Source organism: Corvus moneduloides, chromosome 6 (assembly GCF_009650955.1).
Source record: "Corvus moneduloides isolate bCorMon1 chromosome 6, bCorMon1.pri, whole genome shotgun sequence".
Classification (NCBI taxonomy): Eukaryota; Metazoa; Chordata; class Aves; order Passeriformes; family Corvidae; genus Corvus; species Corvus moneduloides.
Window position 1 is genome coordinate 29,972,763 of NC_045481.1, and position 61,196 is coordinate 30,033,958.

The following is a 61,196-nucleotide window of genomic DNA, read 5'->3' on the forward strand; positions in this document are numbered from 1 at the left end:
TAAAATAGGCTAAATTTAGATAACCATATGCTCATGCTGACAAGCTAGCTTCTCCCTGATATGTGTTTTCATGAAAGAGTACAAGAGGGCCTCAAAGTTTAATTAGTCTAAAATTAATTCAAAATATTGTATTAATTTACAGTAGAAAGGTCAAGTTGTAGAGCAAACAGCAGGAATGATATTTTTTACTTAATGCACTAAGATTCAGCTGTAAAAATTCCATTAATGTTAATAAGAGTCATGCTGCCAAATTCAAAAATCATACTATAAATATTTTATCTGTCTATGCTCTTACTGCAGTCTAATAAACCTTGTACAATTAAAGCCCCTTCTCTCTTGGCTGCCTGCTAGGCAAAGTTGGAGAGTACACACACATGAACAAAGAAGTACTACTCTGCACTAGGGTGGCCTCACCTTGGGTCCTGTGTGCAGCTTTGGGCACCACAATATACGAAAGACATTAAGTTGTTAAAGAATGTACAAAGGCCACGAGGACAGGGAAGGCTCTGGAGGAGAAGCTGTCTGAGGAGTGTCTGAGGTCACTTGGTCTGTTCAGCCTGAAGAAGAGGAGACTGAAGGGAGACCTCATTGCAGTTACAATTTCCTCGTGAAGGGAAGAGGAGGGGCAGGCACTGATCTCTGTGGTGACCAGTGACAGGACCCGAGGGAATGTCATGAAACTGAGTCAGGAGAGGTTTAAGTTGGATATTAGGGAAACATTCTTCACCCAGAAGGGGTTTGGGCACTGGAACAGGCTCCCCAGGGAAGTGGTCACAGCACCATCCTGACAGAGTTAAAGGAGCATTTGGACACTGCTCTCAGGGACAGGGTGTGACTCTTGGGTTGCCCTGCGCAGGGCCAGGAGTTGGACTGAGTTATCCTTGTGGATCCCTTCCAACTCAGCTTATTCTGTGATTCTATTAAGTATTTTATCAATAGAGATATATTTACAATTTGTGCTTCAACAACTTAAGAAGATGGGCCAGTGTCACAGTTACATTTCAATCTTTGCATCATTTTAAGGGATTTTTAAACTATTTGAGAAATTAAAAATGCAATGATTTTTTAAAAATCCTTCTCATTAGCAACTACCACTGGCTTTTTCTTAGTATGACTCCCAACAATACACAATGATAATCTATTCACTTTTCTGTGATTTGGTCATGAAGGCTGATTTAATTCAGTATGTATTATTTGTAAGATCAACATCACTCTAAAATTAACTTCTTTTTTGATGTCTCATTGAGCATTGTGAGTCTCTTGATTGTTCATGCTCTGTGGTCCTATTGGTTTAAAGTAAGCTGAAATTTGAGCTATAGATCACATAGCTAGAGGAAGATAAAATTTTCAGTCTCCACTAACATAAAAATTCCATTAATAAATGCAGGAGATATAATTTCTAAAAATGGAATAATAATTAAAGTGATCAATGAAAGCCTTCTCTTTTACCAGTTTTTTTAAATGAAATCCCCACAATTAAATGATATATAATTGGATGCCTTGTACGTATTTTTTAAAAATTTCTATATTTGCTGACACTAAGAATTACAATACCTTAACAAATGTGCAGAATCTGAGTTAAACATAATAATTATAAAAGAAAGCCAGAAAAATTACAGTTCCCTGGAGACACAATCCAAGCAATAACCAGAATATTAAATTGAAGAATACATCAAGAAAATTTGCACCACACAGAATTAAAAAAAAAAATTAAAAAACCAAACCTCAAGTTGCAAAATTAATGTAAGCATGTTAAAATTTTTTAGAAATGTGGTTCCACCCTTTTTATAAACAGAGGCACTTCAATAGTTTCATGAGACAAAAATATGAAGAGTTTCACTTCGTGGAAATTAGTACAAATATATATCAGATGCAACAAATTATTTGCTTGGTCCTACAAATTGTGTTTCCACTAGCGTGTGAGAAAATGGTGGTAAAGACCTGAATGTGTTATCTCTATATATAAATAAACTAAATATTGCTCAATTACACTTGGTGGTGGGCATTTAACAATGTCAGATGTGGAATCCTCTCAGAGTTGTACCGATGTACATATTTAGAATTCCACATGTTCTTACACAAAGAACATTGCTAGAACAGGTTTTGTTCTTTTTTCAAAGGAGAAAGAAAAGAAATTCCTACAGCCCTTATCTTTCTTCAGAACCCCTGAATCTTATGCACCTGAATATCACACACAGTGCAAATGTGGAAGCCCCTTTATTTAAGCTGTTTTGGCCTTTTAATAACTCCATTCATAACATGTTTCTCCCAAAGTCATCCTTTAATGTGCAGCTTTAAGTCTGATTGCTCCATTAAAGTCTGCTTGATATCCGTGTCAAGTACCACCTGTTTTCTGATGGGCAGATTTTCTGATGGCAAAGTGGTTTCCACTACAGAGAAGTGGTGCATTTTAAAAAAAAATCCTTAATATGTTAAGTCCACTAAGGTTAGGGTGGAACTAGGGACATCAGTATTCAGGATGACTTTGGACATTGTAATGCACCATTTAGAGCATTCAAAGTAATACTGGAAAAGAGCTGGAAATAATTTCTAGAAACATTTTGCTTACATAAGAGATAATGCAAGGAATTTTGTATATTTGCTCATGAATATGTTCTGAATATGCTTTAATCCCTAAACTGTTAATAAGTAGGGAAAATAAGGCCATAGCACACCTATTTTTTCTGATACCCACAAATCCTTTTTCCCCCCCAATTTTGCTGTTACAGATTTCCTTAAAATTATCTCTTCACAATATGTAGTTCTAATATGTTCAAAAATCTCTGCCCAATGTAATTAAAAAAAAAAAAAGTTCTGACAAATAAAGTTAGTCACTGAAAAGGAAACCACCTCCTGCAAATGTAATGTTGCTTTACTGGTACAAATAATTTTCTACTTTAGCATTCCGCAAAAAGACTCCAAATTTTTATAACATTTAAAATATAGGATTATTTTATATTATTATTTCAAAAAATAGAGAGCCAATTTCAAACAGCGATCTTTTAGCCTTTCTCTGAAAAAAAAATGAAAACATCAATCATGATTTCACTGCAAACTTCACAAAATATTTCAAAAACTAAAGTTACATTTAATTATGTACTATGAAATATATTTATAGATAAATCATATGCAGAAAATGCTGTTTTCAGTGGAAGAAACAAAAGTCAAGATTTGCTTAATCACTTTAGGGTGTTTTAATTATTATCCAGATACTGGTAACTCTTCTCTGTCCTTTTTTGCCACACTACATATGCAAAAAATAGATGAATTCGTAGCAAATTACCTTACTTTCACATTCTGTTGAATACAAGAGTAATTCTCATTTTGAGGGGATATCAGACAGTCATTTTATATGTGGGTCTCCATAACCTAGAAATTGGATTCATCCTGTATTTCAGGCATCATCAAGAAAAAGCTTATATATTTTAATGCAGTGAAGACAAGCCTCTTTAAAGCTATCACTTAGACAGACACCTGCTCAGCTGAACTCTCTAAAACAATTGGTACAGCCCATAGCCCCAGAAGTCTCAGGAAAAGGGTGATTATTGGGGGTTTATGCATGTTAAATATCCAGTCAGGTCACTGCATGTAGTTCAGTTTCTAACTGTCTCTGGGTATGTGACTTCTGTATCCATCTCTGAAATTCAATATGTAACACACTGTTGCAGTTTAGGTAAAAATCTTTTAACATTCTTGCAGATATTTAGCTTCCTATATACATCTATATGCATGGCTTATTTTTAATGCTGTGCTATGGAATACTCCATTTCTGCATTTATCTAATGGGCTGCTGACTCTTGATTGACTCTTGACTCTTAGTACATTTTAATAAACATAATATGAACCACTTCCTAGCCCAATTTTTCTTCACAGAGATACTATTAGAATTTCATTGAGAAGATGGTGATGCTTAGAATCTGATATTAATAGCTGATACTAACCTAGTGTGTTTATTGTGTGCTTATAATAAAATAGAATTTCTGGGAAGAATATTCCAAAATATCCAGGGATGGGCGTGCAATACAGAAATGCTGTCATCTCTCCTGTTAATCTCATGAAGTAGAAGTGTTTCACCCAGCCAGGAATTGACTTGGTCCCACAGAAAGCAGCGTCTTGTCATTAAATTCATGAAGAACCAGACCAGACTCTAAGCACTGAAAACATATGCCTGTGTTTTCCTCATATGACGCAATTTTTAAATTCCCGTTTCTATACATGCACACCAAACAAAAGCTTCTAACCTGTTTTGCTGAAGGAGCAAGGAGAAACAGTTATATTCAAGCAAAACTAAGCCAGAAGGATGCAGGCACAATGTCCACCTGGTTCATCCTCTTGCCCTGGAAAAACTGTATTCTTTTATATATGCAGGAAAATAATTGTTCCTCACATTTAACATTTCATGTACGTCTTTTCCTATGGTTCTCTACATAGCAGCAGCTTTGTCCTACCCTAGTAGGTATAATGCAAGACAAGCATTGCACCCACTTTGAACATTCTGAGTGTTTCTGACTTCTTTAGCATAAAACAGAGTAAAATCCACCTGACCGCTTCTGCGATTCATTCATCTCAGTTGATCTCTTTGTTCTTCGGTTTTCCCTTGTAAAAGCTGAAAACCCTTATATTTCTTCAAAGTCAGAGGTCTATAAAATGAAACTCTTTATGGGAATAGTGAATTCAGCTTCCCCATGTAAAAATGCTACATGTAAAAATGCAGCTAGTTTTAATCATGAAAAAAAGGTCCTATTTTTTAAAATATTTTTTCATAGGCTCGCATTGTATCTTATACATATCTGGTGAAATGGTTCATAACCCCTATGTAAACAGATTTTGAAATTCACACAGGTGTGGAAAGCACAAGATCAAATACATAAAAATGAAATAATGTCTTTTTTCATGTAAGTTTTTTAATTTCATGAAGCTAATAGTGTATTAGATTCTATTGCAATTTTCCATAGGAGCTTAGTGAACACAGCATTTTTTTTGCATGTATCGTGACATATAATGTTGTCCACCAGTGCAAAACAATGTAAACAATGAACAAAACAAACATTAACTCAATTTTCATTTTTAATGTCTGATCCTTACAGAGATGTCAATGGTGAGACTAATTTATTTCACTGAGGCAGGAGCAAGATCTAAGTAGCCAGTAATGTGCCCTTCAGCTTCATGTTCACTCAGTTCTGTTCAGTTAACAGACTTTTCCATTGCTGTGACAATTTTAAAGCATTTATTCTGTAAATGAATAGTCAGCTTTCATGCAAACAGGCCATTAGCATTAATCATATGATTCTCACATACATTGACAAAAAAAGTGTTTGCTATATTTCTCTTGTCCATGACAAATGAGTAGTTGGTAAGAAATGAAAAATAACAATTTAAAAGGAAGATTAGAACAACTGATCTCTTGACACATTTCATCTCTCATCTGAACTATGAGAACCCATATTCCAAGTATGGAGGATGATGTTTCTGTTGATCAAAATATAAGTCTTTGCCTACTTCATCACTGATCCTGTTACGTAAATTAGCATTTACATTTCCTGATATTCTTCTCTTTGGGTTCTGAAGAATCCCAGTTTAGTGGAGTACAAATGTGCAACTACATAAAAATAATTAAATGAACTGAGTGATTTGCATTGACTAATATAAACAGATATTTCCTAAATATTACCTTAGAATTTTAAGGTATTAAAATCTTATAGCTTTCAAGACATGCACCTTCACTAGAGTTTGACTGAAAACTGCTATGCAGCCACTGGAAAAACCTGCATTAGGGCTTCTGCCTAACACAAAATTATGACCTGAACCAAAGCCCAATGAATTCAGTACAAGTTTTGCTCTTTCAACTTTAATTTACACTGGATCAAGCCCTTTGCATAAAATCTCCCATTTCTTCAACATTAAAGGAGTGCTTATGACTGCCAAGGAATATTTTTCCTTTCAATATCTGTTCAAAAAGAGATTTTGAAAACCATCCCAGGACTCTGCAAAATGAAAATCAGACTTGGATTTGTGTGTTAAATAACAATCTTCGGAAGCTTGTTATTTTGCAGATGGAAATTTTAGCTGCCATGTTGTCCTTCTAAAAATAACATGCAGTTTTCCAGTGAGCATGCAGTCAACTAGCAATATCAGTGTGCGTTTTTATCACAAAGAATCATCTGAGAAATCCATCTTTAGAGGTTTCTGTAATCAAATCAGGAAAACTCTAAGACTTACACATAAAGAAAAATATTTTTAAAATCTTTAAAAACATGACACATCTCAAAATCCTTTAATGTTTCACAGTGGAAGAAAAAAGACAACAGATGAATGCGATAATGGATAAACTATCTAAGAATTAATCTACATTTTTTAAAGTGAAAATGCTGGCAAACGACAAGAAAGGAATGTTAAGGTATTTATTGTAAGCCAAGAGGAAAAGATTTATATGCATCATCTCCAAGCCAATATATAATAAAATCCATTTTCAGGCTTGACATAAAATACAATCAAAAGGCCATTTGTCACTCTGAGCCCATGTCTCCTTCTTATGTTATAAAGTACCCCCAAATTTTCCAGCACCATTTTGGCCCTTTTCTTTAAAGGGCAGATACTATTTAGTTAGAAATGCACTTGTATGTTTTTTAGTCCTGATCCAACTCCTACTGTTGCCAGAGAAATATTTTCTGTTGAATTCAGAACGAATTTTAAAAATGATAAAAAAAGTCAAACTTAATATTCTATTATTTATTAAGATAATTGCTGTTAACAGAGATTCATTTGAGACTGCCTCAGTGGCTTACCAGTAAGTTGATGGGACATGAACGATATATTTCTTAAACCAGCTGTAAGGCAGAAAAGCTGAGGTTACTATTTGGATTCCCTGATGAAAAGCTGCAATTGTTTCATTTATAGGTAAATGTATTCTGGCTATTCCTAGAGTGACCTTGGCAGCCAACTGTGTTGCCCTTAGTGTCAGCAGAAAGAAGGCTGTTGGTGTCAGTGGACTTTGGATCAGGCTTTAAAGACAGAGCAAGCTTGCTTAAGGAGGAAAACAGACATAAAAAATAGTCCTGATTTCCCGGGTTTTATCACTTAGAGTTTAGAATACCAATAAGACATTTTAAACCCTGAAGAATAGTTGTTGTAAGTCAATTATTTTGACCCTGTAAGTTTTTTTACAATTGTATACAAGAATAAAGAAGAGCAAATCTCTCTGGCTTACAAAAAAAAAAAAAAAAAAAGGCAAGTACTTTATTTATCAATATATACTTTTGCTGCTTTTTACACCATTGCAATGACTAAACAAATAGCATAAAATAAACAAAGGAGAGTATAAAATCATTTCACTCCAGCTGGTATCCCAAAACAACCTTTTGACTAAGTACAGAGTTAGATGTTTCAAGTATGGCACTTATATGAATAAGAGCAGAGAGAAGATGATATATTCGCAGTTAAATGCAATGAACTCTCTTCCTTTGGTATGTGTGTCATCACAGGTGATTGTAGGTAAATGCATATCTTGGCTGGCATGAACCAACTCCATCTTATTTATGCACCTATTAGGGAATCAATCAAAACCTACCGATATATTCTGCAGATCACAACTAATGCAAGATGATTAAGGTCTCTGGTGTGTGTGTGTGTGTGTGGACAGGCAAACAAAAAATGGCAAAATTATATTCAGCATTTATTTTTAGCATGACTAATTGATGAACAAACCATGAGAGAAAATAGCTAGTAATACACACCAGGACTACAGTCTGTGATTTAGACAAACAAAATAAGACATCTGTGAGATACGTGAACGCAGGTATCCTGATTGAGCTGTGGTTAGATTCCTTACAGTGCACTTTTCCTCCTTCTAAAACATGCTTATGCCTGCACATTGCAACAGTGTCCCCCACCCCACCCCGCCCCATATAGGGTATCCTTGCAGAGTTTTTGATATGAACATTCTACACATTTACAACAATTAGTCAGACAGTTCAAACTGTAAACATCCTAATGACAACCAAAAAGCTGCTTCACTGACAGATAAAACCCAATCATTAGAAAGAAAAGTAGGAATAATAGTAGCTGTGCTGTAAGGCTAGGTCAAGCATGGTTTTATAGCTGTTTTTTCAGTCTTTTATGTAGTGCTGCATTTTGCAGCTAGTTCAGTAAGTGCAGATCCAATACCTTAATGGCTTTCTTGGTGGTTTGATAAAATGCTTGCCTAAGCAATGTACCTTTCTCTAATGGTATCTGGGTCTGTTCCACCTGGCACAGTGTTTCAGTTCTGTCACAGCCTCACACATAAGCTGAGTCACTTGACTGAGTCCTGCCGAAGTTAGGCATGCTCATTCTTGGCAGGTCCTTATTTCTGATTTCGTATATGGATTTCCTTTTTGCCTGTACTCCTCTCACTGCCATTTTGATCTTTCTCCAGCCCAAGTGGTTCAGTTCTGCCAAATTAAGCACCACACAAATCCCACTGACAGCAAACATGAATACCAAGAATACAGTCTTCTCAGTGGGTCTAGAGACATAGCACTCTACTTCTTTAATGCAAGGGTATCTGTCACATTCATACATGGAAGGGACATTGAATCCGTACAGAAAATACTGTCCCACTAAGAATCCAATCTCTAGGGCATTTCGAAAGACCACTTGGATGATATAAAATCGAGAAATGCCTTCTTGCCTCCTCATCTTTGATTTTGTAGTTCTGATAGCAGGATTGGGGATTTCCTTCACTTCTAAGCAGTCTGGTTCTGCCTCTTTGGTGGAGTTCTCAGTGTTTTGCAGCACCCCATTGACAATCGTGTTCTTGATTTTCTTACTGTCCTCACGCTTCATTGAATCCTGGTCCCTTTCCAAGGTAAGGAAGACAGTGGAGTACCTCCGTTCCCTTTGTTTAGCAGACTGGTGAACGGAGTATGTTATGAAGCACAGGCTGGGAGTGCACACCATGATGATCTGGAACACCCAGTACCTTATGTGAGAAATGGGGAAAGCCTGGTCATAACAAGCCTGGTTGCAGCCTGGCTGCAGCGTGTTACAGACAAACATCGTTTGCTCGTCATCGTACACCGTCTCCCCTACAATGGCCACAATGAGAATTCTGAAGATCACCACCACGGTCAGCAGGATCCTGCAACAGAGAAGCCCGTCAGTGCGCGCCGCCGCCGCGCGGCCGGGAGCTGTCCAGTGCTGACCGGGCCCCCGCGCCGCGGCACCGCGGACCGGCGCCGGCCCCGACACAGGCACCGGCCCCGACACAGGCACCGGCCCCGGCAGCTCGAACCGGCCCCGGCCCCAGCAGCTCGAACCGGCCCCGGCACCACGAACCGGCCCCGCTCCCGCGCGGGGGGCGCGCAGGTTGCGCGGCGTCGCCTCGGCGCGGCCGTGTGCCACAGACCGCGGGCGGCGGTCAGCGCTGGCCCCCGCCCGGCCCCTTCGGCGGAAAGGCGACCACACGGGCCCTGGGGCCCCCGAGAGCACGGCCGGGAGCGGCGCGGGGCTGCGCCGGCAGCGGGACCCCGATGGCAGTGGGGTGTCCCCGACGACCGTCCGGTGCCCCGTGGCTCCTCGGGCACAAGGACAGCGGCGTTTGCGGTGTCCCCGCGCCTCGGAGCCCCGTGCCGCATACCGGCGTCCCCAGCACACAAACACACACACACACAACACACACAAGCGAGCTCCAGGCACACCCCGAAAGAGCCCGGCCGAAGGGCACCGCGCAGCCGGGACCCACCGTGCGCCTCCGACCCCCTGGCCGGCCCTCTCGGACAGGAGGGGATCCCCCCGTGCTCCCCGTAGCTCCCCCGCGACCCTTACCTCCCTATCATAGTAGAATGCTGCTGCACGGCAGCTTCCAGTAGCCTCTCTAGAATAGTCCATTCCCCCATCGCTGTTCATCCGGAGACAAAGACTTTGGCAAGCGTGGGGGATCTCTTCACTTCTGCTTTTTTTCACCCCTCCTATTTTTTTTTTTTTTTTTTTTTTTTAATTTTTTTTTTCAGAGGGAGGGAAAACCAACAGAAGAGCAGCCCGTGTCTACCGCCCGCAGTCCGGTGGCGGGAGGGCGGCTGGAGGTGGCAGCCCTGCAGAGGGTTCCCGGCTCGGCTCGGCTCGGCTCGGCTGGGCTCGGGGCCGCTCGGCGGCCGCCACCGGCCGGGCCCGCTCGGCTCGTGGCGCGGCGCGGCGGGCGGACCGGCGGCGTGGAGGGAGGAAGGTTGGCTTTACTGTCTTGCTGTCTCTAATCTGCCTTTAAGTAGTCTCCGCTTGCGTCACTGACAGGTTGGTGGAGAGCAGCCAAAAGCAGCGCTCGGATTTTCTCATTTTTATTATTCCGGGGAATACAAACAAATAAATGGAATAAAAATAAATGAAATAAATAAAAGGATGAGGAGGAGGGAGGGCGGAGGAAGAGCTGGCCCGGCAGGCACGAGGCTCATTGTGCAACCGAGTGCCTCCTTGCCGGAGCGCCCCGGCCGGGCACCCGCTGCCCCGCCGCCCCCGCCAGCCGGCACAGCCCGCGCTCCGGCCGGCAGCGCAGCCCCGCCGGCACCGGGCGCTGCCCTCGGCTGCCCGTCCGAAACGCTGCTCTGCGGCGGCAGTGTCACACCGTGGCCCGCCCAGCCACGGGCGCCTGCCCGGGGGTCTCCAGGGGTTGCTGGGCTTTGCCTCTCTCCAGGAGATCAAAACAGCGGTCTCCAACAGAAGTGACCTTACTTGTTAGAGCTGCTAACCCTTGGAAGATACTTGACTCAAAATTGCATCTTTATTCTCCCCTGATCACAGTTATAAGAATCACTGAAAAGAAATAAAGCTCATATATAGCCATTTCAGAGAATTCTGAGAATAAGGTTGTATTTATGCTAGAAAAGACACCAAATCTTCACACAAAGCATCTCTAAACAGTAAAAGAAAAAAGTATCTTGAATAAACCCCTGCATTATAATCAGTCCACATATTTTATTCTCATAAACAACTGTGTTTAAAACAGTTTTTTTTCATTTTACAGATACCCTTACAGACTGTACCTGAAACATCACCAAACATTTCCACACAAAACATTGGTACCAATTGGAATTGACTTCTCCAGTGTAAAATTTATTCTTGTATTCTGTATATTTACAAAAAAAACAGGTAAACCTTCACACCTGTTCAACTAATCTCATTAAAGAACAACGTCAGAAAAATTCCTGTCAGTTTTATCATAATATTCCTACCATCAAACTCAGTAAAATCAAATTCTTTCTGAAGCAGAGCTGCACAGGCCATAGTAAACAGTGTAGTCTTTTTTTTTTTTTTTTCTTTGCAGCTCTCTCATGAACCAATTCCATTTCATATTAAAGATGTTAAGTGTTTTCTGAATAAATGGAACCATGCTTCATCTGTGCAAGAAGGCATCTGTATGCTTTAGACACCCCAAGGTTTGCTGTTCCTTCATTTGGACTATGCAGATGGACTCTGCTTCACGTGATACTGGGTCACTTGACTGACTGAATTAGGAAAGTGTCAAACAAGAGATGATCAATGAATACCTCTGCACAGAAATTTGAAGATTTTTATTCTCTCTCAGTCAAGGGTCTTTGGCTTTTTGTATATAGTTTCTAAAAATTGCTGCTGCAACAACACCAAAGCTATAAAGAAGTTGGAGTTTGGTTTGTTTTGTTTTAAAAGGACTGTGGTATCTATCCAGCTACCCTGACAACTGAGTGTCTCATATAGATTGAAATCTGTTTGGAGATGGATCTGAAAAAGAGAGAAATCAAAGCAGTAAGGGAAGGAGTAATGCCTATGTAGAAGGAGAGAGGGCAGGGAATATGCTAAGAAGCTAATGATGATAATCCTATTTAGCACACCAAACCAAGGGAAAACCCGTGATTGAAGTTACTGAAGAGAGAAGATTTTGGTTCATAGATAAATGACAGAATGTCTACAAAGGAAAGCTGTTCCCTGGTACTGGGATAGAAAACCCATTTATCTGAGCTTTTAGGACCCTTAAATGCAAAGGAATTACATTCTGATCGTATCAAACACTGGTCTACAAATTAACAGTCAGTGTTTGTGAAATATCATAATGTCAGTGAAATATCATAAATGAATGCTGCAAACATATAAACATTGTTATTACATTGTTTTGGTTTAATTATGGTTTAAAGTTAAATTCTTTCAGAGCTTTTTTTACAGGAGTTGCATCTCATTCTGGAATACCTGACTGCTCCTTTTTTAGCATACACCACCCCGCAACCATATTCAGATGCAGGATACTTGGCCTTCCTCTTAAGAAAGCTTACAAGACTTCAGACCTTGGTGAGTTTGGAAAACAAAAAATTCAGTGAGAGTCTCTTTCACAAGGCCAACATTCATGTAAAGTGGCTACAAAATTCAAAGGAAGTTGTTATATCTTGAATTTACATGTATGATTTCTGAAGCTATGAATTTCTGTCCTTAATCTGAGGCCTGTCTTGCTGTCAAAATAGAGGTAATAAGAATCAACATGATGTTCTCTGAATGTTTAACACAACAGTGGAAGGTGTATGAACAATGCGATTGACTGCATTTCCATTATCCTCTATGTGAGTAACGGCAACCTGGGGATTTATCTGACAAATTGTCTAAATCACAAAGTGCTCAGACTATGTATAGTCATGACTGTAAGTTGCAGAGGTAAGAAGATTTTCAGCTTCTAAAGGTTCATCTCAGTTTTTACACCATTCCCCTGAATGCTTCAGCCTATGGTAAAGCCAGGACTTGCAGAGCAGCAGGCTGCCAAGGATGCTGTGGATGTGTATTGCACGGTGTATATATTCAGATTAGAAAACCATGACTACATTTAATTCACAAACATTCAGGATTATCAAAGCTTCATATCTCCTAGTTTACAAAGAACCATTTCCAGATGAAGCAGCAGTAACAGTTTGCAACAGGGCCAGGCCTGTCTTGTTCAATATTTTTATCAGTTGCATAGAAAGGAAATAAAATCAGCTTGCTATTCCACACACCAGCTTTTGGGTGGTAGGGTGTATTTTTGTCCCTCTTGCTTTGCAGCCAAAGAGAATGAGTATTCATTCAGTTCAAATTCAGTATAAACTCTGTCATACCTAACAGGATCTCAAACAAGCTTTACAAAAAGAAAATTCAGTCTGCATGTGTTCAAAGATCCCAGTGCAGCGATATTAATTTCTGAGCAATAATATAGACTAAGTTGATCTTGGATTAGGTCTGAAGAATGAGACTGTATGTGTCCTCAGTTTGAAGCCAAACTGAGGTTAATCTGTCTGTAAGAAGCCGTAGGCCAGATTCTCTCTAAGAAATCCAGCCCTTTTGCCCTGATCTGGTTTTGTAAAGGGTCCGGAGAGCAATCAAATCTTGCAGGATGCACATTCATCCAGGATGGAGCAGAACAGACTGAGAGCAGAGCTGACACATTTGGCTTGTCTGTCAGACCCCCTGCAACCTGGATGTGGATAACATGACTGGGGCAGGATGTGGTAGCCACATGGCCTGTGCTGTGATACAGTGTGCTAAACAGCGTTATTCCCCTCCTTCGTTGCTTTCTCTGCTGAGGTTTACTAATGTAAAAACACAATACAGCTCTGATAAGAGCCTTCTGCACTTACTGCCTCCTTTTAAATTTATACATTCATCCTAAATTTATTCCAAATATTTTACCTTAAAATAAATCGAATCAATTATTAGTATTATCCCAACAATCTACAATGCAATTTTTTGCAGCTGTTTGCAGTGGATCCATCATTACAGCAAATGAACATATGTTATGTTTATATTCTAAAATTTCATGGCAAATGATTGTATTTCATTGTTATATTGTAAACTACTGTTTCCACCAACTGTAGCAAACTAGAAGCAAAGAAAGAGCTTTAAATTAAAAAAATATAGGCTATTAATAAAGAAAACAATGGGGTTTTCTTTCAGAAGTTTTTGTGAAAAGTCATGTTGCCCTATATCTGTATAATATATAATGTGACTGCACTTTCTAACTAGTGTCATGAAAGAGAGATCTTTCAGCACTGCTTTAATAAAACATTAGAACGTTCTTTGGAAGACTGATATGATAAATACTTCGTTTCTGATAGTATTTGGTGTAGTCCATGAAATCTAAGTCATTAGCTACTAAACTGAAAATGCCTTTTTAAGACCTCTCATAGCCATCTGCTATGCTCTGTTTTCAGTTGGTGCCATGTGTGTATTAATGAAATGATTGCATCAGATTAAATCTTTTATTCATAAAATCATCTAGGTCATCTGCTTCTACCTACACTTTCTCTCTCAATAAAATGTGCATTTGTGTGTACGTTCCCTCCCCATTGTATGAGTACAATTCTAGCTGCAGTTAGCTGCTATATGTAGATCTTGATAAAAAATCCCTCTCTGTGTCTTTTTCTCAAATGAATTTCCCTCAAAAGGCAACTCTAGTATATCACAGCGGAGAAAGTGAATTTTTTCTGCAGTTTTAAAAGTAATGACTTCCCAAAAGGTACAAGATTTGGATGTACTAATGACCTCAGTCTTTCGCAAGAGAAAGCAACATTTCAAGAATACTCATTTTGCTGCCAAGAAATGGGTAGGACACTCTGCCCATCCAGTCAATAGTGTTTGTGTCAAAGCTGTCAATGGCAGGCACTTGTGGGGTCCTTGTTGTGAGCATGGAATAGAGACTGCATTTATATGCTTCATGCTTGACAGTAGCAGTGTCAAGCACACAGAATTCAGGGCTTCCTGTACTGCAGGAACAGACAAAACACTCAGTTAACCTAATAATCGAATTAAGACTCTATTATGCATCAGAGGTTCCTATCTATAAATGAAGATTGCTATAAATGAAAAGTCGTTCAGGAAAACAATGTATGTAATCAGTGAAGAAGGAATAAATCTGTGAATAGTCATGAACTTTGAAGTGAGGGTTCATAAGTCATGTTGAAGTTCCATAACTATTCTTGCAAAGGGTGGGGGGCTACCATAAGAAATATTCACAATGGGGGCAGGTATTAAATAAATATACCACAGTCTTCTGAACTAAGGTAATTTAAAAGATCAAAATGTAACTGCTTTACCTGGAAAACAAATTTTAAGTATTATACTTTTCTAGTTACAGAATATTTTATTTCCTGACAGAAAAAATCACTGAAGTTTTATGGGGCTCTTGTAAGGTGTCCGCAGGGACCTTTCAGTGCACAAATTAACAGATCAAATCAATTTCCGAGGAAATAATTTAGATCTATATACTGAATTAAAATTGCATTTACTTCTGGCAGGTTTACAGCTCCTAATGCAGCAGCACTTGAACTTCTTGCAAACTCTGATTTATTTGCAGACAGGCTGCAGCCAAGAGAAGGGAAATATTATTGAAACAAATACTTATGAATTGACAGGCTCTGCAAAGATATACAAAAGAAGTAAAATATTCTAGTGACCAGATCATCTGCTGCCAGTCTATTGAGTTTCCCTTCTGACCCTCACCAATCTCAAAAAAGCACTCACATTGTGCTAAATCATCCAAACATCCATTAATGCAATTTCATGGATTATGATGGCTTAAGTGTAAATTTGTGAGCCAATCTTATGTGCCTTTCAATTTCAGCTTTCTTTGAGTTTTCATATACACTGATGAAAGAGCCTTTCAAAAATAACTTGGACAGAAAAGAGTATGAAGGATTCCACTATAAACAGATTTAGTACACATTTTAAGGATGCAAAAAATATCTACATACTAATATATTTAATTCAATATGGGAGTGAAATTTTTTCACCATTGAACAAATGATTTTATTCCTTGAGTCTATTCTTTCAAAGATACTTATTTCAAAATATATGTAGCCCAATATAACTGATTAGGGCATTGTGCTAAAATACCAGCCGATTATACAGCCAGCATGCCAGAGCAAATGCAGAGTATTGTGAGACTCAGTTTGGCAAACCCTATTTTTTGCTTTTCCATCAAAATTTCCATCAAATTTTTATTAGAAGAAATATAATTAAATTTCACAGTAATAATACCTTTTAAAAAATTTATATTATATCATATATCTTCATCATGTGGTAGTAAATTTTCATTGTACTAATGGCAATTCCCACTGGCTTTAGATGAGCCAGAATTTAAAAACCTTGAAGATATTATTTACACCAGATTATTTTAAAATTTCCTATGTCAGAATATGAATTATGAAAAAGTTGTGAATGCTTCAGAATACCCAGAGCAACAAAAAAATAAGATCCAGTAATAAGAAAAGAGTCAGCTATAATGGAACTCCTGCCAGCATTTTGATGCGTCTCCTATTCCATACAAAAAAAGAAAATAAACTGTGAGAAATCATGCTTCAGTATTTCAGTATGAATGCATTACATCAAGCACCTTTTTCAGTGCTACTGCTTATCTCTGCCCTGTCTACATTTGTCTTCAACCAAAGGCTGAATCTCTGTGCTCCCAGCTGCTTTCAGTTCAGTGACGTGATTTACTGCAGAGTTCTTTTCCTTTGTTTTGATTGCTACACCACCATATGTCTTCAGTATTCCTGGTGCCCCTCACTCCTGTTGTCTCCCTCCCCATCTCACCAGCCACAGAAGGGAATTCACATTACATTAAAGCTTCCCTTCAGAAGCCAGGCTGAAACAATCTCTTGAAATAACTAGGGCAGTCAAGTGATTGACTTGAAAGTAAAGTATGTCAGTGAACGGGAGTGAAAAAGCAGGAGCTCAGTAAGAAATGCAGATGGTTTTTAATCCTTCTGTGATTCAAAGATTCTGCAGTTGTAATAAAAATTCGTGAAATATATTTTTTATTAATTCTATACAGACACATGAGGTATAAATGCATACAAGCCATATTCATGGGTGCACGGATGTTTGTATTAAAGCATGTGTGTCCTGGCTGGGGAGTCCTATGCAGTGAGACAGAAGCTGTTGAGGGACAAGGTGGATCAAGTCAGGATGCAGAGCTGAAAGCCATCCAGCTGGATTTGGACATCACTTAACAAGAGAAATAGCCAGCACACTACCCCTACTCTGAGACATGGATGGTAGCAAGTGTTCTGTGGGGGTGGCTGGACCAATTGGCAGAGCAGAGGTAAACGTTCTGGGCTACTGAATTTTGGCAAAACATCACTGCCCAGGTAGAGAAGTTTGCTGTAAAAGTACATCGTGAGATGCACATGTACCCCGGAGTCGGGCTACTGAAGAACACCACAATGGACAGGTGGATTGGGCTGCCAAGATTAAAGTGTTTCAGGTGGATCTGGACTGACAACATAAGAGTGAATTATTTCTGGCTTGGTGGGCCCATGACACCTCAGGTCATCAGGGAAGAGATGCAACATCCAGATGGGCTCATGACTGAGGGGTGGACTTAACCATAGAAAATATCTCACAGGTTATCTGTAACTGTGAAATATGCACTGCAATCAATCAGGCCAAGTGGGTGGGCATCACCCTGTTGTGTGGGGGCTAATGGTCAAAATAAGCATGGGGAGGCCTGGCAGATTGTTCACATCACCCTTCCCTGAGCCTGCCAAGGCAAGTGCTGTGTGCTGACCATGGTGGAAGCAACCACGGGATGGTTGGAGACCTATTCTGTGCCACATGCTACTGCCTGAAATACCATCCTGGGCCTTGAAAAGCAAGTCCTGTGGAGGCATGCTACCCCTGAGAGAATAGAGCTGGATAATGGGATTCATTTTCAAAATAACCTCATAGACATTAGACACCTGTGCCAGAGAGTATGGTATTGACTGGATGTGTCATATTCTCTGCCATACAGCAGCCTCTGGGAAAACTGAATGGTACATTGGACTGTTACAAACCACACTGAAAGCAGTGGGCGGTGGGACCTTCAAATCTTGAGATTTACATTGTAGTGAAGGCCACCTGGTTAATTATCACTAGAGGCTCCACCATTCGTGCTGGCCCTGGTCAGTCAGAAAATGCTTACCACAGAAGGGGATAAAGTCCCCCATACTGCATATGAGGAATGTGTTAGGGAAGACAGTTTGGATCAAGCAAAGGCAAACCCACCCATAGGAATTCTCTATGAATCCTCTCCTGTAAGATTACTGAAATGAGTTAAAAGGGTTCTGTGGGGAAAATGTATTTAAATTCCACAAGATTTAAGATTTTGTCCCAGGTAAGATTCCAGGCAAAATCTATTGAATTTTGACTTGCAGTGACGTTAGTACATATGGATCAAGAGTATATAGTCATGGGTTTGAGAAAAGAATCTGACACAGTTTGTGGAGCTCATGAAATATTTTTTAAAAAATTATTTTCAAATTAATGTAAGTTTATAAATATTCTGTACTGCCAGTTTTTTTAGTCTAGAATCTTTAATCTAGTATATAGAGCTATGCACTTGTACTGGAAATTACCAATTTCTAGAGCCAGAACACTTTCCCAGACCCATCCCAATCATGCACATCTGAAATTTCACAGGTGGTGATTTAAACTGGCATTTTTGTGAGTTCCACAACTCTTACTAACAAACAGCATCTGCTCAGTGCTGTGCAACATGCTTTGTTTTCGTAACACCATTTGTTAATCTTTCCTAAAGAAAAAGATTTCCAGGATGAGTACTTCATTAATTTTTTGTAATGTTTCCATTTCAAAATGGGGCAAAATCAAATTCAGAATATTGATTTCTTTTATTTCACAGCAAATTGAATGGTTACCTAAAGATTTTGTGAAAATTTTCATGTTCTGAAATATTCTACTCATAACTATATTTTTCAGAATCTATTAGAGATGGTTTACTTTCAACAGTATTGCAGGAATCTGTGACACAACAAGAGAAAAAGAAAAATTCAATCATTCACAAAACATTGTGGGACAGCTGCAAACGTGTATGATTTATTTCTGTGTTTTTAAGAAAAAGACAAATCAGCATTATGTGTAATGTTGCTATAATATTGGGAGTTACAGTTTCTTTTTCTAGATGACAGTGAAACGCACATAATTTCTTGCATAGGTTAGAGTTGTTCAAGGGCTGCACTGATTTGTGTACATCCTGTGCATATCTGTCCTCATTTGAATCAGGTATTTACTTGGCATTTTAGATTTAAAAATTCTGCTCTGCTGTGTTTGCAACCCCTTTCACACTTTCCTGTAAGAACATGAGGATTGTTTTCCTCTGATAAACTTAACCAAACTATCATTGATTTCTAGGAAAAAAAAAAAAAAAAAAAAAGAAAATTTGTCATGGTACCTTGCTCCGTGATTTCATTAACCTAAATCTATGTTCTATGAGTGGGAAACAGCATGGAGAGATGAATCTTCCATTACTCTATCAATTCCCAGGATCTGTGGCCTGGGGTGGGCAGGCTGGCTCACTCTACCGGTAGCACCAAGCATCTGTTTGAGTCATCCCTGGGTATGTTTCCCACTTGTGCTTGCCCAGCTCTACACCTTGCTGAGGATCAAGGGAAGCTGAAGGACTACACTACACACCTCTTGTGTGGCTAAACACCTAAACCAGAACCTGAACCACAGAGTCTTTAAAATATTTGTCAGTTGAACTTCAAAGGCTTCAGCGGAGTGTAAACGTCATATATTTATATTTACATGCAGACGGGTAAATAGTTTATATCGTAAACATTTTTACCAGCTATTGATTTTTACCAGTTACTAAGATGTATTGCCAACATTACATCAAGTTTTATCTATGTTTTCTGGGTTTTTTTCAGGTTTTGAAGCATGTCTTACATCTGTATGTGTCTGTGTGTCCCTACCTGCCAGAACACAATAAAAGAAATAAAATAATTATATTTTCGTCAATAACCCTTTACAGAATATCTCCATTTCACCCACAAATTCCACATGACAGAGTCACTCAGACTGTATTCAAGCCCATAAGGGGGTCATACCTCCTAACATGGGACAGTAACTCTCCCTTTCCCCATCCTGATTTACTGCACAGAGGCATGGTGAAACACATACTTCCTGGTGGAAACTTCTAAGAATGAATCCGTGAAGGACTTGTTGCATCCCAGAGGCTTCCTTTTGCCTAAAAAGAAAAAATCAAAAAGCCAGAAGGACCAGAGGACTCCTAAGCTTTAGATTCAATAAGGATTTTTGCATGCTTAAAATAGATGAAAATTACACGAAGAGAATTTAGAGATGGGAGTTTCAAGATGTCATGGTGAGATGTAGCTCCCCAGTGTTTTCTCAAAACCAACCCTCTCCTGATCTTAAAAAGTATAAATCAGTTGTTTTCCAGCCCTGGTTTCACTGTATAGGTATATCCATCCTACAGTTTTAGTGGACAAAATCCAGGCGAGGGGATCCAAGTATTTTCTGATAAACACTTAAAGGCTTCATCTGTTTAAAACATATTTCAATCAATAAAAAAAAAGGGATAAATTATTGATATAATTTTTTCATTAGGGTTTTTTGATACATTTCATAATTTTATCCATTTCCTTGGCCTGAAGGATCAGCCTTGGGACAGAAACTGTATTACAAAGGGAAAAGGCTCACAGGAATGCTAGTGCAAAGGGGAAGGGAAAAAAATGACAGCCAATCCCACAGGGCTTTAATAAATATTTGTGAAGCATATTTAGTTTAATTACACCAACTAGTTATCAAAGTCCAGAATCATGCTACCTGGAATGTCAGTGCAAACTCTTCCTTGGGTTTGAAGGCACAATGCACAGCAAAAATAAATGTGTGAAATCCAAATATGACTGCCACGAAAACAAACAAGGCATGAGAGAAAACATGAGCTCAAAGATAGATCAATTAATCCAAAGAACACCAACTAGACAGGTGGATGAGTCATACACACAGTGTAGGCAGAGCTCCTGTTGAATGGAAAATACAACTTAACACAGCATGTTTCACTCTGAAACACGATGAGGCCAACAAGATTGACTAAATTGGGTGGCAAGCCTCCTTCCTGCACTGTGATCAGAGAAACATCCTCAAACAGGGAGCAGGGTCTGAGTTTCCCCTTTTGAAAAGTCGCTTTTATGATCAGCCCTTCTCAATAATGTGATTTTCTTCAGTTTTTAAGAAGACTGGGGAGGGAAGGATGGGGAAAGTATAGTGTAAAGACATTGATTTTGACATCATAAATAAGATGTTATGTTTTCACTGGGAGGGTTGGTCAGCGAAATGTATCAAGTGTATATATCAAAATAATTAAATTAAAGGTATGCATGCACTGGAGATTTACAGCATGGGAATTAAAAACCACATGTTTGGAAAATATCCATACCCTCACCTACTTTATGCAGCCCTACTAGTACCAACAGCATCAAAACAAGAGCAGTGTTTAAATTTATCTGACCTGAGATTTTGGCCCTACTATCTTTTTTTTAATGGACCTAAGAATACAGTGCAGCCATTTCTTTCTGCATTTAAGTTATATCTGAAGTTCTAATCCTCAAAAAAAATACTTACTGAATCAAAATACATTCCAGTCTTAAAGAGATTTTTTAAAAGGTCAACTTACCTATGATTCAACTTACCTATGAATGTAAATTTTAAATTATTACAGAAATTTCTGACGTTGGATACAGTACCCTCTTTCCCTAGCCTAGAGCCCTCCATTGCTTTCACCAGGCAATGTGAATGTTGTGGTTGTGGGAAAGACTGGGGAATTTGGGAGAGAATAGCAAATTCATGTGAAGAGCTCATGTCATGAACTAACAGCAGGAGTGGCTTGTGACACACAGGTCTTGTTGATAGCCTGGGAATTTCATTATACACTCTTCAGTGCCATCTGCTGTAACCAGATGCATTCAAAAACTTAAGTGATAATCAAATAGCCAGTCTCAATAGCTGCATGGCAGGGAAATTATCTAACTCTAGGCTTAGGTCTGTTCTACAAGGGTAGACTCCCATTAAGGAATCAAACACACGTCATTGCCAAAGATGAAGAACTTGGTCACAACTATGGACACATTCTTTCAACGTTTTGCCTCACTTTCTTAAGCTGTAGCAAAATACCCTTTACAGAATTTACACCTGTGAGAGTTGTTTCTTTAGCACCACAGCACCTCCTGCAGCCAAGAAAGGACAGAACTGCACCTGCTGCTACGACTTGAGAGCAGCTGTCCATTTCATGCTCACTCTGTGAACGTGGGAAAGAGAAGTCAAGAAACAGTATCTTCCAAGGTACAAATTGGATTTGGGTGCCTAGACTCCATAAACCTTAAGACAATGGCAAAGCCTTTATCTCCTCTACCACCAACCATTAAAGCTGCTTTGTTAGGTGAAGAAAATACAGCTCCGTTAAGTACTACTTTATCTTAATGTCTTTTCTGCAGTTATTGCAAAAAAAATAATGGTGACTTTTGTGTGTTTCTTAGAGCAAGTGTACAGTGTGATTGATTATATCAATTCTGTCCTTCAAGATTTAGACAGAGCTCTAGAGCTCAGAGTCCTAGAGAACAACATTCTGCTGAAGTCATTTTTTTCCAACAGGAATTCCACAGTTGTTCATCACAGATTACATGATGTATTTTCCAATAGAACATCTCATAAAATTCGTGTACTGTCATGTACATTTTGTCTGTGTGAATGATATGCCATAGCATCATCAGATCATAAAGGTTTAAAAAGACCTCCAAGGTCATAGAATCCAACCTTTGCCCAAATACCACCACTAAACTATAACACAAAGTGCTACTCCATGATCTGGTTTTTGTTAGCTTTAGGACACTTAAACTTTGATGGGGACTCCATTGTTCTGGAGGCTACAGACAGATACACTGAAAAATTTCCTATTCAAAAAGCCTTTTAGTCTAAATAGTCAAGATAAAGGAAAATAAAAGCATAACAAACATTTTTTTTTTCTTTTTCATACTGAGAAATTCCAGCCAGTAGCACCTGCAACACATTTCCAGAATGGAGAGCGCTGTAGGTTTAGCAAAGAACCACCAGCAGATTGTTGGGTTTTGCATAGCAGTATTTATCTGTTCTGTGGTATTTGTGGCATTCTCTATACTTAGATTGGCAAATGCCACAAATTCCATGATAAATTTAAACACTGTGAGTGATAAATGTCAAGCTTTTAATAGCACCCACTGTCCCTCTGTCACCACATGACCCTATTAGGAGATTGCACAATCACTCTCTCTGTATAATTTCTTATACAAGAAATAGCCTTACAGCATTTTCAATGTCAATATATTAACTTTGTATAAGCAATGGAACCCTTTGTATATCTCTTGCAGAAAGAGGAGCCTGCAGGATACTTACTATTCCTGATGATTTCATATGCTTTTTATTTACAAAAAGAAGGTCAGAATGTAGTTTCTTATTTCTGTTAGGTGCCAGTATGATGGATAGAATTCATGATCTTAGTTGAAATGTAATGGCAGAAAAAGTTTAATGACAACAAATGACAATATGTTTCATCAGAAGTAAAAGTCTGCAAAACTATTGCTGCAGCCATTAAAACACAGAATGTGACACCAGATATTGCATACATTTTCTCTGGGCATTTTTTATACTTTCAGCAGTATATGATGTATTCAGGTTACATCTGAAAATCTTATCTCTGTGGCACTTTTTGGCTTTCGGTTGTAAGAAGGAAAGAGTATTTCACATTGTCACTAAAAACACTTCAGTTCTGATCTCAAAATTCTGGCATTCTGAGGTTTTTCTATGAGCACAAAACTAAATCAGGAATTAACTTCTGTCTTAGGAACAAGGCTACAAAATATTCACAGTTTTGTCTTACTAAAATATCTCTGTGATGTTTCTGACCAGAAATATTTTCCTTTCCAACTTCAACTATACTAATTCTCCAGTGAGGAGTACTCATTTGCTGTATGGTACAGATGGAGTCTCTGAAACTAGTTACCAAGTCAGGGATCCTCTTCCATTTCAAAGTTAAAGAGAAGGCTTAGGGAAAATATCTGTATGCATATACATGCACAAATATGTATGAATATATTTCTGTGTGCATGTGTTTGTGTATATATATATGTGTGTATATTATTACAGCAAAAAGTTTGGAGAATCCAGAAATAAAGGTAAGAAAGAAAATATCACCATCAATAGCATAGTAACTCATTTTCCTATGTACAGTGAAGATAACAATTTCATGCAAGTCTCTTTCAAATTCCCTTCAATTTAACTGCCAAAATGTATGGGCAAAAGATCAAAAACTACTGCATTTCTGCAGTTTGTCTGGTTGCCATACAGAGCTGAGCTGCACAAGAGAGCTCGAATTAAATTAAAAATAAATCTGAAATTATTTCCACACCAGTATGACTAGTAAGGCCTAAGATCATTTTTGTAAATTACTGCATCACATATTAAAGGTTCTAGTTTTTACAATACAGTGTATTACAAGTTAAAGGTATATCTGGGCATTTTGTAGTATCTGACAACAGATTGTGACATTTAGTAAGCCATACATTAAATAGCTACTACATATTCATCCCTGCAAATACATTTTGCTTTTTAAATATGGATCAAAAAATGATCAAGCATTTGTAAGAATAAATCCAGAGATAGTATTTTTCACATTTCTGCATATACAAAAAGGCTGTTTTCTAGGAGACCAGTGCTTTAATGATGAAGGAAACAATATGGTAATGAATTCAAAACCAATGTTGAATTAGTAACTTGACAGGCTAATGACATTAATTTCAATAACCAGTTACTCAAATTGTCAAACTAAAACATTAGATAATGAAGCCGCAAGTTTAGTACAAGAAAAATGTCTGCTGGTTAACCAGACAGTAGTAGAAGACTGGGAAGGAGATGATTCCTTTTAACCTTTTACCCAAAGTAAAATTACAGATACAGAATGGCCTTGATTTAATTGGTGGAAAACGACGTTTCCTTGTAGGTGGTGTTTCTTGACAAGCAAGGATCACTCAGTTTAGGTGCTAAATTCATGACATAATTCATGCTAAAGAAGTAGTTTGGTTTTTTTTTTCTTTTGACTTGTTCAATGGTTTGTCTTTAAAATCTGCTGAGATTTCTATTTCTGAAAGAATTCTCCCCTCTGACTTATCAGAGAATCAGAGCATTGTAAACACACATATACACACAGACCCAAAGTAGACAATTTTCTTGTTTAAGGTAATGATTCTTATTCTCTTTAGGTTTGGGGTTCGGTTTGGTTTGGTTTGTTTTTTTAATATAAAACAGCAATGGTTTTTGAAGATATAAGTCTGTGTCTTGAAAATAGTTTATATAATCAAAATAAAAAATAAATAAGAAATAATGTGAAATTTAGTGTCAGAACTCATCTATTACATAAACCTGAGGATATGGCTTGTAGTCCCTACATTTTGATTCTTTCCTTGATAGCAGCTACTGTAAAATCACTGTGCTTCTGGATGCCATGGAAGATGTCCCCACAACTACTGGCCCAGTAATCTGTGCCTCCCAGACCCTTTCCTTCCCTGAAGGCAGTCAGCTACACTTTCCATGTTTGCTTTCTCAGCTGAGGCAGCCACAACCGGCCACAGAGAGCTGCAGGAGGGGGATACACGTGCGGCAGGAGTTGCTGTGCTGCTGCATTTCCACTCTCTCTAGAAGAGCTGGAGTTGGAGGCCCTCTCTAACATTCGGGAGCTCCTCAATTTCCCTTTGAGCGTCACCTTGTTTCAAAAGCATATCCAGAAGGCAAAATGTAACTCCTAAGGCATTTGGGACCTTGGAAAGAAAGCTCAAGTACTCCTCATTACCATTGACAATGATAATGTCAATGATAATCTTAATCACCCTTTCTGGTGATCTAAACCTGCGAGGCTTAGAGACTCAGAACTAACTAATCTTTAAGCTCTTTCTTACTGCTTTGTTACCTTCATCTTGTTTGGTACCTTCCCAGACTTATTGTATCATTTACATGTTACATGTCGATGCAGCTTTATGCTATGCCTCACCCACTTTTTTCTCTGTATGAACATACATACATACTCCTAGTTAAAAATGTTTCTAAAATACAATTCATACAATGCTACAAGAGCATACTACCCTGTATTTGGTAGACAACATATATACTGTATTTTGTGAATTCTACCTTTATGACGAAATATAAAACTGCCACCAGGTGTATCAACTTGTGCTAATGCCTACTATATTAATTTCATCCAATATTATTCACACAGGACAGCCTAATAATAAATTAAATCCATCCTTTAATTATATAGCAGCATTATAACATTTTTTCAATAATTAACAATTCTGTATGCTGACTTTCTATGTTTCAGCAGTTGTAGCCATCCTCAGGAGAAAAAGCAAAGGTAATTGGTAGTATATTAACTGCCTGAATTGCTTCGTTCTGAAGTGTAACAAGTGAGATTTACTAATAAATTTTATAATATTTTGTTCTTTTTCTTGTGTCTTGATAGTCACAGAGACTTCTGTTGCAGGTTGCTTCAGGGTAGGACAGGGTTCGGCTGTTACTGGAAGCAAGCATCAATTTCTGCTCAGGCCTCGTATACATTTATCCAACCAGAAGGTTTTTTTCTATTTTTTTTTTTTTTTAGTGTTAGTATTGTAGATTAATCTGTCACATATATTTAGAGTCATCTAATGTTTTCTAAGTATAAAACCCTCTCATTCTATATTTAAAAAATTATCACTCTACAGTATTCAAGCTAAAAATTTTCCTATTAGTGATTTGCCTCAGGCTGACTTTCTTAAGGCTTTAGATAAAACAGCCTTTTAAGAGAAGATTAGTGCAAAGTAGACAACTCTATCAAATTTGTGACTCTACCACCAGTTTTTTAAGTAACCTTTAAGCACAAACAAATGAGTTCTGAAACATCTCCTTATTTCCTGTCCAAAAAAAAAAAAAAAAAAAAAATCTTTTAAACCAGAATCACAGTACTTTCAGATCCTTAGCACATACTTCATATAGATATTAAAAGTATTGTGTTTTGATCATAATTCTCAATACTCCTCAAATGCTTGTCAATCTACAAGGAAAGTTTTCTGTGAGGGTCAGCCAGCAGTGGTAATACCTCAATGCCCTTGAGTCAAAAGCATAAGTACTGGGCAGTGTTGTTCTGGCTGCCAGGACAGGCAATAAGATTTTGTCTCAACTCTTACTGATGTATGTCAGTATTTCTTAATACTATTTAGCCCTTCTTACTGAATAAAGCTTCTTTATGTAGCTTAAAAATCACGTCAGACTGCCTTCCACAGAATTCCTTCCTCTCCACTGTACATACAGAGCAGTAAGGAGCTGCAAAGTTAAATAACAGGACACCCTTCAGTGTGGCAGACAGACCTTTTGCCACATATTCACACTGCTTTTCAAAATGCGTGTGTTGAATCTGTAATTTGGCTAAACATTAATTTTTATTCTTCCATTGAAAGGGCATCTCATCAAAAGCAGTGAAGGTTAGCTGGGTTCCTTTAGTCTTCAAATTAATGTCATTGTCTTCATTAGCTGAGGTGTTTCAGAGGTGAAGACTGTTGATCACAACAGGATTTGGGTGCAGATATTTTTTAATCTACCTTTTTCAAGGAATATTCAAAATAGTTTTACCTGTCATATAGGTGCTCTGCAGTTAGTTTCTGCATCCCACTCCACCATCTTAATTTTGCATGCAAAATGTATAACACATTAAGTCTTGTAAAATGTAAACAGAAGGTAAAGTTTAACAGTGGCCTCTCTTACCAGTATTTTGAATCCTAGATCATGTGATTTAACATTCAAATTTGTCTCAATCAAATTATATCTAGTTTTTGTCTCCAGAAATTGTTATTATAATTCCCATATAATTGAATTACTAGTTTTCACTGCATTGAGTGGGAATACATAATTTGCAATGGCCAAATCTGGGACTATTGTACTAAAAATTAATGCCTCTGGAAAACCACTGTAAGACGAGGAAAAGGGTAAGGCATTGATAATTTTTTAGTCCTGTCCTACCTATATGCAAGCACATGACTATTTTGTACAATCCTTGCTGCTCATATCCATATCAACAAACTGTGAATTACAAACCCCAAAATGCCTGTGGAAGGAATTTTTCCATCAGTCAGGCAGCCAGTGGCTTCCTTCAATTCCCTGCTCCTGCCCACATGCTCAGTGGTGAACCCCTGATCAGAGCTGGGAATGTGGTACCAACTGTTGCCTGCCGTTCCTGACCCATCAGTCAGAGCCAGTCAAGGCAGGCATCCACAGGGGCTGACTTAGCATGCCCTTTGCATACTTGCTTAACATTTTAAGCTCCGATTAGTTGCAATTTATGTCCAGTTTCACCCTATCAATTCACACTAATACCTGAGATAACCTTTCTGCCCAGCCAAATCTTTCAAATTAGCAAGCAAGACAAGTAAAAAAAGTGCAATAGTTCTGAACAACGATACGCAAAAGTCATTGGCAAACATCTGTGTTGGTCAGACACCTGGAAGAGTTCCCATGTTTTCAAGATATACAAAATTTCTCCATGGTATGAACTTCAGAATAATTACTGTCTATGGGAACCTTCTGGAGAACAGTGGAGGCTGTTGACTTTCCCTTAACAGATTCACAGGTTAATAAATTTGTATTTTATTGTGAAAAAGCCTATTTGCAGCAACATTTCAGTAATACTGCACTATTAGAATGAGTATTTCATATTTACGTTTAAATTTTCATGCTTTTAAAATTTCATTTTTATGTTTGCCTAAAATATTTAAATGCATGTCCAAATAGTAAAATGTTTTAAATGTCATATTTATGTTTAAATTTTTTTATATTTGACAATTCCACCCAACTTCTCTGCCCAACCCCAAAAATATCTAGAAATATTTCAATATTTCAATTGCAAGGGGATAGTAGGAAATTACAGCACTCCCCCAGTAAAATGTCTTCTAATGATAAGTAAATTGGAGACAAACACTAAATATATCTTCATATTTTCAAAGGGTAAAATTGATTCTGTATAATCACAGATCACACCTAATGACTACTTTTAATGCCTTTCAAGAAAATAAGAGCTAAGAAGAACAGAAAGTTTCCCGATAAATGTGTAAAATATTTTTTTTAATTAGCATTGGATTATAAAATTAGCATAAAATCTTATCTTTTCAAACAGGTGAGATGACAGCTAACTACATACATACACAGCTTGGTACATGCACTGGTTTCTTAAATCAAATTTAGGCATGTTCCAGTCTGTACATAGTTCAAACTATAACACCAATTGGTTCCATTTTATGAAAATGTCCCAGATTGTTCTGTACTTCCTTTTTAGTTACTACTTTTTGGGGGAAAAAAAAAAAAAATCAAAGAGCCCAATTTTAAGAAGTCTTGGTGAGGAACACAAATGCCCGTGGAGACTGTACAATTTATGACTAGTATCTGGGTCAAATAGCAAGAAAGGACAGCAGAGATTAAGGATTAAAAATTGCCTAAGACATATGAATGATGATGTGAAAGTAATTGTGATTTTAATAATTGTATGTTTATACAGCAAAAGTTTGATTCTTGTGCATTAGTACAATAAAGACTTCGCTTCCTTATCTCTGGCTTTGAAGAGATAGGGGAAGATGAGTAGGCCGTCAGTTCTAATTAATGTTTTGTCATAAATATTTATAGCTGACAGAAAACAATTGTATGACTCTTTAGGACAGAGATAATTATTTATAAATCTCATTCTAAATGTATTAACGTAATTCTTTCACAGAAGCTTTGGCTTTCAATAAATGAATATTAAAATTTCTGGGTTACAATAAATGCAAAAGAAGAATCTTTCTAAACTGACTGAGTATGAGAGGTTTCCTTTCACTTGTTCCACTTAACTGGGTCTACCCTCAAGGTTTTTTCTTTATTAGCCTTGAAATATATTGCTTCTTTTGTTTCAAGTTTCAAAATTAAAACTATAAAGTGTAAATTCTTACTAATAGAACACCATGACCTAACATGCCTACATCAGTTAGGACATGGATGCAATAAAAGTATTCATAGGTTTCATGGGAGTTTCAAAACCCTAGGGGTTTAGTCTCATTTTTTTGGACCAAAAAATACTTAAAATGAAACAAAAGACAATAATTTGTAGGTTGCAAGTCCCAGATCTCGTTTATTTATAAAGCAATAAATATTAGAAGCACAAATAAATTGCACGGGTGTGTAAACAAACTGTACAATGACTGAAGAGTTCGGGAAGGTTTGCCAGAAGACTCCAAGAAGCATACTGTCCTCATCCTGAGTGGGAAGTAAATTGAGGGGGGAAGTGCTTAGAAGCACTTGCGGTGTACAATGGATGGACCAGCTTCATCATACTCCTGTTTGCTGATCCACATTTGCTGGAAGGTGGACAGAGATGCTAGAATGGAGCCACCAATCCAGACAGAGTACTTGCGTTCAGGAGGGGCAATGATCTAGGATAAAGAAAAGCAAAAAATCTTCATTTCTGAACAACGAATCCATATCATCAATGCTCATAGTCAATCAAACCACTAGGTATTTCTTTAAGCAAGTAAAGAACTTTTCTATAACAGTATTGATCTTCAGCAGCTCTTACAACACATGTAATGTATTAAAAAAATCTGTAATCATATTTTCTTCTTTTCTAACACTTGATTCTAACCAACATAATTATTCTGATCAAATGGAATTTCTGCTCATTTGTCCATCAGCAGTTGATCTCATTTTGAGTTGTTCCTATATCCCAGTTTAATGAAGTACACATTGTCCCCATCTTTATCCACATTTTATAACACCGAGTCAAATTCCTTACCTTGATCTTCATAGTGCTAGGAGCAAGAGCGGTGATTTCTTTCTGCATGCGATCAGCAATGCCAGGGTACATTGTTGTACCACCTGAGAGGACGTTGTTAGCGTAGAGGTCCTTACGGATATCAATATCACACTTCATGATACTGTTGTAGGTAGTTTCATGGATACCAGCAGATTCCATACCTTGAGAAAAAAAAAAAGACAGTAGGCCAGTAAATTATACAAGGGTTCTTCATGAGACAAAACTGTGGCATTTCTCCTCATCATTAATATAAACTTCTATGGCCTTTTTCTCGTAAAAATAATTACTGATTATAAAGTGTTACAGAAAAATATAAAAAAATAGAATTACAAAACTAACTTAGAAAATTAACATTATTTGTCAGAAAAGGTAACAATCATAATGCATGAGCAAAGGCAAGAGACCCAAAATATACAGTGAGAGAACAAGTAGACATGCAAGATAAACTCATTTAGTATATGGCAATGGAGGAAGGGTATCTAAACAGAAAACATGAGTATTGGTTTATGTCAGTCTCACTAAAAGCATTAGTGGAATATAGTAAAGACAGCAATGAAGACAACACAAATAGCTAAAGTAGAAATAAAGAAGACAATAGTAACTTCTTCTTCAGTCAACTCAAAATTCAGTCTATTCTATTCAGAATCATCAAGGCAAGACATAACCACGACATGGAATAAGATATTAGTACTTGATGAGAAGAAAAAAGAAACAAGAAGCAAGTGTTTGTAGGTTGCATTCCAATTTATTAATTTTAACAGGTGCTGCCTGAAAGGGCTGACACTGGATCCTCGGTAAGATGTCAGCTGATGAACAACTGCATGTTTTGCTTGGGACTTAAGAGTATAAACATTTGCTGTACCCGTCAGCTGCATGCATAACCAGCAAAGCCTACCATCTCGACCATGGTAATGTTTAATTACAGCGCATATAAATATACACACACCTTCACTCCATGTCCTTCTCCTCTCTGACACTTTACTTCTTCATGGAAATAGATACTGTTTCGAGTGTAAGTGCAAATACAGCACTGAAAGCTATTCTTGCCATCAGTGACACAGAATTATAAAATGTCTTGAGCTGGAAGGGACCCATACAGATCATGGAGTCCAACTCCTTAATGATGATATTATAACTGTATGTTTTACCATGAAAAATTTGTGACCCTAAAACTTGATCTAAAACTTGCAACAAGAGCCCAAAACTCAGCTAATTACCAGATTGAGCTCACATCAAGCCCACCTTACAGGAACCAAAGCATCTAAATCATTATTTATTCATGTCTGATTTTGTGCCAAATTTAGCAGGAAGCAGGAAGAGGAGCAGGGCACCTTCCAAACCTTCTGATTCATTCATACCTCCTACAGAAAGGAGAATTTCCTGGGAACACTTACCAATAAAGGATGGCTGGAATAAGGTTTCAGGGCAGCGGAAACGTTCGTTACCAATTGTGATCACCTGACCATCGGGCAATTCATAGCTCTTTTCCAGAGAGGAGGAAGAGGCAGCAGTGGCCATTTCATTCTCAAAGTCCAGTGCAACATAGCACAGTTTCTCTTTGATATCACGAACAATCTCACGTTCAGCTGTAGATATAGGAGAATCAAATCAAGCTTTGGATAAGCACAATACTAGAGAAGATGATCAGCCAAGAGATACACAAGGATTTTCACAGTAGGGAAAAGCTGAAGGACTGACCTGTTGTCACGAAGGAGTAGCCACGCTCCGTGAGGATCTTCATGAGGTAGTCAGTCAGATCCCTGCCAGCCAGGTCCAGACGCATGATAGCATGAGGCAAGGCATAGCCTTCATAAATAGGTACATTGTGGGTGACACCATCTCCAGAATCAAGAACAATACCTGGGAGACAAATGTCAGAGAGCAGCTGGAATTACCTAGCAAATGATTAGAGTCCTTAGACACAGGAGGTATCAAGAAAAACAGCAAAATAAAGGATTTTTCAGGCAGTATAAAGAAGATTAATTCTTTTTCAGTCACAAAGATCTTTCTAGTTCTTTCTGCCTTTGCTTGCCTGGGCATTCTTGTTTGGTGTGAATTTTTGCACAGAACAGTTGTTCCATTAATATTTTAAGCTAATCCATAAGAGCAGTCTTCCACTGCTACTACACTGACCAATAAGAATATTTGCAACAGTGACTGTCTTGATCTGACAACGGGCGTCTTTTGGTCCAGTTTAAACCCTTAAACTGGTGTAATACTTTTGCAACTGCAGTAACCCTACAGGAATGTCTCCTCATTTGGGCCACAACAAGCAGTGGCAGAGTCAGCTCCATGGTGCCTCTCCAAAAGCAATGCAGATAGTCTATGGAAAGAGCACTGTGGGCCTATTTCCTACTGGCTTTTATGCTACTCTTATTGTTAATTGCTAAAAACTAAAAATACCTATTTTTCTGTAAATTTGAATGAGTTATGGTGTGTTTTCCTATTTGGAATGGGAAGGAAGGAGAGTTTCTGAAAGGAAATAGAATCTAAATGGTGTTTATTTGTTTATTTTACCTGTTGTACGGCCAGAGGCATACAGGGACAGCACAGCCTGGATTGCCACATACATAGCAGGCACGTTGAAGGTCTCAAACATTATCTGGGTCATCTTTTCACGGTTAGCTTTAGGGTTCAAGGGGGCTTCTGTGAGCAAAGTAGGGTGTTCCTCAGGGGCCACACGGAGTTCATTGTAGAAAGTGTGGTGCCAGATCTTTTCCATATCATCCCAGTTGGTGATGATGCCGTGTTCAATTGGATATTTCAAAGTAAGGATACCTCTTTTGCTCTGAGCTTCATCACCCACGTAGGAATCTTTCTGACCCATACCAACCATAACACCCTAAGAGAAGAAAACACAGAAGAGAATTATTTGAGGAAGGCAGTATCACAGAGCCCAAAAAACCACATCTCAGACAACTGGCATGAAGCTGTGTCAGGGGAGGTTCAGGTGGATATTAGAAAAAGGTTCTTCACCCAGAGGGTGGTTGGGAACTGGAACAGGCTCCCCAGCGAAGTGGTCACAGCACTGGGTCTGACCAAGTTCAAGAAGTGCTTGGACAATGCTCTCAGGCACAGGGTGTGACTCCCAGGGCTGTCCCATGCAGGGCCAGGAACTGGACTTTGACAATCCTTGTTGGTCCCTTCCAAGCCAGGATATTCTATGATTCTGCAATTCTAACTATCTTATTTTCAGGAAAGGTGCAAGCAGTCGCACCCCAGAAAGGCTGTTTGGGAAAATAAATTTAACATTTTTAAAATATTAAGTCAACAGAATTTGAGGTGTTCTCATAAAATCTTTTTTCCTTCCATCAGATGAATGGATTTTTCCCCATTTATAATACACCTCTTATTTTCAGTTGCTTCTTTCAAAAATTTGACTGAAAGTAAACTGCACAATGTCACAAGCAGGAAAAGGAGTTTGTAAACAGGAAGATACAGAGAGAAATTAGCATTCTAGTGAAGGAAGATACTCCATATTACTACACAGCCTCAGCAGTAATTTATCAAGGATAAAAAAAATTGCGAATGTTTTAATTGAAAAAAAGAAAAAGGAAAAAAAAAAAAAAAAAGAAAGGCATTATGAACTTTATGAACTTTTTCCCAAAGAAATTGTAGGAGAAAAAGGAGGCATGGGACAGCCAAACAGGGAAGTTAAGGAAACACTGGCCAGACCTGGGAATGTATCATCAGTACTATCGCAAGAGGTGAGCAGGCGAGAGGGCGGCGTATTTAGTACAGGGCAGAAGAACTGATGGAAGGGGAAAGTGGAGGCGACGCCCAGAGAGAGTGGGATGCTCTGTCCTGCCTCGGTATTTACCTGGTGCCTCGGGCGACCGACGATGGACGGGAAAACGGCCCTGGGGGCATCGTCTCCGGCAAAGCCCGCCTTGACCAGCCCCGAGCCATTGTCGCACACCAGTGCGGTGGTTTCCTCGTCGTCACACATCTTCGGAAGGAAGCTCAAACCTGGAAAACAGCACGGTGGCACGCTCAGAGCCCCGCGGGCAGCCCCTCCGCGCCCTCCCTCTCGCCATCCCGGAGGGCACTGCCGGCGCGGATTGCTGCGGCGGGAGCGGGAAATTTGAGTCGTCCCGGGAGGATGCTCCGCGACTCGTGGGCAGGGCTCTAAACGGGACCCGTCACCCGCTTTCTTCTCCCCGCTTTAAAAGCCGCCCCAGCTTGCAGGACGCTCAATTAGGGCGTCATTAGCGGATCCCTCGGACCGCGGGCCGAAAAGGGAGGGAAAGCTTTTTAAATCGCAGAGATCTGTCCTGTCCAGAGCGCTTCGCGGGCGGCGAAGGCCGATGCAGCGCGGGGCGCGGCCGGGGCCGGGCGGTGTCCCCGGCGGAAACAGCGCTCAGCCGGGAGCTGCACGGCCCGGGCACCGGCTGCACCCGCACCACCGGCGTCCGCCGCCCGGCGGTGCCTCCCATCCACCCCTCCCAAGTATTCCATCCTGTCCCGTCTCGCCCCACCCCGCCAATGCCTCCTGCGCGCCCCGCGCGGCTGCGGGTGCCGCCGCGCTACTCACCAAACCAGCACCGGCGGCGGGGGCGGCAGAGGAGACCCTGGGTGCTGGCTCGGCGGAGACGCCCCAATTTATACCCCCCTAGGGGCAGCGTCGTCCGGGGCCGCGGCGGGCCGGGGCAGCCACCTTCTCCTTATTTGGTCGGCTCCGCGCCACTGAGCGGCCGCGCAGCCATGAATGGAGCCGGGCCAGCCCCGGCGCGGCGCGGCCGCCGGCCCATGTAAGGCAGGCGCGGGGCAGCGCGGCCCCAGCCGCCGCATGGCCAAATAGGGAGCCCAGCGCAGCCCCCGGGGGTCAGCGCCGCCGGGCAGGGGCCGGGCAGGGGCCGGGAAGGTGCCGCCGTGCCCGCAGCCCGGCTCGGGCCCCGGGGTCAGCACCCGCCGGTGCCCCGCCAGGTGCGGCGCCTCAAACTCAGGATGCTTGGGCTTGGCGGAGGAGGGTGCGAGGGAAGCCGCACGGGTGTTTTCTTCCCGGCTTTTAATTTTTCCACCGAAAAAAAGGCCAGTCGAGCTCATCTTTAATCAACGAGTGATGAGGTTACTTCGGTGCCAACAGTTGAGGCTCCTCTCCTGCATGCAGGCAGCCTCTGCTCTCTGTGTTGCCTTAGGAAGGAGCAGTGCACGCTCATTTTTTTTTAAACTTTGATGAGCACATGCTGCAAAAATCACCCTTTTCTCTGCTTTTGGCTGACATCTATAGCACAAAATGGGATATGATCATTTATGTTAATATGCATAGACTTAAACTCCTTATTTTTGCGCTTTTAATGCACACCAGATCAGTAAGAGATAGGGCAGAGGACGAGATATGGGAATAGCTTGGACAAAAACCAGCTATGGTATTAATGTAATGTGACAGTTGTTTTCCTGAACAGTTGTTGAAACATCCTCATTGATAATTTGTTCCAGCGGTGGAACCTAGAAAATCCATGTGTCTTCAGGACTTTTTTTTGTTTGTTAAAAATAGAAAGACTGGAGAGGCATCCCTTGAGTGGGTTGGCCTGGTATGTGAAAGCAGAGATTGTCAACTCATGTCCCAGAGAAACTCATTATAGTGTGGAGTACAGTGTCCTCCAGGAGCTCAGCTTGTAAACGGCTCCGTGTCTGCCTGTGACACAATGCTAGGATGCAGGGGGGAGAGTTGAGGTTTGGGACAGAAGGGAATGGTGAGATTCAAAGTCAAGAGGGGAACATTTAAGTGGATCAACTGCTTAAACGCAGGTCCAGTTTAAGAGATGCCACACAAAGGCTGACAGCCATCACATGGTTATATACGTCTTAAATTAGGTGGAAGGAAAGAGCTTGTGGATGCTACACAACTGGAAGTCTGGGGGCTTTGAGAAGTGTTGCTGGAAGAGCAGTCTTTGCATTGTGGTTTGGCTCTGACAACGTGTGTGACAACTGGAAATCGCTATTTGTTTCTAAACTGTATCCAAAGGGGGCATCAGAGACCCTCAGACTTTAATTTCTTCTGAAATCAGAGATTGTGGAAAAGGTTTCCTTGTTTCTAGCACAATTAACGAGGTGGTTAGCTCCACCCCAATCCCGGTTTATCTTGAGTTTGTGCCCAATTTTGAGCACAACTCTGAAAGAGATGGCAGCAGCAAACTTCTTGGACATTAATAGCTCCTGCTTTTCTTTAAATGCCTCAAGGAAAGAGAACCTGTTCCAGGTGAGACACCATTTGTGTACAGAGTTTTGTATGTATATTTAATACATGAGTATATATAAATACATATGCACATATATATTTTATATGCATGTATATATATCTATGTGTATATATATGTATATTTTTATATATTGCTCTTCTTTCTTAGCTACCTAAGAAAGGCTGCGTAGGACTGTGAAATACAGTGACCTCAAAAGGTCAAAGCAGCAAAACACTGTGCTTCAATGCCTCTGCTCTGGACAAACTTCGGCTCTTTGTTTGCTTTGTCTTGATGGAAAATCAACCAAAGTCAATACTGGTGGGATAAGGACCCCAAGAGAGTATATATTTATCAAAATTGATCAGGCACACATAACAGGGACTTGGAAATGTTTTGGTGATAGCAATGCCTATTTATATAAGAATTCATATATAGGCAAGGATTTCTAAGCAAATACACCCTGGCACAGAGCACCATTTCAAAGAAAAAAATACCATATGCTGCTTTCAATTCTAAAAAGTCAGCATATTTTACCCGATGGTAAGTTGCCATATATAGTTTAAATCTGCTTCTTTTTTTCCCTAGCACATCTTTTCTACAGAAACCATATAATGTGAGGGATTGAGCAGCTTCGCCAGCACTAGAGATTAGTTTACAATGTTATCTCAGCTGTTCCTTGGTTCAGAGGTGTTGCAGTATTTACATAGAAGTCCACTGCTGATAGCTGCATTGAATTCCTCCCCAATCAGACCCTCTCTGACACATCCTACATTCCCTTTGGCTAGAGAGAGACAGACTCTCCTGAAACTGAGACACAGCCAGCCCTCACTGAAAAATCTACAAAGAGTTTGTATTTTCTTGTTTACTTTCTAACTAAATTTTGGCTTTCTCTACTATCTCCTCAAGTTTTACATTTCTAATCCAGCAGGACTCACAGTTAGGATCCTGATGCCCTTGAGAACTCATCAATCCACACACCAACACACTCCCATATATTACAAGGTCAAATGAAAAGGGGACCACACAAAGTACGTTATTCCAAAATATCACTTCCTGCCTTGTAGTATTTTGAAAAGTACCCAGCTAAAGGTATTCCTTTGGCCAAAATAATTCTGCTTTCTGCAATAAAGTGTTATTGCAGCCTCTAGAAGATTAGAGAAGCAAACAGGGAAGCAAAAACCTACTGAAGTATGTTATGCAATGTCATCTACAGGAAAAATCCTCTAGCTCTGACTGACCAGGGCCCCCCCCCACATGCTGTGTACATTTCTCATGACTTAGCTGTTGGGAATGACCCCAGAGACAAGGGAAACACAACCAGCACAGGGTGTTGGAGAGCAGAAAGATCTGCAGTGGACGTGATCTGCATGTCCCTAAAACAGCCTGAACACACGGGAGCATGAAGCCTCAATGTGTATGATTATTAATAGGAGAACAAAATTAAGTATATGTATGTCTGTGTATATATAGAGAGATGTGTATATATATATAGATGAGACACAGGCATGTAGGCAAAACTGGACGTGTTATTCAACCAACAAGACACTGTTGTGACTGCAGCCAAAATCATAACATGAGTCCTTACCTCTGCATGGTAAAAATGTGAATAAAAAAATAATACTGTGATCTTATGATGCCTAGAAATCCTCACAACTGCTATTCAGCTTTTGACTAAAAAAACCAAGAAAGCTTAAAATATAGCCATGATTCTTTAAAATCTTTAAAGCATAGAACACTTATTACAACAGACTTCAGATTATTTACAGTAGTTAGCAATGTGTTCAGAAATTTCAAATGTGTGGGATCAGATCCTCCCTGTATTTTTTAGTTCAGCCTTTCAGATTATAATTTTTTTCTGTAAATGTCCCAATAAAATCAATACATTTTTATAATATACCAAACAATTTTATGTACAGTGTACCCTGACCTAGCAGATTTTATAGCAACTTCTCACTTAAAATCTGCTATTTCTAAATCCAATGGATGTTGACATATAAAATCTGTCCTAGCACAGAGCCAAATGTTACCTCTCTTAAGCCTCAGGCCGGTGTAGTATTTGAAAGAAACCTTACATTTTCAAGAATAATAAGAAAATGCCATTCTGACAGGTTTTCTTTTGTCTCACAACAGCTGTTTGGAGTTATATGGTCTTTAGAAATATAAGCAGCATTGCAGCAGTCTTGTTGATGGGCAGAAGTCCTGATGAGATGAGAATGCCAAACATGCACTATATGATGAAAATCACTGTCATTGAAGGAGTCACCATCACAAAGGAGCCATATGCTGTTATCAGTGTCTGTGCAGTTATGACTCTGTGTGCATGCACATACAAAGAGAAGCCAGTTCTGCAGTCACCACAAATCTGAAATTATTCCCTGTGAAACTATTGAAGTCTTGAACCTTCCATGTGAGAAATCTTTCTCCTAAAAGAAAGTCTCCAAATTTAATAATCACACTGTCTGACAAACTTTTCCAGAGAATTCACTGGGTGTTTCCCTTTCTTATGTCTCATCCACCCTAGTACTAGCCCATGTTTCATGCTCAATACATTCCTTGTCTTCTCAGCATTTAAACCCTTCACATAATTGCAGGCTGTTATCATCTCTCTATGTCTTTCTCTCACTTACTCATGTACTGGTGCACTTCTATAATTAACCTAAAACATCTTAAGTGTGTGCCGAAAGGGTAAAATCATGAGGTGGGCACTGCAGCTAGAGATGCAGCTAGAACATCTTGTAATGGAGCTGAGAGGTTTAGGCACGGGCAGAGTAAGTGGAGGTGAGTGGCAGTGAAAGGAATCTCACTCTCCAGAGGTATTGTTTGCCACATGTCAGTTCCAAAGAAGGAATGAGATTCTCATGTCCATTCTTCCCCCTTTGCAGTGGAAGGAGAGCTCAGAGCATGCTGGGAGGGAGGTCCTGTGTGCCTGCACAGGAGGAGTGTCTTGGGTCCAGGAGGGCTTTGCGTCCCTCTCAAGCCAGCATGCAGCAGGCAGGGCAGGGTAGGACTCCAGCATGTCATAGCACAAAGACCAGTCTACACTGAAATAAAACATAGCCCAGCAAAACTGCTGCAGTTTAGGCTGCTCAGGATGTCTAATGCACTGAGAGAGACGGAGTAGTTCAAGAGGACATAAAAATGTCCACAACACTTCAGCTGTTGCCAGCATGTATCTAGGCTGGAAGTTCTTGCAGTGTCTCAGAGAGATAGCTGCTATACTTCAGAAAGCTGATAAAGCAGTATTTCTGTCAGTATTTATGAGTCTCATTTCTACTGTTGTTGTTGGTTTTTTTCAGTCAGAAAACACATTTGACCTAAACAGCAGGAAAGATGGAATATGAAGAAAAACTTGGTGTATGTTCAGTATCATAAAATCATAATTTGATACTTGATGAGTCTCTGGCTGCTGGTACAGAATCAATATATAACAATTTCAAAGACAATGGCTAATTGCTATATGTACTAAAGACAGTTTTACAATACCTTGTATTAGGAATATTTCAAAAACCCATCATTGCTAAAGGCTAAATTCTGCCTAGTTAAGTGAAATTTGTGATTATTTTTATTTAAATTATATTTCCTTATGTAACGGCAGAAAGCTCAGATTAGCAGAATGATCACTCAGGAAGTATAATGAAATTACATGGGACCTTAGTAGATATTTAATTAGTTTATACATTAGGTAGATTTATACCTAGAAATTTTGATGACAAAGGAGAACAGTGAGAGAGGGAGAAAACACAACACATACGCAGAAATTTGCAGACAAAGGAACTTCCTCATCCAGATTTATGTCTCACTCCACCTTCAGTCTCTCCCAAGCTCACTGCACTCTTGGGTATTTTTGCCATAGATTCTGCCCTTGTCACGTTCTATAGAGAGTGATAAGGACTTCATAGCCTATCCATGTATTGCTTTGCAAATTTAGCATTTTGAAAACTGCTACCAGACCAGTGGCATGAGCAGATGCAATTCTGCCACCAGTGGTGTTGTTTCCAGCACACTGCTGTAACCTCCCAGTGTAGTCAAGTTCTCTTCTGTAAGTCCTTCTGCAAGGTCTGAGTCACAACCACCTCTGGTAGATCATATTCAAGCTGTGTGGTTGACACAGCTGAAGGATGGGATGCCATCCAGAGGGACCTGAACAAGCTCAAGATATGTGGCCATGGGAATCTCCTGAGGTTTAACAAGACCAAGTGCTGGTGCTGCAGCTGGGTCAGGACAGCCTCAGGTATCAGCACAGGCTGGGGATGAACAGATGGAGAGCAGCCCTGCCCAGAAGGACTTGGGGGTGCTGCTGGGTGAGAGGCTGGACATGACCCAGCCATGGGCACTGGCAGCCCAGAGAGCCAAGTGTGTCCTGGGCTGCATCCAGAGCAGCGTGGGCAGCAGGGAGAGGGAGGGGATTCTGCCCCTCTGCTCTGCTCAGGTGAGACCCCACCTGCATTGCTGCATCCAGCTCTGGGGTCCCAGCACAGGAAGGACATGGACCTGCTGGAGTGAGTGCAGAGGAGGGACACAGAGATGATCAGAGGGATGGAGAACCTCTCCTATGAGGAAAGGCTGAGAGAATTGGGATTGTTCAGCCTTGAAAAAAGAAGACTTTGGGGTGATCTAATTGTGGCCTTCCAGTACCTGAAAGTTGCCTGCCTGATGGACAGGGACTTTTTACAAGAGCCTGGAGTGACAGGACAAGGGGGAATGGCTTCAAACTGTAAGAGAGTAGGTTTAGATTAGACATTAGGAAGAAATTCTTTTAATTTGAAACTAAAGGAACCCAAATTCGCCAGCTGCTGCAAAGTAACGTGTGAATTTCCAGATTGTTTCTCAGCTGCCTTTTAGTTTTTCAGAATCAGAGACAGATGTCTCATGATTACAACAAAAGCAGCAATTAAGCAGTCTATTTTAATTGCATTCTCACTAAAGAATTAACCTTCAATAGAGGAAACCATCAAATACTTGCTTTTCTGCTAACCTCTCTGCATACATTTGCTTGTACTGTGTGTGAAAGCAGGAGGACAAACATTTCTTAATCTGCATAGACCAAGGAGAGAGGGAAGTGATGCTTTACAGATGAGAAGCTAAGCTTCAGCAGGATGAATTCACACTGGAAATTAGCAGTTTATGTAAGAATGGAATCCTACTTCTGAAGACCAATTCTGCCATTGAATAAGAAGCACTCCATTGCTCTCAGATATGAGTACATAAGATTTTCTGAATCTGTGGTGCATGCAGAGAGTTTGCTTTGCCACAATTCATGGACATATCTTTCTAAAGAAATGTTGTGTTACAAGACCCATGGATTCTGCTGATGCTATTAGGAACACAAAGATATTTGATGATCTCATAAAATTGTGATGGTTTCCACATACAGTTTTGCAAAGCTGTGAGATGGTTTAGATAAAAATATCTCAATTATTAACAGAGGATGTAGCTGCACCATATTACATGGAGGTGCAGTAAGTGGATCCAGGTGTAGAATTGGATAATGCAGAGACTAGTTTGGAACTTTCTGGAAAAATTATTTATCTTGCTAAAAACCAAAGCTCCTTCAAAATACATTTACCCCAAAAGTTTGCTACTCCATTTTTCAAAGAATGCTCTCAAGTCAGGTCATTTCATTTTCTTACAGTTTAAAAAAAAATCCAGAAAGCTGCAGATTTACTTTGCAGAAAAACACTATCTGAATTACAAAGAAAAAATTTTATTTGATGGAAACTATTTTTTCACAAATTTTGTTTCTAAGTATTTTCAGGATTTTTGCCCCCTAGACAAATTCAGTAGAAAAATTACTTTTGTGCCACCATTTTCAAAAGATGAAAAATAATCTCAAACATAACAGTTTATTAATCAAAGCTAAAACTCTCATAACCAAAATGAAAGTTCTCTGGAATCTTGCTGACCATTAGATTCCCTTGAAAATTGAGCAATTAGCAATTAAGCAATTAGCTACAAGATTGAAGAAGCTTCCACAAAGTTACCTTATAAAGACAGTTTATGTAATATAAGAAAAATCCTATAAGAGTAAGCTCATGTATTGTGATTGCATATCATGTTACAAATGCAAATTCTATCCAACTTTTGCCATTCATTTCTCATTATGCCCAGTAAGAGAGAGGGAGATTGAGAGAAAGAGAAGGTATAATTCAAAAATCTACCCTTACCCCGAAGGAATTGTTATGTAATAGGGGTTCCATTTTCTGAATTTTCAGTCAGCCACTGGATCACAAATTTTGCTTTTACAGGGAACCTATAATACGACCACCTTTTTTGTGCAGGTATGGCTTAAGCTTTTTACCAGATTTTATCAATAGTTACTTCCATAGTGTGTTTTATAAAGAACACCCAAATATTTACCAAATCTATATCCTACAATGAGCTATCTTCAGTAAAGCAATCTTAATTCCAATCCAGAATTTCCATAATGCATTCAGTACAACTAATAAGAATCCATAGCAGACTGACCTTTTTCATTTTACCCATAAAATATATGTGTAACATTATAACAGTACTGACAGACTTTTAAGATTTCAGAGAGCATCTCAGAGAGCATTTATTAAGATACTCCTATTAAGTACCTACAGGCTAAAAAAAAAAAAGATGAAAAAGCAGAGTGAAGTGAGAATAGCAAAAACACATTTTAAGCCATTGTAGAATGCTCGGTGGAAACAATTCCAGTGGACTAAAAGGGGATTACTTCCAGGGTTTAATAATTTTCTGAACAGTATTCTAGAATGACAGCGGGAAATATTTTCTACCAGTACTTATTTTGTCACTTATTTATTCAAAGTCCTAACTACAGGAAAAAAAAATCAGGGTCTACCTAATTTTTTTGTTAAAAGGCCCTGTTTTATACAAGACTAAGCATTTAGCAAGACTTCATTAACATGATAGAAAATGGGACATTTCTGAGTTAATTGCAGAACAGAATGCTGGATTTCCAATGTATTGGAATACTTTACTCAAGTTACTGTCATCCTTAACATAGAAAGATGTGTTACTGGTCATCAAACTTATTTGTGCTTGATACAAAGATGTTTAAAATTCAAATTTCAGTTAGCATTTTGTATAAAGCTGTCCAGCATGTACTACAGGTAGGAATTGTGGACAGCAGCAATAGAATTTTCCATTTAAAATACTGTTAAGGCATAGCTAAAATTTCTATTGATTGTCATTCAATCCTGTAAAGAATTGACAAACGGGAACTATTCTAAGCTTGGGAACAATGATCCATTGCAGGTGGGGAGTTGAATCATCTCAAAACCCTGGGAAACTTCTGAAAAAAAGGGTCAAAATTGAAAGGTTAAATGCATATTTAAGGAACAGGTAATCTACCTAAAATCTCAGTAATTCAAGATCAGAGAAAGGACCAGATGGCATCAGTAAAATCTCGCTGGCGAAAGTTCATAATTTAAGTCAGCTGGGGAAAATGTTGCTGAAAATACAGTTTTAATCTGTTGCCTTAAGCATAGTAGATGCTCAGGGAAAAAAGAAAGGTCAATTCAATGGTTCATAAAGCAATTATTTCCCCATAAAATATTTTCTAAAATAATACACATAGTACAACCAAAGGCAGTCACCACAAGGAAAATCTAAATGTTTCCCTACTTTTCAAAACGGTATCAAAACTAGCAGGCTACAAGGTTGCCCTCAGAGGAATGGTTCTCATGTCAAGCAGCTGTTTCCCAGTGCAAAACATCTTGAAAGACCAAGATATTGGATATACACTTGACATAGCTTGACATTAAGAAAATTTCAACTATAGCATACTGCATTTAAAAATGAGATAAAATGGCCTTAAGACTTAGGATTCAGCAAAAATTAGTAAAAAAGAATAGCTAGTGGCTGAGGGTTCCAAGTCATCTCTCGTATTGCAGGTGGAACCAACATATCTGTGCCAAATCTCTAGATTCCTGCTGAGTGAGAGGCAACTAAGAATTATGTGTGCAGCTCCTCCAGCCTACCTTACATTTAGCACACTACACATACTTTTTTGAAAGTAACAATCAAAATCGATGATGCTTTCAAAAAATATAATATATAATATATATATAATATATAATATATAATAATATATAATTAAGGTAAAGGCCTTAAATACAGAATCTCTTCTGAAATGTAAATTTTGTCAAAGCTTTTGGAAACTGAAAATAAATACTTGGTCTTCTGTAAGACTCATCTGCACTGATTCCTTTTTCTGTCATTCATGGTCAAGCCAATTCCCGATGAAGACCTTATGACAACTCAGGTGAAAATTATCTAAATGGCTACTGTAAGAATTAAACTACTGCACTCATAATGCAGGTTCTAAGTATTCAAGTGCAAGAAAAATGGGAATTAACTACAGCAAATTCGGAAACGTGATATGTTTGAGAGAAAATCTTCAGAAGAAAGCTTAAGGAGTTCATACAAACTGCACCAAAATTCTTAATGAACTCTCATTGAATTTTTAGGCTTTGGAATAAGCCCAAGAAGAGTTGTCTATGTATATTGCTCTCCTATCAAATTAAGAAAGACACAACAACTATTTATAATTAAATAGAAGGCATAAATGCCCAAGGATAAAGAAATATTTATTTGGTAGAACTATAACTAGCATATTTACTCTGGCCATTAATTATGAATCATTGTGTACCCTACAAAACTGTTAATTTAGGTTGTCACCTTCAAAGGAGTCCAAACCCCAGCAGAAACTGGACTATTCGTATTGAACTAAGTGACTGACATATTATCTTGTGGAGTCAATTTCTATAACACCAGGAAGAAGATGAATTTCTGTACAAGCATAAAATAAATTCAAGATTAAATAAATAATAGGATGAATATTTAAAATATCATGTCTAAATATATCCTGAAAATTCAAACAGTTGGCCTGGAAGCATACAAGCTAAGAAGCATACAAACTAAGTGAGGTCTCAAAGCCTGAACATTAAGAGAAAAAGACAGAATATGCACTGTAGTTACGGTCTTGGGTTAGCTAACACCCTGCCTCTGTCCTAAAGCTAGTAGTTTTCTGGATCTTCAGAGGTCTTCCAGTTTGATACAGCTAAGATGTTCACGCTTCTTAGTGAATTTTAAACTCCCAGAGTTCCTGTGAGGCTTTTATGCATAAGGCAATGAGGTACAGGTTAAATGACTTACTGATAAACAGGAAATAGTTGATCAATCTGAAAAAGAAAAATTCTTTTTAGAAGTACCACTCCAGTGTTTTAAACACCAGTCCTATAGTCCTCAAATTTTCTAATTATCCCCCATTCCTACTAGTGTTTTGGGGCATGGAATTTTACAGATGACTTTTGCATGATCAAATAGCTGTCAATATTAAGAAATTCTTTTGCTCAGCCACATTTTCCAAGCTGATCTGCTTGAAAGCCCTGGAAAGTTCTGCTGGTTTCAGCAGTTATACCCACCTGAAGCCAAAGAGGAGTAAGATTCCGAGTTCAATTATTAATAAAAAGGAAATTAAATACTGGAGGCTTTACCTTTAGGAAAATTATCTCTGCAGTATTCAAATGAAAAGAAAAAAAAAAAATCTTGAGCCCAGAAACATAAGGGGTTTGAAAATTACAGCTTAACATATATTCTTGGTTTACCCCCTGCTTCTGGAACTGTTGGGAGAATGTCATGGGATATAAAAATGTCACCACTGCCAAAACAACCAATATGATATCATAGAAGATTAATTACTTAGCATGGAAGCAATCATGTGAGATAGGTGAACTCTAAACAGAAAACTAAAGGAAGAAATGATCCTGGTTCTACATAGCATCCCAGAAATTTGAGTTAGGGAAAAGAATGTTACAAAAGGTAAATGCTGGGTAGATATGTCTGCAAGTAATATTTCAGTAAAGTTAAACATGAGGTTATTGCTTTTCAGGTTGTTCCTCATGACTTCGAATGGACTTTTATTTGTAATACAAATTCATTTGAATTTTCAGGTGTAGCATAATTATGCTTCAGGTTCCATCAATTATTTATTTTCATGCATCATTACTCTTACAAGAAAATGAAGAATTACAAAAACAGTGCTTGTTTAGTAATGGCCTTTAGGTACATTGTAGGTGATTCTAGTTGGGTTTTTTTTTGTCTTTCTGTCATTAAAGAGCAGAAGAATATTGGTAAAAAAGAGCAGTGGTGCTACTCATCCTAAAGTACCTCGCATCATTCAGAATAAAGCCCTTCCATAGTCAAAGAGAGATAATTTCTCCCTGTAGAATTACACACTAATAATGCAGAGCTAATGAGTTTCTAATACTAGCACAGAACTGTTTAAGAAGTTCTGCCAGACTGAGGTTAAAAGGAGTTTTGTCAAACCCCTAGTAATGAAGCAAGCATGGACTGGTTTAGAACACAACAGTATTTCTAATCAAGTACCAGAATTGTAAATGAGCTTGTGTAAGAGGGTGATTGGCTTGTAAATGTATTTTATTGTTTACTTTAAAAGGATGGACAAAAACCACAAAAGAAAGGTAAAAAAGTGGAAAAGAAGAAGATGAATGAAGAGGAATTATTGTTTCAACTAGCTACTGCTGCTCTAACTACTCTGGAGCTGTAACAAACTCTGCCTCCTTTATCAGTTACGGAAGAAACAACAAGAAACTAAGAACACTTATGAACTTAGGTGCTCTTTGGAAGAAGTGTGTTGGGGGCTACCAATGCTTGTTTTTGGAATATCTAGAACTGTGGGGTCCTAGTGGGATGCAAGGACCCAACGGGATGCACAAGAAAATCCACTGGAGTGCAGGAGGAAAATATTCTTTGCACCATTAATAGATAAAATCAAAAAATGTTTTAAAAATTGTGTTTGTTTCAACTTTATCTCGTTCACTTTCTAATTTTGTCTTTTTATGTTTTATAGTGTACAGAATGTGTTATTACAGTAGCATTCATACGTAAGTTATACATTAATAAATATACAAAGATTGGGTGTGCCTATTCCAAAATTATTACTGACAGAGATGTGCAATCAAAAAAGTTTGGAGACCACCAGCCTAGAACATTTAATGCTGGAGGCCTATTCCAACAAGGAAATAATAAACAATAGGATGCAGTCCAAAATCTGATCAAGGATGGCTGAACAAGTAAACTTAATAAAGCTTAACAGACTGTGATCCAAAACGCAACACAACGAACAACCAAAACACAACACCACAAAACAAAATGCAACAACCCCTTAAGATATACTCAGCACAAGGAATTCTACAACTGTTATGTCAAACATAAAAGCAGCTTTATAAATATAAAAGGGACTTTAACAAAGTAAAGCGTGTAACAGAGAAGGTAGAAAACATCATGAAGGAAAATAAAATCAATTAACAAAACCTTGAATTAAAAAAAGTTATCAAAAATCTTACAGGAAAGAAAAAGATGGTGCAAATTTTGATGAACTAAACAAAAACCAGGCAAAAATAGGAAAAAATTGAGGAAAGAGTTAAAGAGAATAAAGATGGATAGCACAATAACAGTGAAAGCAAAGAGAAAAGAATGGAGGCTATTCTGACAGACATCCACATCTGTCTTGATTGGTGGGTTCCAAGCCTCATTGCAATCCAAAAGGATTTAAGCAATTGCCTACTAATTTTTAATTTGAGAGAGATGGGAGGGAAGAGCAAATTAAAGAGGTGCTCATAGGGATCCCTCAACATTCTTATTCCCAGTGTACTTCTCACAAATCCTCCTGGGACTCGGCACCACAGACACAGCCTTGACACGTTGGTACCCTGTGGATGTGTAACTGGATGTGTAACAGAAGTGACATGAAGAGCCAACCAGCTAATGGTCCAGTAGTCCCAGAATGTACCTGCTAGGCTTGAGCAGCAACTTGAAAATATTTGTACATTAAAGGCTCCATTTTACCAGTAAGTACAATCACTGTTGGAAGTCATGCAGTAACATTTATGATTGAGAAAGTAATCTAATTACAACATAGATTTTTAGAAAGTGCATTTCTATGCAGAACAAAAAGTAACCTTGTACAGATACTTCAAAATCAGCTTTCAACAAAAAAATCCGATTTTCCAGAGGTTTTTCTCAATTCTGTTTCATTACTGTGGAGCTATAAAACAGGGAGAAAAGAGAAACTATCCAAGTCATTCTGTCTGTGCTAAATAAGTTAAACAAAAATATGCTTTTATTCCAGCACTTAGAAGCCAGCCTACAGGGAATCCATCACATGAGCCACATACTAAGTTTAGGGTTTGAGTTTGGGTACCTTTATTTCTCTTATTTTTAATATCAATAACGTGTACTGTGCCCAATCTAAATCTCATATTTCCACCTTTTGTATTAACATGAATGGTAGATGAATGTTTAATGTCTATTTGTCTGCTCTGCCCTAGCAGAATTCACAGCTCTCATGTTAATACACAGGGGAAGTTAAATGTTTCAGAGAACAGAATCAGCAGAAAAACTCCCAGTGAATCACCTAAGTCAGCATTGTGTTTTCTCTGATCCTATCCTCTAAAATATTAAATTTCTCCTGTGTATCATCGCCCAATTCAGCATAAGATGATGCTTGAAGGTTGAGGCTAAATGAGGACAAGGGCATTTCTGAGAAACCATTCATCTTCAAAGATTAGATGCTCTTTTTTGCCAGTCTGGATTCACAGCCTGAAACCACTTTCTAAAGTCTCAAAAATGCATCAGTTATGGCCAACTTTATTTTCCAAAATTTCCAATTTTAATTGCAGAAGCTTATTCATAAACAGCATATGTAATGCTTTTGTGTTCCTGAGGTAGAAATAGGTATCACTACTTCTCAGAACCAAGTTCAAGGTAGTTCTAGGCAGAGGCTATTACAAGAGCAACTATGGATAGCTATACACAGGATTGAATCTCTCACTATGCCCTAATGATTAGGTGCATCCTCAAACAGAGCTAATGAGAGATACTGGAGGTTGTTTCTCTATCCTTCCCTTTCAGTACTTAACAAGTAATTGCATTACATAAATTCTGTAAACTGGCCTTGGAGATGGTTCTCTAAACTGTAGGCTGGAGAAGGTGGACTCTGGTTTCCTCATGCATTTTGCTGTAACTTTCTTCTTCACAGAGTTTTCCAAGGGTCCTGAAGAACAAGATGATACATTAATCTCCACATATGAAAAGCTCTGGAATATATTTGATTAAAATTTGATTAAAAGTCCAAAGCATCACACCCATAGCATGTCCCTGCTGAAGAAAACATATGCAGTCATTTAACTCCTACTTAATCAGTAACTGAAAGAGAAACATTCCTGAATTTGGGTTCTTGACTTTGCAAGCATGATATACTTTCACTGAATTGTCTTTGCACAAAGGTTTCAGGGAGCCTAAAAAAAGGAAGCTGAAATTCAGAAGTGACATCATATAGCACCATAACGCTTTTTCCCCAGCAAAGCTGGTGTCTTTACTTTCACCAATATTACCATCACAGGAGTAACAAGTTTCCACAACCATGTTGGAGACAAGTATCATTCCTGGGTGCATTGTTTTCCTCTAAGTCTTTCAACAACATCTCATCAGCCCTATAACCTCATTCTCGCTTACATTCAAGTCTATCTCCTCACGATAACCTTGGCCGCTCTATCCTCCTGTTTTCAATCTTTTCTAACTAATTAGGTTTTGACACTAAGTTCAAAACCTGATAAATGCATATATATATACCTTTTCCAAGTAAGCTACCTTCTCCAAGTACAAGGTATCATTACTCATTTTCAAAACAATAACTTCCTTTGTGTATTTTAGGAGACAAACCTCTGGATTGTTAGGGTTTCTGTGACATGTTCAAGAGAAACTCACACAGTTAAAGACTGAGAAAAGGTTGTTTAAACCTGAAAAGCAGGGATTAGCAGAGTAAATGATGAAATCAAACAGCCTACAGCTGAAGGCTTGTCTGATGCAGAACTGTCTCCATTGCCTAGCACAGGAGCTTGCCATTGCATGCATTCTGAGCATGCTGCCTCCCCAGACACGCACCCTTCAGCAACACTTCACTTAATTCAACAGGTCCTATTAAAGCTGTGAGAGGAGAAAGGAATCTGTGGAGGGCACACAAGGCTATGCCTATGGGCCAGCCAAGAAACACCAGCACAGTGAGGCAAAATAATCTCCACACTAAGCAGTTGCAGTCTGCCATCTGAATCCACTGACACGGAAAAGAAGGGTTAATTTTGACTGCAAGTGGATATAGAGATATATAGATAGAATTCTTTTGTTTGAATATTTTTTTGAGGGAGGGAGAGAAAGATTTTCAGCCAAGAAAGATCTGTTTCCTCTTTTATTTAACAAAAGTCTAATTTTAAAAATACCAAGTCAGATGCCTTCTGGGGTTTCTTCCTGACAAAGAAAGAAAAATACCAGATTCACTTTAATGAGTAGCACTCTAGAATAGAACGACTTAGATGCAAACTTTTAACACAGATCTACAGAGATAGATTTCAGTGTCCCTTCAATGCATGATAAAATATGGCTATAGATGAAGAATAAAATTAATGTTTGGAAGATAATACCACTGAAATATGATACATTAATAAAATCCCAAGAATCAGACTATGGCTAGTCCATAAAGCTGCAGAGTATCTCAGGTTGACAACACTGCTTGTTTTCTAGCTTAGTGAGGAATTGGTTGCACACAACTAGTAGTAGGTTAATTGAGTTTACGTATCTGCTGGTTCTTTTCATTATCACCTACTCCCTGTGATGAGCTTTGAGACTATGTGCTTTATTTAACAGATCCATCAAGCCTATTATCCACCAAGACTATTAACAACTATCTCCCCAATGACTGAGATGTGTTGTGAGCTGTCAGAGTATTTTATTTCTGCCTTGCTCATTCTTTCAGCAGACTGGAAAATTGCAGATATATTTATAAGTATGGTAACACCACACAATTGGAAACACAACCTGCTGTTTTCTGATGGTCTTGGGAGAGGTCCAACAACTAAGTAAACCTAGAAAAAGTATGTAATGGAAAAACAAATTATAGTACCTAAAATACTGAGACATTTCTCAATGTTTCATTTTTAATAGTTCATAATTGAGATTTTGCCGTAAAAATACAAACTGCTTAGGACATTCTTTGAAAATTAGAACCCAAGAATTCTATGCACTCTTGTTTATCAGATGACTGCTGTTAACTAGTTATATATACGAGGTGAAAGGGGTTAAACATCAAGGAGAGGGAAGGAGAAGCAAGAGGTGGGGTAGTAAAAAGCAGTATTACTCAGCCTAATGAGAGATCACTGGATGTGGTACAGTATTATTGACTTAAACAGTTTAGTCAAATTCAGGCTTTAATGAAATACATGAACAATGCACAGGAGGCACCTCTTTAAAGTCATGACAGAGTAAACAATGACATGAAAAATAACAGTAACTCTGGGTGTATGGGCAACATTTACATTCCATTTCTTCAGACAAGTTCTGTTTACAAAGCATTTAAAGTATGACCAGAAATAATGTTTTCTTGAACAGTATAGCTTTGCCTAGGGAGCGTTACTCATGGACTGTTAATGAAAACAGATCAGAGAAGGGCTCGAGAAGAGGAAAGTGTGAATTAACTAGCTGAATTTTTACTGCTTTATGAGATCACACTGTAAAGTACACAAATTTTTCAGTTATGAATGAAAGCAGAAAAATACATGGAAAACAGCCTTCCTTACCTTTACAGCACAGCCTTATGGCTTTTTAAATGATCAGATTTCCTCCAGTGGGCACTCACCGAAGCAGGAAACCAAGGTGAATAAGATGTTCGACATCAGCTGGTCTCCTCCTGTGTCACCTGAACACAATCAACCACACTGCAGCCAAAACACGGTCATGCCCACAGCAACAGATGTGGTCGCATTAAGTGGCTCCTGCCTCAGGTGGGCTGCAAGGAATGGAGGGATTTCTGTAGACAGCAAATGTCTCTTGGGAACTGAGGCACTCCTAAGCCTGACATTCCCCAACACTCACGCCTGTAAACCTGCAACCACGGCAGAAATATCTTTGTGCTGGCTCATAGAATCCCAACTGGTGGCCAGGCCACTGCACAAACCAAGAGGTATTGTTGGCTGCTCTGGTAAGGCCCTTGTATGTCACCTATTCTGAAGAGCTGAAGATGCTGCTTCTAGCCTCAGCCATGGTTTGGCAGATGCTTTTTAGTGAATACAGGAAGTTTCTTCTGATCTCAGCTACAGAAAACATGAGGCAGGGAAACTAAAGATTGACACAAATGCATGTACATGTCATGTTTTGATTAGTGAAAACTTTTGGAGGAGACACATGGCACACCTGAATATATTAAAAATCAGTCCCTCCATTCCTTCCATGACAGGAATAGAAAAATAAGGAGGGCTAGAAAAGTTTTGCAGTGATCTTATGGAAAACTCCACTGTGACCCCTGGGAAAGAGTGTATTCTTCATGTCATTCATATGGCATGAAGCTGGGTCAGGGGAGGTTTAGACTCAGTATCAGTAAAAAGTTCCTCACTCAGAGGGTATTTGGGCACTGGGACAGGCTCCCCAGGGCAGTGGTCACAGCACCAGCCTGACAGAGTTCAAGAAGCGTTTGGACAGTGCTCTCGGGCACATGCTGTGACCCTTGGGGATGGTGCTGTGCAGGGCCAGGAGCTGGACTCTATGATCCTTGTGGGTCCCTTTCAACCCAAAATATTCTGTGATTCTGTGATTTTGGTACAGGCATACCAAAGAAACAGGAAACAAACAAATAGGGAGGAAAACGTGTCCCAAAACCTCTATGCGAAAGTTTCTGCTTATAGTCATTATACAAGCACTTCCTCAAGTCCTCCAATTGCCTTTATTTTGTCTTTGCCATCATTTTGCAAGATGACAGGAACAGTCTATGATTTCCAGGGAATGTTCAGTGTGTATTTCTGTTGGTGCATTTGGTAATTTTTTAAAAGGCATTTAACAAATGCTGTTGTATAGACAGCTTTTTATAATGCAACCATGTTTGTGCTTCAGAAAATTTTGTTAAAATCCACTTACACTATATTAAATCACATCAGAATGAAATGCTGTAAGGTATTCTAAGTAACTTTCTTCTTGTGGAGATATCTCAAAGTCTCTGCCACAAAATGAGTTGAGCATTTAGTTTAACAAAACATCTTACAGTCAGTGTAAATATATGTTGATTTGAACGACAACTTTTTTTTTCACAGTGTATATAAAAAAGTGGGGTTTTTTTCATAAATGCATTTCATCACAGAAGTTGCTAAACAAATATTTTGGTTTAAAATTTAAGTATATGGATATCATGATATTCACAGTTATAATGCTGCTGGCAGGCCTGACAGCTTGCCAGCTGAAATTTTAAACACACAGTTAACTTAAGCAAAAGAACAAATTCAAATTAAGAAACTGCACAGGACATAGCAAAATAGTGTCACTATATCTTCAGTCTCATATTTGCTGAACAGGCCCTTAATGTTACTTGGAAACGGTTTGGTTTGTTTCTTCCAATAGCAAACAAACAAAATCTTCACTCTGAACATGTACCTGCAGAAATAATATTGCATAGTAGTGCTTAATTTCTGATTTCCTTTCCTAAACAAACTAGTTAAATAACTAATTAAATCTGTCTTCACATATCTCAGTTATGAACATATTCAAGATGTCCCAAATCTGGCTCCAAGCTAGAACAAGACAAGAAAGTACAGTCTTTTCTTGTTCCATTGGGTGAGGGACTTCCCTATTTTAAGTAGATTTTAAAGGGTATCTGAAATGGTGATAGTCCAAAAAATTTAATGAAAACATTATGGACACATTCAAGTCTTTTATCAGAATTACCCAAAAGACTGTTATGAGTAATTGTTCCTTGTCTTGAGCACATCCATTCTTTTTTATGATAATTTCTCAGAGGCTCATCTTGCTCTTCCAAATGCAAGTGAAGCTTATGTCTTTCCCTTCAACTGTGTGTTGAATGTGGCCATATCTAGACTGAAAAAAGCTGCAAAACTAATTCAGCAAAGTTTCCAAGCTGAGAAGTTCCTGCCAACAGCAAACTGAGGCAAAAGGCAGAGGGTAGGGGAAGATTCCCGCTAAGGCTTTTCTGGTTGACTTGAGGAAGAGAGCTTGGCTCTGCAGGCATTAGTGTGAGAACAGTCACAAACACAGTTGCCTCCCTCGCTTCTCAAAGGAGAAAGGTAGCTTAAGGTGGAGACAGGGGTCAACTGGGAAAATATTTTATCGAAGCAGATGTATTTATAGCTCATTTAAAAGATCTTGCCACAGGAAAAATGAAGCTGTTGTTACAGTCACAAATTGAAGCTAAACCACTAAGGTACATATTTAGCTTACTGCTACACATTACTGAGTATCTCCTCACACTGTGCTCATGGCATATTATGCACCTCTGATCTAATGGTCTCACCAGTTTAGACCTATTGCCTCCCAGCTCCCAGTTAATTGCAGTCATGCAATCCTTTACACAAAATTTTGGGTAGCAATTTTTAGGACAAATTTATATATGTGTGTATTTAGCATCTTTAGCTAAGGTCTAGGAGAATCAAGATAAATACTCTTGGCCCAAACCCTCATTAGCTTGGGTGAAACATGCTTTCCTCTAGTACTCTCCTGTGCTTGCAGAATTCAGAAATATAAGAGAGGGATTGCCTTCTCCACATCTCCTCTTTCATGGTTCAGTAGCATTAGCAATAACAATAAATTGCACTGGCCCTTTATTCCACTGTATTCATTTTGGAACACTGTAAGGCATCATTTCTAAATGTAATAAAATAAATCCAAACATAATAACTTTAAATTTTCAGGACAAACCCTTTTATGTTCTTTAAATTGAAAGGCTTTTTGCATATTTACATAGAAAGAAAGCATGGGTACATATTCACTCATAGTTCCTTATAATGAAATAATATCAAAAACCTGGTTTAAAATAATAATTTACAAAATGGGCTTTACCTTATATTTATATAAAATCTCAGGCTTCATACTGACAAAACTAAGCACATTTGTTACTATAGTAAGAGATTCTCTTTAGAATCAGCTTGATATAAATTTACCTCTATACAGGGCATGCATGTGTACTTCCACTGATATTTGTGTTTCAGTAGATAAAATTTAAAATATTGTACCTGCTGTGTTTGCTCAGTATTTGTTTCCAATTTATAATGATTGTTTCAGCTCAGAGTTACAGGAAGGTACTGAGCACCAAGATGAGTCAGGAGCAGCAGCTGTCCTCAGTGTCTCATCTCATTACGCAGCTCAGACTGACAGAACGCCAGTGGGTGAACACTGCAGGAGCAGGGAGCAATCTAGGACAACTGTCCCATCACTGAAGTATCTGTGTATGCAGGAGCAAGATTAGTTCATAGAACATTAGAGATCAAATGAGATAAAGAACTGAGCCTGTGAAAATTTCTTAGCTCTGAGTAAAACTAGCAGGTGCCTGAGACATGGACAGTCTGGATAAGGAAAGAAAGAGTATGATACTACATCTTTTACCAGGACAGGGAAGCAGGGCATTGAGGACAATTCCAATAGCTTGAAGTTTATGAAGATTATAGTGAATCAGCCACTTCTGCATAGAGGTTGGTCAGTTTTCAAAACTGGAACTCAAGTGGTAGCGTAGGAATGGTTCAACATCCAAATATTTGATCAGAGCTGGTCACAGTTTCATGTTTTCGTTTTCTGTGAAACTCCAAATTTCAAATTCCTTTCAGTGCCAATTGGTTCAACAAACAAAACAAAACAATAGAAATTTTAAACAATCAAATATGTTGGGGTGTTTTTTTGGTGTGGGTGGGGTTTTTTTGTTTGATTCTTTTTTGTTTGGTTTTGGTGTTTAATACTTCACCTTTTACTTTCTATTTCATCCCTTGACTTCCTAAAAATGTATAATTCATGTAAGGGAAAAGTACATTACTAAAGGCAAGTGCTTGAACAGTTTTTATTTGTTGCTTGTTTTTAAATAAGCAACCAACAAATTGCAACATTAGTGTAACATTTTGGGAAAAGCATTGCTTTGGGAAAATTGTCATCACGTCTACAATCACATTATTTTCTAAAACAATATTGCACAGAAGTTTCAAATAATGTAATTTATTTTCTGTTTGAAAACCCATAGTTCATAACTTAAAGCTTATGTAAATTGCATCTGTTGCAACAGTTTAGATACAAAGTTATAATACAGAATTGAACTGGATGTCATGGGTTCTGGCCTTGCTCTGCAGATTTTTCACTACTACACATTAACAGAGGTGAGAAAATCCAGATCAGTACACAGTAGGCTATCAGTAAAAAAACAGTCTGCAAAATAAGAACTCAAAATTTTCTTGAAGGTGAATATGTAGCATTCTCCTCTAGAAGCTGTATGAAACCACAGACTCCTAATAGAGACTTAGTTTCAGTAAATATTTTAATCAATCAAAGACTAGTAATTTTCAGTATATCTTTCTCATATACAAAACCATTCTCTCTTCTCATCTTAAATTTAGTCATTATTAGGTTTAATTCAGAGCTATACAGAGGCAATATTTGGATTTGCATGAGTTCTCTTCAAACTTAGATCATACATTACATTGCATATATTACAATACAGCAGTTTTTTATGTAACTCTGATCACAGGGGTTGTCAGTGATCGAGAGCAACACAACCTTTCCACAGCTGGACTTTTCTTCATCCCAGTTAGTCCTGTTTCAATGTTCCTGTATGTGTCCTCAGCAGAGGATTATTGGTGAGTTGATTTCTCCCCCCTCTGACTCAGCTCGCAAAACACGGTCTCATTTTAGAAAACAGGGTATTGCCCAATAGGACATGACTGCTCCTGCCAAAAATCACTCTGAAAAAATAGGGCAAGCCCAAACTGCTGTGGCTTGTGGTCAGAAACACAATCTTTGTGCCTATATACTAAGCTTCTCCCTATCCACTTCTGCTGCCCCTGAACTACTTCCTTTCTTCCTTTACAGTAGTAAAGATACGTTCTGTCCCTAATGACTGTCCCATCTAAAAATAAGTGCTCTTGACACACAAGAGATGTCAGACTAGCACAGCAGGATGCTGAAGCGTCTCTAGATGCGTAGCAGGGCTTCTCTTACAGTGGGTTGCAGCAATTTAGGAATTCACACTTGATAAATGCAGTAAGGGCGGCTTCTTTTTATCTCCTGCAAATGGTGCCAGGACTGATGTACGCCTGATCCTTATTTGGCAATCCAGCTTGCTTCTTTTATGCTGTTCTCTAGAATCACGAAATTCTAATGTTTGATTAAGCAAACATGCACTGTTCCTGTATGTAACTTTTTCACTGACATCTACAGATGAACTTTGTAATTGTCAGCAGCTGGCTCAACTTTTTGTTTGCATCTACATTTTCTTAAAACATACTCGTACAGAAACACACTCTATTCTGATAGTGCTTCTAAAGCAGAAAGATAATGCCTGAACTCTGGAAGGTTTCTTACCTGAAACAACTTAGCTGTTGTTCTTAGCTGAAACGACTTCTCTTCAGCTTCTTTTTGAATCTTGTTTTCCAGATATAGTGGTACAGCAACAGACTACTCTGTATTACACTTAATTAGTGCTATTACTTGATTCAAATATCCTTGCCCTTGATCCTTTTTCAAGGTGAGTGAAAATCATAATGGAAGCTAAATGGAACACACTCTCTTAATAGCAACATATTACAGTATCACTTATATTGGTTAGATTAAGCTAAAGCCCTGCCAGAGCAAGGCCCAGAGAGATGATCTGCCCTTGTTACCTACTGTAAGAGTGGGGAAAAAAATCACTTTCTCATTACTGTAGCAGTGTTTAGTCTGAAATACTACTATTTAGAAATTGAGAGGGAGTAACTGCTATTATAGTTTCTCTCTCTATTCTCTTCAGTGTAGCAATTTTGTAGATGCTCATGTTTGCAAGCTTTGGAAGTTTGAGTACTGTACTTTTTCAGGTGTCTCCCAAAAACTTAGGAAAATACACAGACTTACAGAGGACACTTAGCTGAAAGCCCTTCAAGAGCGTTCTTTTGCAATTTGCAAAGGTAACAGCATTCTTTGAAAGTATTATAGCATATGAACATTACACTGTTACTGGGCTTTTCTGACAGGTACCTAAGCAACCAATACTTTGAGAAAAAGGATTGTAAAAGAAATACACTCGAGAAACCACATAGCAAAGGAAGCACTAGGGGCCATAAAAAGCTTCCAAAACTCCCACAAAAACATTCATTTTTGACTGATTGTCTCTCCTGAGAGGATTACCATGTTTGGCAAAGGAAACTATGCTGTCATATATCTTTACAGCACTCACAGCATCTTGACTGCTGTGGGCTGTGATTCATTTGTCAACCAGGACATTCACTTTTGTTTGGTTGATACAAGATTTCAAGTGTTACCTACTTCTTGTTTCAATAGAATTGTACGTCACCATGTTTATCCACCATGTGACCATCACCACCTCTAGGTCTTCTTTTAAAAGAATTCAGTGATTTCAGAAAACTGGTCTCTCTTGTCCTGTCAGCAAAGCCATTCTGTTAAAAAAAACTTCTACTCCTCGTGAGAATACTTTTCTTCAGGATTCATAGCCTTTTACATTCCTGGAAACGGCAAGGTCCATTCCAACAGGGAAGGGAAACTGCCAGCACTTGCTTCCCCTCTAAAAGGCAGTTAGGTCCTACCTTAATAAACACACAGCAGGTACTTGGGACTCACTACTAAAGCTAATACAATGTAGGTTAGCAAAAAGTAACAGCCTTATCTATAGAAGCTTATTATATATTATCATATTTAATATTATAGAGTATATGTATTGTATGTCTTACATTTATTATTGCAAACTGCTTACTGAGACCTCCAGCTTGTCCCTTCTTTTCCCCTTGGCAAAATTGCTCCTGAATGTTTTAGTCCTGACTGACCCACCACCTTTGCCAAGCCTTTTCAAAGTCCATACAGATTAAAGCAAAAGCAAACCATGCTCTGAGAGTCTTACCAAGGCATTTGCTTTGAAAACACCAAAACATGCACTTACAGCATTATTTTAGTCACAGGTGGAAAACAGCCTGTATTTATATAGCATTATCTCAGCTGTGTATGGATGACAGAACCCAAAGTAAATTGCTCTTTACCTGCCTTTTTCTGGCTATTACAGAAATGAACAGGACATTGCCTTACAGTATCATTTTTATATTAGCACTACATCAGCATCCAAGGGTTGAGCTGTTTCTAACCCAGTCTCTAAGCAAGTCTGGAAAGTAGTAACTAAGTTGTTTTACAGGCTCAGTGTAAGAGGAAAATGAGGCAATTCATGTAAGGGTGGCCTAAATAAATATGAAGAAAAACCACTAATAGCTCTTTAGTTTCACTCAAATGTCCCAAACAGATCTCCTATTATACAGCTTTGGAACAATAAAATAAAGCAATTTTATATATTTTCCTCCAGTTCATATCTTTAGAGGACCTTGTCCTCAGAAAGATTTTAATTTTGTTCACTAGGTTTTCATGCACTGCTATAATAATTCTTTGCAATAATATTTAAAATGAATTTTTAAAAAGCTATTTTAACAATGATTCATTTAATTTAAAGACTCTTGTCTTTTTAAAGTAATTAAATTTGTGTGCATTTAAAAAAAATTCAATACATTTAGTTTAACAACTGGATATTGTTGTTCACTACAATAGAGATGCTAAATCCTAAGCAAATACTGCCATTGGAAAACAAACCACATAAATCAAAATTACAGTTTTAGACTCCGCTTCTCCCACCTACTCTTTCTTGAAAGAAAATGTCAGTTGATCATAAAAAACTATTTTGGTGGAAAAGACAAAGATCATCCTTTATCAAAAATTAAAAACAGAACTAAAAAGCTTTGGAAATAAAAGGCCCCAAACCCAACCTCACCCTCCAAATCAAAGCCTCAAGAACTTTCCAACCACTGCTGTAATGAAGACACATTTCTCAAATTCCTGAAAATGTATTCTCCTACCACCATGTTTCTGAAAAAAGTCAAGTTTAACAGGTGGAAGATGGCCTTATGGACAATGAAGGACCTGCTCTGCTCAAGTTACCTCAACAAAACCTTCCACTTTTTTTACATGTGGTGCTTGGTGCCTCAGAAAGCTGCATATTAAAGCGGTTCAAGCTTTTACAATTGTTTGCAGTTCAATTGCCTCTTCCTGCACTTGAGCCAGAAACAATCTCCATTTCAACTCCACGCAAGACTTTAGGGCAACACTGAGGTATATCTAGGACAAGTCTGTACTTGGCTGCTGCTCTACAAGAACTGAGCCAAAGTGACCAGACACAGCTGGGGCCTGCACACAGAGCACAGCATCACACAGCCAGGCATGGGCACTGTTCACTGCAAACTGCACAACTCAAAAAGCCCCTTTCAGCTTCAAGTGCTTGTTAAGAGTCATTCTGTCCTAAATTTTTA

The 61,196-nt window shown here is 38.7% G+C and overlaps 2 protein-coding genes and 1 long non-coding RNA gene across 3 annotated transcripts; 1 reads left to right on the forward strand and 2 right to left on the reverse strand.

Annotated features, from left to right (window-relative positions):
• Nucleotides 1-5,049: 5,049 nt before the first annotated feature.
• Nucleotides 5,050-10,144, reverse strand: GJD2 (gap junction protein delta 2). Its single transcript, XM_032112846.1, has 2 exons — nucleotides 9,805-10,144; nucleotides 5,050-9,118 (listed from the first exon to the last, which is right to left on the reverse strand). Exons 1-2 carry the CDS (start codon nucleotides 9,873-9,875, stop codon nucleotides 8,275-8,277), a joined length of 915 nt encoding a protein of 304 aa, XP_031968737.1. The 5' UTR covers nucleotides 9,876-10,144; the 3' UTR covers nucleotides 5,050-8,274.
• A 19,796-nt stretch (nucleotides 10,145-29,940) lies between these two features.
• ACTC1 (actin alpha cardiac muscle 1) lies at nucleotides 29,941-35,287 on the reverse strand. Its single transcript, XM_032113064.1, has 7 exons — nucleotides 35,184-35,287; nucleotides 34,470-34,618; nucleotides 33,167-33,491; nucleotides 32,348-32,509; nucleotides 32,044-32,235; nucleotides 30,629-30,810; nucleotides 29,941-30,269 (listed from the first exon to the last, which is right to left on the reverse strand). The coding sequence occupies exons 2-7, from the start codon at nucleotides 34,596-34,598 to the stop codon at nucleotides 30,126-30,128; spliced, it is 1,134 nt and encodes a 377-aa protein (XP_031968955.1). The 5' UTR covers nucleotides 34,599-34,618; nucleotides 35,184-35,287; the 3' UTR covers nucleotides 29,941-30,125.
• A 728-nt stretch (nucleotides 35,288-36,015) lies between these two features.
• LOC116445900 lies at nucleotides 36,016-47,756 on the forward strand. The gene is made up of 2 exons (XR_004240936.1): nucleotides 36,016-36,851; nucleotides 47,276-47,756. It is a non-coding gene; the product is annotated as an uncharacterized LOC116445900 (long non-coding RNA).
• Nucleotides 47,757-61,196: the final 13,440 nt, after the last annotated feature.

Coding starts and splice junctions, on each gene's coding strand:
- GJD2 (XM_032112846.1), bottom strand. CDS start 9,875: ATGGGGGAATGGACTATTCTAGAGAGGCTACTGGAAGCTGCCGTGCAG. Junction 9,119..9,804: donor CATTCTACTATGATAGGGAG/GTAAGGGTCGCG, acceptor TCTCTGTTGCAG/GATCCTGCTGACCGTGGTGG.
- ACTC1 (XM_032113064.1), bottom strand. CDS start 34,598: ATGTGTGACGACGAGGAAACCACCGCACTGGTGTGCGACAATGGCTCG. Junction 32,236..32,347: donor CTACTCCTTCGTGACAACAG/GTCAGTCCTTCA, acceptor CTATATCTACAG/CTGAACGTGAGATTGTTCGT. Junction 30,270..30,628: donor CTAGCACTATGAAGATCAAG/GTAAGGAATTTG, acceptor TCTTTATCCTAG/ATCATTGCCCCTCCTGAACG.